The sequence below is a fragment of the Oryctolagus cuniculus genome, chromosome 6 (genome assembly GCF_964237555.1).
Source record: "Oryctolagus cuniculus chromosome 6, mOryCun1.1, whole genome shotgun sequence".
NCBI lineage: Eukaryota > Metazoa > Chordata > Mammalia > Lagomorpha > Leporidae > Oryctolagus > Oryctolagus cuniculus.
In genome coordinates this window covers 21,490,894-21,549,259 of record NC_091437.1, presented here as the reverse complement: position 1 = coordinate 21,549,259, position 58,366 = coordinate 21,490,894, and the positions used below count along the sequence as shown (strand labels likewise).

Here is a 58,366-nt window from a genome sequence, read left to right as displayed (position 1 = left end):
GTCAAATCAGGTTGACCATCCTGTATCTGTTTTTCTCCTGTCTCGGGGAGATACCAACAACTCCGAGGATAATTATGACGAAGAGCCCTGTCTCCATGTATTTATTGGATTTTTTTTAATACGGTAAATACATACAATGAAGTGTTATTCAGCTGTTAGAATGAAAATGTGACATATCTACAACATGCATTAACCCTCCATATTGAAAACATGCTAAGCAAAAGAAGCGAAACACAGACAAATATTTCAGATTCCACTTGTATCTCTCAGCTAGCTTAGGCAGATACATGGAGACACAAGGTGGAATAGTAGTTAATGGGCTGGGGAAGAGCGGAACAGAGAGTAACAACTACGTAGAGACATAATTTCAGTTTGGGTTAATGAAAAAGTTTTGTGGGTTGTGACAACTATACAATATGAATGTACACAAATGACACTGATCTCTACACTTAAAAATGACATAGATGCTAATTTTTTTTAACATTCTACCACAATTCTCCAAAGCCTCAAAGCAAAAATCAGGTTGACTGTCCTGTATCTGTTTTTCTCCTGTCTCGGGGGGATACAAACAACTCTAAGGATAATTATGACAAAGAGCCCTGTCTCCATGTGTTTATCTGAGTTGTTAGCTATTGAGCCAACAGAGCCCAGGCTGACTAGGCGGAAGTATCCAATCTTCTAAAAGATCACCATGTCTGGATTACTGACTGTGTCTTCCTCCTCTTGGAAGGCCTCCTCAGTCTTAGCTAAACTGGCAAAAAGTACGTCTGTATCTGCTTATGTTCCAACCATTCCTTACCTGCCTTGTTCGCTTTGGCACTGCTTTCAGTTTAAAATTCCAACAGCCATATCAATCTTTTTAATGATTTGTCCTTCTCAAAATAAAACATAACTAACATCAGTCACAGAGAGTACTCATCCAGCTATAAATAGTTTCCTGGATCATCAAACTTATAGCTCAAGAGGCTATTCTGGGATATTTAAATAAATGAAGTCAGAAAAAGTTATTTGAGAATTCTGAAGAATCCAAAGTGGCACGTTTCCAGGAATCACAACTGTGAAGCAATCAAGTTTCCAGAACATTCAATGTTGGAGGCATCATAGTCAGAGCACAAGTTCTTTTTATTCAGCACAGCATCTTGGGTATTTTTGAACCAGGAAGTTGCTAAATGCCTTTCTCTGGTGTAAAGATTAGGTTTAGTTCTGAGCCATCACAAACAAGGGTGTTTGCTTCTTTTGAAATATATGGTGTGGGGGAAGGCGCTGTGGCATAGCAGGTAAAGCTGCCACCTGCAGTGCTGGCATCCCATATGGGCACTGGTTCAAGTCCCAGCTGCTCCACTTCTGATCCAGCTCTCTGCTATGGCCTGGAAAAGCAGCAGAAGATGGCCCAAGTCCTTGGGCCCCTGAACCCACGTGGGAGACCCGGAAGAATCCCCTGGCTCCTGGCTTCGGATCAGCCCAGCTCTAGCCATTGGAGGGTGAACCAGCGGATGGAAGACCTCTCTCTCTCTCTCTCTCTCTCTGTCTCCCCTTTGCTCTTTGTGTAACTCTGACTTTCAAATAAATAAATATTAAAAAAAAAAAAAAAAAGAAAGAAGAAACATACGGTGTTCACAGGCTGCGCACCAGAGTCAACAGGTTCTCAGTCAGCCGCGAGCTCGTAATCTTCGCTGCCTGGAGTCCGTCGGCATCCTGGTCCACACTCAGGAGCTGCTCTGGCCGCTGTTTGTGGCTCAAGGCAGCTACGTGCTCCGGTAACGGTGCTTTTATGCTGCCTGACCTCTCAGTGAGTGCACCAGTGCCCTGAGACCAAACAACACTCCTTTCTTAAACTCTAAACTCCAGCAACCTAGTAACAATAGGAATTACCACATCTATAGCTCCCTCACTGCACGCCAGATGTGCTAAGTGATTTCATTTTCGTAATTCATTTAATCTTCACAGAGACAAAGAGATCCTCCATCCACTGATTCACTCCCCAAACAGCTAGCAGGTGGGGAAGGGCAGGTGGAAGCGGGGAGTCAGGCGCTGCTTCCCAGTCTCCCACATGGGTCCAGGGGCCCAAGCACTTGGGCCATCTTCTACTGCTTTCCCAGGTGCATTAGCAGGGAGCTGCATCAGAAGTGGAGCAGCCAGGACTGCAACCAGCACCCTAAATGGGATGCCAGCATAATAGGCAGCGGCTTACCTGGCTATGCCCCATATTTTTCCAGTTTTATAGATAAGACAACCAAGACCTGATAAGGAACTTGCTCAAACTTACACAGCTTTTAAAACTCCAACTCGTCCCCTACACCTATACCAGCACTTGTTTTAAACCTGTGTTCTTTGTACAGTTCCTTTTTTTTTTTTTAAGATTTTATTTATTTATTTGAAAGTTAGAGTTACAGACAGTGAGGAGAGACAGAGAGAAAGGTCTTCCGTCCGCTGGTTCACTCCCCAAATGGCGGCAATGGCCGGAGCTGCGCCAATCCGAAGCCAGGAGCCAGGAGCCTCCTCCGGTCTCCCACACGGGTACAGGGGCCCAAGGCTTGGGCCATCTTCCACTGCCTTCCCCTGCCACAGCAGAGAGCTGCATTGGAAGAGGAGCAGCCGGTACTAGAACCAGCATCCATACGGGATGCCAGCACCACAGGCAGAGGATTAACCTACTACGCCACAGCGCCGGCCCCCTTTGTACAGTTCCTTTAAAGTAAACACAGAAAACTAAGAGGAAAATATCAACTCATCATTCATTGTTGTCATTTTGGAGTATTTTCAGTATTTTTGTTATATATAAGTGGTTGTACCTTTTTAAATTTTTTGCTCCTATTTTATATTTATTGAGAGAGAGAAAACGCCTATCTACCAGCTCATTCCTCTCCAAATATCTTCAATGGCACTGAGGACTGAGCCAAAACCAGGGTTGGAGCCAAGAACAGAACCCAGGTATCCCATGTGGGTGGCAAGAATGCAATTACTCAGTCATTGGAGTCTCCCAGGGGTCTACACTGGCAGGAAGCTGGAGTCAGCGGCCAGAGCCAGGAATCAGAACCAGGCACTCCCAGGTGGGCTGCAAGCTTCCTACTGCTGGTCTAAGTGCTCCTACTTGACTGCATCTATTAAAACATTACTTTAAGCCCAGCCTTTCCCAAATTATGTTCCACAGGACACTGTTCTGGGTATATTAATAGCTCAGAACTGCCATTTTAAACAATTTAAGAAGTCCTGTGGGAATCTTGTTTAACTTTGTGAATTCCTAAAACAAATATAAGAAATACCAGTTTGGGGCCAGCATTGTGGTGCAGCTGGTTAAGCCACAACCTGCAACACTGGCATCCCATAGCATAATACTGGTTCCAGTTCCACCTGCTCCATGTCAGATCCAGTTCCTTGCTAATGCACCTGGTAAAGTGGCAGAAGATGACCCAACTACTTGGGCCCCTGCCACCCACCTGGGAGATCTGGATGAAGCTTCTGGCTCCTGGCTTTGACCTGACCAGGCCCTGGCAGTTGTGGCATCTTGGGAGGGGGGGAGGTGGACAGGCAGATGAAAGATCTCTCTTTCCCTCTCTTTCCTTCTCTCTGCAACTCTTCCAAATAAATAAACAAATCTTTAAAATGAAAATATTGGCTTAAAGTATGTGTATTTTGCATAGCGCTTGGGACACCCCATCCAGTATCAGAGTGCTTGGCTTGAGTCCAAGCCACTCCTATCTAGTTTTCTGCAAATGGGCACTCCAGAAGCAGCAGGTGATGGTCCAAGTACTTGAATCCCTGCCATCACTTGGGAGACCTGGACTGAATTCCAGGCTCATGGCTTTGGCTCAGCTCATCCAAGGAAGTTGTGAGCATTTGGAGAACTTGAGTTCTAGGCCACTGGCTTCAGCCTGCCCCAGCCCTGGCTGTTGTGGGCATTTGGAGATTGAACTAGTGAAGAGAAGAGCTCTCTTTGTTTCTATCTCGTTATATCTCTCTGACTCTAAAATAAATATAAATAAACAATTATTTTTTGAAAAAGGAATTAATAGTTTAGCACCAACTTTTTTCACTAGTGCATTTTCTAACTATAATGCTCTTCTGATATACTACAATCACAGCTCATTCCTAACCCCAAATTGGCTGAAATTCTTGGTCATTACTCCACCCTCAGTGTCAAACTGTGTGCTCACCAGTAGTACCGTGTTCTTGTGGTGCTCCTTCTCCAAAGCCCTGTTTTTTTAATTCACTTACGCATGAGGCTTCATGCATATGGCTTGTGGCATCATTAGCTTTCCCGGTCATTTCTTTTTTTTTTACCTTTTAACATTTATTTATTTATTTTAAAGGCAGAGAGAGAGGGAGAGAGGGAGAGACAGAGAGAGAGGTCCTCCATTTCCTGGTTCTCTCCCCAAATGGCCACAATGGCCTGGGCTGGGCCAGGCCAAAGCCAAGAGACTTAGAACTCCATCTGGGACTCCCATGTGAGTGGCAGGGGCCCAGGCACTTGGGCCATCCTCCACTGCTTCCCCAGGCGAGTTGGGTTGGAAGTGGAGCAGCTGGCCTCAGTCAACATTTGGATATGCGATGCCATACTTGCAAGCAGCTGCTTAACCAGATGCATCACAACGACAGCCTCCCTTTCCCTCTTTATAACCTTAAAATGTTGGGTGAACTTTGCGCAGATTTCTGCAGGCCAAGAAGCTGGTATGATCATGACAATTAACCTCCTCACATAGGCCCCTTGACCACCAATAATGTTCCTGGCTTGCCTCACTCGCTCCTAGCCCCACCCTCTCTTCAAGCAGCTCCACCCCACAGCCAGCCTGTAGCTCTGGTCGGCTGCCTCGCTGCCTCGCCCAGGTCTGCCCGGGCAGCCTGTTGCAGACTCTGGAGGCGCCCCAGAGAGCTCTCCTGCCACAGCTCCAGTTGTCATCCCAATCCTAGAACTGACAAAACCTCCCTGAGTGCTCTTCTGGTAGCTCTTAGTCTTGTTAAGACAAGAGCGTCCTGCGCTGGCTCATGCGGTCTCAAAGGAAAGGAATCCCCTTTCTTTGTTGCTGTCAGACTAAAGACAATGATGTTAACGGCCTGGTGGCCCCTGGCAGCAACTGGTATTCTGAGGTTCTTCACTTCAGAGGCATCTAGACAGTGAATATTTGTAATCTGATAAGTGATCAGTGTTACTATGAACAGACTTGGGTTCATGTGGCAGTCTGCCCATATATTGCTTCACAGCCAAAGGCGGGCCATTTATTTTCTTGTTGACAGATAGTTAATGTTCAAATGTAACGTGAGTTCACAATCTAAATATATCACAGATGATTACAGTTTGACACTTGAACGTCAGCAGTGCAGCCCTCACTCAGAGTCGAGTGACTAACACCATTTTTTTTCCAGGGGATGGCAGAGGAGCCCAAACCCATGGCCAAGGGCAGCAGTGGCAGCAGTCGAAAGCAGAGATGACTTGAACTTGCTGGAAAGATCAGGAGTTTCATCCAGAAAACATAAAAGCTAACCCTGGAAAAATAACCTGGCCTCACCCAGAAGCAACTCCCACAGTGAAGATGCTATAAAACAAAAAGCATGATAAGAACTTTCGGTATTCTAGAAATATGTCAGAAGAATGAGCTACTCACCAGAGAGTGAAAATGTGATTAAGTCATTTTTCTTTAAAACTGGATGACTGCCGGTTGCCCCTCTTCCAGGCCAGCTCTCTGCTGTGGCCAGGGAGTGCAGTGGAGGATGGCCCCATGGGAGACCAGGATAAGTACCTGGCTCCTGCCATTGGATCAGAGCGGTGCGCCAGCCGCAGCGCACAGGCCGCAGCGGCCATTGGAGGGTGAACCAACGGCAAAGGAAGACCTTTCTCTCTGTCTCTCTCTCTCACTGTCCACTCTGCCTGTCAAAAAAAAAAAAAAAAAAAAAAAAAAAGCTGGATGACTGGCCCTAAAGGAATACTCTTTAAATGCGTTGTTTTTTTTGTTTGTTTGTTTTTTGTTTTTTTTTGTTTTTTTTTTTTTTTTTGACAGGCAGAGTGGACAGTGAGAGAGACAGAGAGAAAGGTCTTCCTTTGCCGTTGCTTCACCCTCCAATGTCTACCACAGCCGGCAGGGCCCAAGCACTTGGGCCATCCTCCACTGCACTCCCTGGCCACAGCAGAGAGCTGGCCTGGAAGAGGGGCAACCGGGACAGAATCCGGCGCCCCGACTGGGACTAGAACCCGGTGTGCCGGGGCTGCAAGGCGGAGGATTAGCCTATTGAGCCGTGGCGCCAGCCAAATGCGGTTCTATTTATGACATTTCCACCAAAGAATGAACAGTAGCCCATAAGACTCGCACCAGGTCAGCAGCCTAGGCCAGGGAGTAGAGCTCGGGACGGCTCTTTATTCCAGCAGCATTAGCACACACGGGGCGTGCCCAGCGGGGAGGAGCACAGCTGTCTCTGGAGTATCTGTGGTTCCCCGGATGAGAGACGGTGCAGGGGCTCAGAGGGGGGCTCCCTGGAGCTCTCCGAGGGCTTCAGAATGGCACCTGAAATGACTCCTTCTGAGGCTTTTCTCTGATGTTCGTTCTTAGCACTTCCTCTCTCAGAGTAAAATCCCTTGCTAAAGCTGGGGACACTATGACACACGGACGTCCCCGCGAGCAGGCAGGGAATGGACATGACTGAGAGCCAGGTCAGGGTTGGCCTGAGATGAGGATCACAAGCACAAGAAGGAAAGCGCCAGTGAGCGGGGGAGCACAGCAAACCTCACAGGCTTACAGCTTTGCTCCAGGGGCTGACCAGGCTCTACCAGAGCACAGCCCAGCTAGGCAAGGCTTGGCTTGGGAGCAAGTGCTGAAAATCACGAACAAAGCAGTGTCCCGTTACATGACATAATACGGAGTCCCTCTGTAGACCCTACCATGGCCTAAATCAGAATCCTCTGTTGAAATTCAAAACCGAAAGAAAGAAAAAAAAAAAAAAAAAAAGACAGGATTCTCACTGCCATGGCCTGACTATACAAAGCAGGATACCTGGCCCAACTGTCTTTTCCTTCAGAGGCATTATTGCTCTTCATTTGTTGGTGTGGTTTGGTCAAGTCTTAGCTCAGGATTCAGGGGCTCCACAGCGTGGCTTCAAAGAGACCTTGAGGGGGCCAGCACTGTGGCTTAGCAGGTAAAGCTGCTATCTACAGTGCCAGCATCCCATAGGGGCACCACTTCGAGTCCTGGCTGCTCCACTTCTGATCCAGCTCTCTGCTATGGCCTGGGAAAGCAGTAGAAGATGGCCCAAGTCCTTGGGCTCCTGAACTCACTTGGGAGACCCAGAGGAAGCTCCTGGCTCCTGGCTTTGGAATGGCAGAGCTCCAGCCATTGTGGCCACCTGGAGAGTGAACCAGCGGATGGAGGACCTCTCTCTCTCTCTCACTCTCGCTCTCTGCCTCTGCCTCTCTGTAACTCTGCCTTTCAAATAAATAAATAAATCTTTAAAAAATAAAAAAAGCCAAGAGACCTTGGATTTGAAGTTGGAAGCCAGACTGCAAAGGGACTGTGAACTTAGTAGCAAATCCAGTTGTGAGTGTGCAGACGTGAAGGCACAGACTGCTTCCAGGAGAGATGATTCCAGCTTGGGGTAGGGGGGGAGGCCTGCTAAAAGGTTGGAGAAAGAAAGAAGGGACAGGTCAGAAAACAAAAAAGGAGACCACTGACAGCATGCTGGTTGTGGAAAGCCGCTGTCTGGGCTTCTAGCTGGCAGTTAAAAGCCTAAGCACTGAAATCTTGAACTTGTGGGTAAGCTTTCTTGGAAACAGGCCGCCCTTGTGGCCTCCACGGCATAATCAGGAGGAAGAGCGGGGGCACAGCGTTGGCTCACAGGGCGTGGCCTAGGAAGGGGAAGAGAGAAAAACGACAAGAGGAAAGGGGAAAACACAGGAAAGCAGCAGCGGTCCTCTTTTGAGAGCTCCCGAAGACATCATACATAGTGCACAGGTTTGCTGGTTCACTGTGTCCCCACCACTTCCTCACGCTCACACACACAAGTGTGCCCATCTGTGCACACACACACACACACACGCTTCCTCAGCACTTGTTTTCAGGTTCCTTAATTAGTATCTTTCTCCAGGCTTTTCAGTTGATTTTTATCAATCTTGCCACACTTTTCCATGGCCACAGGAACTGCTGCTTGTGAAGCGGTTAGCCACAGCCCTCGTCTGTGAAGACCATCTCACTCTGCGAAAGGTGCGGCTGCTGGCACCCGGTAGAAGCACAGAGAGGGAGGGCCTGGCATTTGGCCTTCCAATTAAGACGGCCTTAACACACACTGCAGTGCCTAGATTCTACACCCAGCTCTGGCAGGCCCTGGGAGCAGCAAGTGATGGCTCAACTAGTTATATCACTGCCACCCATGTGGGAAACCCAGGTTGTGTTCCAAGCGGCTGCCTTGGACACAACCCCATCCTGGCTGCTGCGCACATTTACAGAGTGAACTAATGAACAGGAACTCTTTCTGCCTTTCTGTCTCTCTCTCTCTCTGACACTTGAAAAAATAAAAAAAAATTAAAATGTAGATTAAAAGAAGAAGTGCAAGTCAGAATACAGTAGAACAAAGTAATGATAATTGGAACTGTAAGACAGCACCAGCGATGAGAGGCAAATCAAGTGGAAGAGAAATCAAGTCCAGAATTAAGTATGCAATACATGACATTTCCAGTTAGTCAAAGGATGTTATCTGGAGACATTAGATAAGTATTCGGAAAAATGTTTAGCTCTCCACCTCAATTCATAATGTAACAACATATTTTTGATAAATATTTGATTTACAAATTAAATGTCAAAAATAAAATCATTACTAGAAAATAAAGCTAACGTGTCCATAGGCACCCATCTGCACACAAACACACATGTGCAGTGAACTTTGGTAAGCATAATACCCACAGACAAAAACAGTAAAGAAGACAGGAAAATCAATACAAAAAAGATTGTCAGCTAAAGGAAAGCTAATAAGTACAAAATGAAGAGGAACCCAAATTTGGGGATAAGGCAAAAACGATTACTGCTTGCCCTTTAGTTAGCAAGCCAAAACATTGTGTAACAAACCTGACTCCTTAAGCAAATGTAACTTTGGCTTGCCATTTTGTATAGATTAGAGCCCCAACACCTTAAACTTAAATGTTAGCTAACAGAAGATAGGTAGTTGCAAATGATTTTTGTAGGACAGAGGCGCAAATTATTTGTAACTGGAAGAACGGATATACCCAAAGATCATGCTTTTATGACCCTGTAGAACAAAGTTCTGTATTTAATTTAGTAATCTAATCTCAGCATTCTCTCTCTCATGTTAGACTTTGGAATTCTCCATTGTTAATTTGACTCTTGCTGGCTCCCTCATGAAGAAGTGAAATAAAACTCTGACTTGTCTACACTGTGTATGTATAGGTTTTTAACTTTGACAATTTTAAAAATTAAATTTGAAACATAGTGTGTCAGAGAAATAGAGACACAGATCTACCATTCACTGGTTCACACCTTGAATGCCCACAACAGCCTAGGTTAAGCCAAGCTGAAGCCAGGCGCCAAGAGCTCCACTTGGGTTTCCCATAATGGTGGCAGGGGCTCCAGTATTTGAGCCAGACCCTGCCAACCCCCAAGGAATGTGTTAGCAGGAAGCTACAACTGGAAGCAGAGCCAGGACTTGAACACAGGAAACCAACAGTGGATGCAGGCATCCCAAGCGACATCTTAAAAGCTATACCAAAGGCCTGCCCCTGTTTAAAACTTTTTAAAAATTACACTTTCTTTTCAAAAAGTTAAGCATAGAATTACCATATGAGCCAATAATTTCACTCCTAGGTATAAATACAGAGGAATTAACAGCAAAGAGTCAAACAAATACTTAAACACCAACATTCATAGTGATATTATTTTTTTTAAGATTTATTTATTTATTTGAAAGTCAGAGTTACACAGAGAGAGGCAGAGGCAGAGAGAGAGGAAGAGAGAGAAAGAGAGGTCCTCCATCCGATGGTTCACTCCCCAACTGGCCACAACGGCTGCAGCTGCGCCCACCTGAAGCCAGGAGCCAAGACCCTCCTCCAGTTCTCCCACACAGGTGCAGGGGCCCAAGGACCTGGGCCATCTTCCACTGCCTTCCCATGCTACATACAGCAGAGCTGGATCGGAAGTGGAGCAGCCGGGTTTCAAACTGGTGCCCATATGGGACACCAGTGCTTCAGGCCAGGGCGTTAACCCACTATGCCACAGCGCTGGCCCGATATTATTTGCAATAACCAAAAGATGGAGGGGCAGACACTTAGCCTTGCAGTTAAGACACCCAAGTCCCACATGCCAGTACCTAGTCTGGATGCCCAGCTCTGGTACTTACTCCAGCTTCCTGCTAATGCAGACCCTGGGAGGAATTGGTGACATCTCAAGGTCTCCTGCTGTCCACTTGGAAGACCTGGATTAAGTTCCCCGTCCCTGATGTTGGCCTCTGCCTGGTGTCACCGCAGGCATCTGGTGAGTGAACCATCAAATTGGAGCTCTCACTCTCTTCACTTCTCTGACTCCCATATTAAAAAAAAATTTTAATTAAAAAAAAAGCCGGATTCTGTCCCGGTTGCCCTTCTTCCAGGCCAGCTCTCTGCTGTGGCCCAGGAGTGCAGTGGAGAATGGCCCAGGTGCTTGGGCCCTGCACCCCATGGGAGACCAGGAGAAGCACCTGGCTCCTGGCTTCGGATCAGCGCGGTGCGCCGGCCGCAGTGCGCCGGCCGCAGCGGCCATTGGAGGGTGAACCAACAGCAAAGGAAGACCTTTCTCTCTGTCTCTTTCTCTCACTGTCCACTCTGCCTGTCAAAAAAATTTTTAAAAAAATGGAAATAACTCAAGTGCCCACCAATAGATAAACAGATAAATAAAATGTGGTATACACCTAGTCTATCATTCTGCCACAAAAAGGAATGAAATCCTGATAAAGACGACATGAATGAACATGAATGAACCTTGAGAACATCGTGCTAAATGAAGTAAATCAGACACAGACAATCCACATGAGGAACCTAGAATAAGCACATACATAGATAGATACAGGACACAGAACAGAGGTTACCCAGGACACTGGGAAAGGGATAGATTGGGAGTTATTTTAATGAACACAGAGTTTATGGTTGGGATGATGAAAAAGTTCTGCAACTGGTTAGTGGGGATGGATGCGCAACATTCACCATGAGTGTACTAAATACCACTGAATTGTACTTTTAAGAATTGTTAAAATTGCCGGCGCCGTGGCTCAATAGGCTAATCCTCCACCTTGCGGCGCCGGCACACCGGGTTCTAGTCCCGGTTGGGGCGCCGGATTCTGTCCCGGTTGCCCCTCTTCCAGGCCAGCTCTCTGCTATGGCCAGGGAGTGCAGTGGAGGATGGCCCAGGTGCTTGGGCCCTGCACCCCATGGGAGACCAGGAAAAGCACCTGGCTCCTGGCTCCTGCCAGGATCAGCGCGGTGCGCCGGCTGCAGCGGCGGCCATTGGAGGGTGAACCAACGGCAAAGGAAGACCTTTCTCTCTCTGTCTCTCTCTCTCACTGTCCACTCTGCCTGTCAAAAAAAAAAAAAAAAAAAAAAAAAAAAAAAGAATTGTTAAAATTGAGGCCAGCATTGTGGCACAGCAACTTAAGCCGCTGCCTGCAACACTGACAGCCCATATGGGCATCAATTAGAGTCCTGGTTACTCCATTTCTGATCCAGTACTCTGCTAATGCACCTGGGAAAGCAGCAGAAGGTGACCCAAGTAATTGGGCCCCTGCCCCAACATGGGAGATCTGAATGGAGTTCCCGGCTCTTGGCTTCAGCCTGGCCCAGTCCTGGCCATTGCAGCCATTTGGGGAGTTAATCACAGATGAAGGATCTCTCTCACTGTCTCTCTCTCTGTCTCTCTGTGTCTCTCTCTCTAACTCTGCTTTCCAAATAAATAAATAAATCTCTAAAAAAAGAAAAAGGAATAAATACCAGTGACATACATATGCAATGTTCAACTTCACTTGGGATTTTTAAAATGCTAACTGAAACAATAATGGCAGGCGATTTTCATACATCATGTTGGATGAGATTTTTCTTAAATGTCACACCCAGTACTGGCAAAGTCATAAGGGACCTGATGGTCTGGTTGCCTTTCTGGAGAGCATTTGGTAGAAAGAGTTCAGTCTCTGACAATAATTCTACTTCCAGGACTCTCACCTTCCAAAGCTATGGCCCAAGGGTGCTTCTCATGGGCACACCAGTGAGGGAGTACAGTGTGCTCCCTTTTTTAAAAAATATTTATTTCCTGGGGCCAGCACTGTGTTACAGTTAAGCTTCCACCTGTGGTGCTGGTACCGTTATGGGCACCGGGTCAAGTCAGCTACTCCACTTCCGATCTAGCTCCAAAATGATGACCTGGGAAACCAGTAGAAGATGGCCCAGGTACTTGGGCCCTGCACCCTCATGGGAGACTTGGAAGAAGCTCCTGGCTCCGGTTTTGAATCCGTCCAGCTCCAGCCATTGCAGCCATTTGGGGAGTGAACCAGCAGATAAAAGACCTCTCTCTCTCTCTCTCTCTCTCTCTGCCTTTGTCTCTCTGTAACTCCGCCTCTCTATTTGAGGGCAGAGTTGCAGACAGAGAGAGGAAGAGACACACAGAGAGAGGTCTTCAATCCCCTGGTTCACTCCCCAAAATGGGCTCAACAGCTGAAGCTGGGCGGATCCGAAGCCAGGAGCCAGGAGCTTCTTCCTGGTCCCCGACGTGGGTGCAGGGGCCCAAGCACTTGGGCCATCCTCCACTGCTTTCCCAGGTCATCAGCATGGAGCTGGATTGAAAATGGAGAATCTGGGACTTGAACTGGGACACAAACTGGTGCCCATACAGGATGCCAGCACCACAGCTAAAGACTTAACATACTAAGCTACAGCGCTGGCCCCCAGGGGGCTCCTTAAAAGCACTGTAACCCTGCAACTGGGGCTTCAATACTAGCCCCACCACGTACTGCCTGAGTGACTTTAGGCAAATGGCTTAATAGTCTGTAAATCTCAGTTCCCTACCCTGGAAGCCGGGGGAAACAACATGCCCTGCCTCAGGCTGTGACTAAGTGAGACCGCGAATGCTAAATACTTGGCACAGTGCTCCACATATACAGGAGTAACGATGGTGGCGCCTGTCATTCTGACAGGCTACTGCATGAGATCCTCCCCAGCTGTTCTAGAACTGACGACTGGGGACCCTTCGTGGGGGCAAACTAACCTACACCCTTAAGAAAACTGGCAGTAATTGGAGCCGGCCAACTCTCCGAAGGGAGTGGGCAGAACTAGCCTGGCGTTTCCTGCCTCCACCCCACTCCAGATCACCCTTCCCTGCAGCCTCCGTGGGAGAGCTGGGGACGAGAGGGAGCTGGGGCTTTGCCCCGTGGGGACTACAGAATTACCCGAGGAGAGAAGCTGCCTCCTCCTCTCCCAGGAGGAGAGGAGCAGAAAGCACTTTCTCCCTGGGGAGGACAAGTGGGGCGGGAGGCCTCTGAGAAGCCTGGCGAGAGCTGCCCACGAGCAGGGAGGACCTGCATTCTGTGCCCCGGCTTGCCATCTGCTCAGGAGTGCACTTGCCAACTTTCCTGTTCGAACAAAGCAGGGACAGAGAAAGAGAAGAGAACTGGAGAGAGCCGGCTGTAAGAAGAGAAGGCAGTCTGGTGTGATGAGGGAACGCGATTGCTCTCATCTGCTGCACATGCAGGCTGGCGGCTGGACTCGGGCAGTGTCACCAGACCCTACCCAAGAAGGGGCTGCCTGGCAGAGGCGACCTCGGCAAGACACGGGGGTGAGAAGGAGTGGCCAAGCGGGAGCGGGCATCTCCCTCTCCGGGAAACTGGAGTTTCTAGTTTCTAGCATTGACTAGAGGAGCAAGGACAACAAAGACGGCATCAGAGACACACTCAGCCAAGGAAGAGATCGTTAAAGTTGAGATTTCTGCCACTTCCCGATGGAGATGTTTGGATTCAGATACTTCGTTCTCTGTAGACCAGCTGCCTCTCTCCCCACACCCTGGCTAGCCTTCTGCTGGGCATGCTCAAGCTTCCAGTCCAGTCCTGTGCAGGGATGGAAACCAGAGAACTTTAGTTCCAATATCAGTCTCCCAGGTGCGAGACCGTGATTGGTCCAGTAGGGACCAGTCAAGCTGGTTCAGGCACATGCTGCAGGTGACAGAGGTTCACTAATCCCCAGTTTTCAGAGGGCTGTCATCATGAGCTAGAGGGTCATTCCTAAAGCTATTTCATGTTGTAGAGGTCACGAGAGAAAAGGTGATTCACTAGAACAGCAGAGCTGAGGGACACACATACAGACCTGGGCGAGCTTTGGTGCTTGCTGTCCCTCTCTCTCTCCCTTCCTCTCTTTCTTTCTTTCTCTTTGTCAATAAAGGGGTTTACGGAGCCATTATACATGCTAGCCAGACAAAGAAAGGACCGGTCAGGGACAAGTTCCTGCCCACTGCCAGCAGCAGGATTGTGCAGTAGTTGGGAAATATCCTCCAGGCTGGAGCCAAAGGCATTTTATAAACTTTGCGGTGTAATCTACACTGACTACAGATAAGAGAGTGGAATCCCGAGAAGTGGGCGGAGCCTGGGGACGAGAGGACAGTCTAGAAGTGTTTGCAGCTTCTTGATTGGGGCTATCAGCAAGATGGAAAGGAGCTTGAACAGGCCTTGAAAGAAGGGAGCTTCACCTGGCAATGCTCAGGGACTGTGGGATTTGGGAAGGAGCGGAGGGCTTGACCTGAGAGGAAGTCAATGAAACCCAGAGAAAGAGCTTACGTCATCTTCCCCATGACAACCCTTCACAGCAGCCCAAATCTTCAATAAAACCACAAGATACTTTGTGTGGCAGGATTTCCGGTAGATACAAGAGGAATACAGCTTTGTGTCCAGATAAGACCTGGGGCAGGAACAGACACAGAGGCCTAGGAAGGATTAAACCGCTAAAAGTGCACAGGAGCTCCAACTTCTCCAGGCCCTGGTCACTGGACCCAAAGTTAACTAAATTCTTAAAGGGCACCAAGGCTCATAGGTGGAATCTGGTTTCAATTTCAAGGAAACCACCTAGATTTCACCAACAGCAGCCTGATTAAGAAACGTGTGATTAAATTAACCAATTAACTACAAGTGAGAGCCCCGATCCTTCCCAGGACAGAATTTCTGTGTCGTTTGGCCCTGTCTGCCTGCAGGCTGTTGCAATGGCAAGGTGAGGAATTTGCAACTCTTCCATGATTCTTAGACTCTAAAACTTTTGGCTTATAGTTCCCTCCTTGGGCACCAGCTGGCTGAAGGAATTAGATTTCCTTGAACCCTGATTATAATGTTCTGTTTTCTCACCCTACTGATTAAGGTATCTTGAAACCTCAACGCTCTGGGATATAGGGGGCAGAAGTTTCCACAACCTCTAGCCTACATTAAACCAAGTTAGGATGTGAGGTAGGATGGGAAAATGGGAAGGCTCACCCTCAAAATGTCAAAAACAACATAAGTAGCTTGAAATGCTACTGAAGCCTCTTGACATTTGCTGATTCAATTTCATACAAATGGCTGTACGACTGGAAGGAGGGGGACTGGCACTATGGTATAGTGGGTAGAGCCGCCACCTGTGATGCCAACATCACATGTGGGCACCAATTTGAGACCTGGATGTTCCACTTCTTATTCAGCCCCCTGCTTATGCGTCTGGGAAAGCAGCAGAAGATGGCTCAAACGTTTGGGCCCCTGTATCTACCTGGGGGGCCCAGATGAAGCTCCTGACTCCTGGCTCCCGGCTTCTGACTGGACCCACCCTGGCCATTGCAGTCATTTGGGGAGTGAACCAGCAGATGGAACATCTCTCTCTCTCTAACTCTGCATTTCAAATACATTAAAAAATCTTAAATTTTTTTTTAAAAGACTGGAAGGAGGGAGGGGCAAGTTTTCTGAGGCAGGAAACACGGCTGCCATGAGAGATTCCCAGGTTTGCTTAAAGGTCTGGAGAAAGTTAGTGCGGTTATCATTGTGCCACTGCCTAACTCTGAACAAAGGTTTGTGTCTTTCTGTTTTAAGGAAAAGTTCTCAAAGTTAGTTCCATTGGAATGGGACTCCTCCCCCTTTTTGGCCAAGGGTTACTTTGCTTTCATTTTTTTTTTTTTTTAGATTTATTAATTTATTTGAAAGGCACAGTTACAGAGATGAAGAGGCAAAGAGAGACAAAGAAAGAGACAGAGGTCTTCCATCCACTGGTTCACTCCAATGGCCGCAACAGCCAGAGCTGGGCTGATCCAAAGCCAGGAGCCAGGAGCCTCTTCCTGGTATCCTACGTGGGTGCAGTGGCCCAAGCACTTGGGCCATTTTCTACTGCTTTCCCAAGCCATAGAAGGGAGCAGCCAGGACTTGAACTGGTGTCCACATGGGATGCCGGCACCGCAGGCGATGGCTTTATCGCTACACCACAGCTCTGGCCCCTTGCTTTCATTTCTGTCACTTGCAACCTGAGTAGCCTGGACTTATAAACCCGTTATGTCCACATCTCACCATGCAGCTGCAGCTGGATCCTGCAGACAAGTGCTGAGGGCTAGATTTCCTTGGAAGATTTTCCAAGGGTCAGAGGCCCTATGTGACATAAATTTTGAAACGGCCTCTAATAAAAAACTTCATTTTAGAAAATGAAAAAGAAACAGGAGAGTTAGGATTTTCTAAATGTGGAGACACAACTTGAATTGTCACAAAAACAATCCTGGCCCAACGTGTAACGAATGGAAAGGTGTATCACCCAGCGAAGATGAGCCTCACAGAGGGCTACAATACTTCACATGGAAACAAACCTTAGGAATGTCCAGAGTTAGTTCAAATTCTACCAGATCCCCCAAAACTATTTTAAAACCAAGTGGCACAAAAAGGAAATGTTTGTAGCAGACGTGCTGATGGTAAGTAAAAGAAAACAATCTGTTGGTGCTCCGGAGCTTTGTAAAGAGCTTGTCACACACAGCAAGCTTTGCAGTCGAGTTTTCTCACACTCTCTCGGAGTGCTCTTAAGCTTCCGGTGAAGAATGACTACACTTTAGAAGATATAAAAATATCCTGGAGAGGTGGGTGTTTGCCATAATGGTTAGGATGCCAGCAAGGATACCCACAACCCATACCGTAGTACCTGAGGTCGAGTCCTGGTTCCTCTTCTGACCCGCGTTCCTGTTAATGTGCACCGGGCAGCCTGTGGGTGACAGCTTGAGTACTCGGGTCCCTGACACTCATGCGAAAGGCCTGGATTGAGTTCTCGGCTTCCAGCTTCCCCTGGCCCAGATGTTTTGTGCATTTGGGCAAGTGGAAGTTCTTCCTCTCCGTCATTCTGCCTTTGAAATAAATCAAAGTAAATTAAAACTTTTAAATAGGCCGGCGCCGCAGCTCACTAGGCTAATCCTCCGCCTAGCGGCGCCGGCACACTGGGTTCTAGTCCCGGTCAGGGCGCCGGATTCTGTCCCGGTTGCCCCTCTTCCAGGCCAGCTCTCTGCTGTGGCCAGGGAGTGCAGTGGAGGATGGCCCAGGTGCTTGGGCCCTGCACCCCATGGGAGACCAGGATAAGTACCTGGCTCCTGCCATCGGATCAGCGCCGTGCGCTGGCCGCAGTGCGCCGGCCGCGGCGGCCATTGGAGGGTGAACCAACGGCAAAGGAAGACCTTTCTCTCTGTCTCTCTCTCTCACTGTCCATTCTGCCTGTCAAAAAAAAAAAAAAAAAAACTTTTAAATAAAAATATTATATAAAACCATGGTAATTGAAACACAGACATATATTGGTACAAACAGATCTCTGGAAGAAAACACAATGTCCAGGGGCCAACACCATGCCATGGTAGGTTAATCCTCTGCCTGTGGCACTGTTATCCCATATGGGTGCCAGTTTGTGTCCCGGCTGCTCCTCTTCCAATCCAGCTCTCTGCTGTGGCCTGGAAAAGCAGTAGAAGATGGCCCAAGTGCTTGGGCCCCTGCACCCACATGGGAGACCAGGAAGAAGCACCTGGCTGCTGGCTTCGGATTGGCACAGCTCTGGCCATTGTGGCCACTTGGAGAGTGAACCAACGGAAGGAAGAGCTTTCTCTCTGTCTTTCCCTCTCACTGTCTGTAACTACCTCTCAAATAAAAAAATAAAATCTTTTTTTTTAAAAGAAAATATAATGTTCAAGAAAACTATTTATTATGAGAATGGCATTTTTTAGAAAGATATTTGGGGCTGGCACTGTAACATAATGGGTAAAGTCGCCACCTAAGGTGCCAGCATCCCACATAGACACTGGTTCAAATTCTGGCTGCTCCATTCACAATCCAGCTCCTTGCTAAGAGGCCTGGGAAAGCAGCAGAAGATGGCCCCAGTCCTTGGGCCCCTGCACCCATGTAGGAGACCCAAAAGAAGCTCCTGGCTCCTGGTTCCAGGCTTTGGGTCTGCCCAGTTCTGGCTGTTGTGGACATTTGGGCAGTGAACCAGCAGATGGAAGACTCTCTCTGTCTCTCCCTCACTCTCTTTCTCTGTAACTCTGACTTTCAAAATAAATAAATTTAAATATAAAAATAAAAAATATTTATTCTTAAAGTCAGAATTGCTGCAAGAGAGAGGGAGAGACATAAAGATTTTTCATCTGCTGATTCACTCCTCAAAAGTACGCAAGAGCCAGGCCATTAGCCAGGAGCTTCATCTGGGTCTCCCATGTGGATGGCAGGGGCCCAGCCACTTGCGCCATCTTCCACTGTTTTTCCCAAGCAATTAGCAGGAAGCTGGATTGGAAGTAGACCAGGACACATCAAAATGCTGGCCCTGAAAATGGCATTTGAAACCAATAGAGAAGTAATAGATCATTTAAAAAATCGAGTTTCAATAAAATAAAAATTAGAAATCAGGATATAACCACAGAAACATAACTAACATAATTATAATTAAATAGCAATAAGACAATATTTTAATAATTTTAGTACACAAAATAACATTCTGTGCATGAGCCGAATCTAGGAAACCACAAAGACTGTTTAAAACGATTGCCTAAGAATCAACATTCAGCAGGTCGTAACTCAAGTGGCTGGGCCCTTGCCACCTACGTGAAACACCTGGACTGATTTACCAGCTTCTGGCTCTAGCCCTGGTCCCAGCCCCGGCTACTGCAAAGCATTCTGGGTAATGAACAGGTAGAAAGGAACTCTGTCTGTCTGCCTCTCAAATTTTCTAAACATTTTTAAAAAGATTTATTTATTTTTATTGACAGTATTAAAGAGAGAGAGAGAGACATATCTTCCAACCACTGGTTCAGTCCTCATATGGCTGAAAGTCAGGGCTAGGCTAGGCCAGAGACAGGAGCCAGGAGCTTCATTTGGGTCTCCCATGTGTGTGGAAGGGCCCACGACTTGGACCATCTTCTGCTACTTTTCCCAGGCTATTGGCAGGAAGCTGGATCAGGAGTGGAGCAGTAGGAACGTGAACCAGTGCCTGTGTGGATGCCAGCATCACAGGTGGCAATTTTACTCACTAAACCACAATGCTGGCCCCAAATTTTATAAAAACTTTAAGACTTCCCTTTGGGGAAATGCTCACAAAGTTAAAAGACAACAGACAAAATAGGGGGAAAAAATCGTAACATATAAGACAAAGGATTTATATGTAAAATATTAAAAATTTACAAATCAGTATTAAGAAGATAAAAATCCAATAGAAAAACAAAGAATTTGAAGAACCAATTCTTGAAAGAAGAACAGATTATTATTGCTGTTAAAAGAAAAACTTTAGACAAATTAAACAGTTTAATCGAGCATAGAACAATTCACAAATCGGGAAGTGCTCAGAATCAGAAGAGGATCAAAGAACAGCGTGCAACGTAAACAGGTAGTGTATACACAGAAAAGGGAAGTGAGGCACAGAACATCAGGTTGATTAGTTACTGCCTTTGCCTTACTTGGGCATGATGTGATCAGCTGGTGATTTGTGACTGGCTGAGATTCAGGTATCTGTTATGAGAGCATATTCCTAATTCAGGCCTTCAGCTGCTTTACCTACCACACTAGGTTTTAGTTCCTGATGTTGGGACTGAAGGTATGTAGTCACTCTCAGACCAAATCAGATTAATTTAACAAGGACGATGAGGAAATTACTTAACCTCATCAGTAATATATCACATTGGTTTACTAAATATACAAATTTAAACAACTGACCATTCTGAAATCTGGTGACAAAGCAAGCTTGTTTACAATCTTTTAAATTTATATTTATTTTTTATTTGAAAGTCCACAGAGAGAGGGAGAGAAGGAGTGGCCCACTCCCCAAATGCTCACACAGCTAGTGCTGGGACTAGGCCACAGCCAGGAGCCTAGAACTCAATCAGGGTCTCCCACGTGGACGGCAGGGACCCACTTGAGCCATCACCTGCTGCATCCCAGTGTAGGAAAAAGGAGGGAATTGGAATCTAAAATGGAACTAGGACTTGAACCCAGGCACCTCAATATGAGATACAGGCATCCCAAGAGGGATTTTAATTGTGTCAACCATCCACTCCAGTGTACAGCCTATTTGAAGGGTTATCAAAATCTTAAGTGTGTATATTCTTTGACTCAGCAATTCCATTTTAAGGATCTTAACAAAAAGCCTTCATTGAGTGCTTTAAAATCTTTTGTGCTGACTTAATTGTTCAACAATAGGGTTCTGATTGGATAAACTGTGGAATATCCTATCATATAATATACAAAAAGAATAAATTAGATCTGTATGTTTTCAGATGTGAAAATATACCCATAAATACACAGGGGAATAAAAAAACAGCAAACTAAAGAACAGAAAAACAAATCCCTTTTTAAAAGACTTTATTTATTTGAAGGAAACAGTGAGAGAGATTCCCTGCTGGATCACTTCCCAAATGGCTGCAATGGCCAGAGCTGGACCAGCACAATCCAGGAGCTCGGAGCTCCATCAGGGCTTTTCACATGGATAGCATGAGCCCAGGTAACTGACCTACCTTCTGCTGCTTTCCCAGGCACATTGGCAAGGAGCTGTATGGAAACTAGAACAGGGGCTGGTGTTGTGGCATAGCAGGCTCAGCTGCTGCCTACGACGCCAGCATCCCATATGGGAGCTGATTCATGTCCCAGCTGCTCCACTGCTGATCCATTTCCCTGCTAATGGCCTGGGAAAGCACGAGAAGATGGCTAAGTGTTTGGGACTCTGCAATCCACGTGGGAGACCTGGAAGAAGCTCCTGGCTTTGACCTGGCCCAGCCCTGGCTGTGCGGTCATCTGGGGTGTGAACCAGCAGATGGAAGATCCCTCTTTCTCTCCCTCTCTGTAACTGATTTTCAAATAGGATAAATAAATCTTAAAAAAAAAGGAACAGTAGGGACTCAAACTGGTTCTCCAACATGGGGTGCCGGTATGGCAGGCTGCAGTTTAGCTTGCTGTGGCACAACGCCCAATAATCCATTCTTTAAAGAACAAGCTGTACTCAAAGCTGACATCATTACCTTCTCTAACTCTCAAAATTAATCACTTTACTCCTTTATTTGGGATTCCTTTTCTTTCCTTTTTAAAAAGATTACTTGAGAGGCAGAGAAACAAAGAAGTACAGAGGAAGACAGAGACAGCCAGCCAAAGGGTAAACCTAGCCACTGGTTCACTCTAAATGCATCATAATACAGTAGAGGACATCATATTGCAAGACCAAGTAAGCACGGCAAAGAGAACTCACTTTCATAACGAAACTACTCTTTCAATAACCAAATTAATCCATTAATCTGAAAATAGATTCATTTATTCATGAGGGCAGAATCTCCGTTACCTAATCACCTACCAAATATTACTGATATATGACTTTAGGGATTAAATTTCTTTTTTTTTTTTTTTTCAGATTTATTTCTTTATTTGAAGGTCAGGGAGGCAGAAGAGACAGAGACATCTATCTGTCAGATCATTCCCTAAGTGTTTGCACCAGGCCAGGGCAGAGCTAGACAGAGGCCAGGAGCCTCCTGCCAAGAGCTGCCTCCTCTGTGGGTGCAGGGGCCCTGGCATGTGGGCCATCTTCTGCTGCTTTCCCAGGCACATTAGCAGGAAGCTGGATCAGAAGTGGAGCAGGTGGGACCTGAATCTGTGCAGATATGGGATGACGGCATTGCAGGCGGATGCTTTATTTGACACACCACAGCTCTGGCCCTGGTGGTTAAATTTGTAACACATGAATTATCGGGGGAAAACACCCTAATCATAGCAGATTTTGTTTATTATCTGTAGAAAGTTCCATGTGCCCAAGGGTCTAAACTTGAACAACACAGCATCTCAAGCTCCTAAACACTTTACTAAATAATTATTAATTGAAAAATACAAATGGGTGACCTAGAAACAGACAAGAATATATACAGCAGGATTTCAGAAAAGTTGGTGGGAAATGTACATTTTTCTTTTAATGCCATTTTCACTAACTTTTTGGAGTAATTATACATATGAAGAGTGTATATATATATATATATATATATATAGAAAAGATTGTGGACTTGGGAGAACATTTCCATGAGTCGATACTACAAATAGGTATAGCTACAATTTTCTAAAGTAATATTTGCGATGGTCTTTTTCTGGTTGCCAAAGCAGCTTTGGTCCTTATAACATTGCTGTGAATATATTAAACAATGAACAGTTAACACCATTTTCACTTGAGGATGTGCTAAACCCATTCTCTCGGATCCAGGGCCCGCTCACTATTTTATTCTCCAGACTTCTGCTTTCCGGTACACAGTAGTTTCATTCAGTATCTCTGCGTGTGGGGGATACCTATACACACGAATCTTAAAAATACATACTTTTCCTTTTCGGGAATGTGCTTCCCCGTCACCGTCCTTGCAAACCTCGCTCAGCCCCATGGACGGACCCACAGCGGCGTCCGCACGCACCCGCCTCCGGCCCTCGGCCTCCTCAGAGAGGCCGCCCGCAGGCCCCGCCCAGAAGCCGCCCGGAGGCCCCGCCCACGCCGCGGCCGCCGGGTCCAAGTCCACGCCCCCTGCGAGGAGTTTCCCAAAACTCAGCGCGGCAGGCCTCGGCCGCGCTAAGATGGCGACTCCCATGCATCGGCTCATAGCCCGGAGACAAGCGTAAGTGGGGGCCCTCTCGGGCTCCCGGACGGGCTGGGGGCGGGGAGACGCGCGTCAGCCGGCGGCTGAGCCGGCGCAGGGGTGCGCGGCTGGGCGTCGGACCCCCTCCGAGGAGCGGCCGAGGATGGCTGTTGCTCAGACACATTGCCAGCGTCCGCGGGGCTCGGCCCGGGCGATAAGTTTGGTGACCAGAGACTTGCGGGGTCGTGGAACAAGAAGGCAGCACGCGGGGGTTGGTCACTCCGTGGGTTAGGCCGTTCTGCCCGCACGGCGCGTGGGCAAGGGAAGCCGGGTCGGACCCCTCCGCTCCCGCGGAGGTAAACTGCAGCTCCCTCGGCAGCCTCCCGGCCAGCTGTCTTTCGCTGCCCCCTTCCCATCGCCGTCCCTGGACTCAACCAGCAGCTACTTCTCAGTTACTGCCGGTCTCTCCCTGAGTAAATATGTAGTCCCTGGGCTCGGCGCCAGAGCTTGGGCATAACGAAGAGGTGTTTCATTCCGATGGAGCCCCTGCTTCGGGAGCTCACGCTCCGGTGATGGGGACGGTCTCTAGTTTGGTCAGCTTTGACGGACACGAGGTTTGGTGGTGGAAAGAGGCGACATTTGATCAGAGATGGCCATGGGGAGAAAGCAGCCGGTCCTGAGACGATGTGTGGAAAGAACATCCAGACAGTGGCAAAACTGCTTGGAGGCCAGAAAGAATTTACTTCTCAAGAGCAGAAAGATGGCCAGTGTGCCTAAGGAGCTAGCAGGACAGCGGCGCCAGAGGTTTGCCGTGAGCCGACAATGCAGGGGTCATCTCGGAGGCCCTTTTCCTGCAAAACCTTCTTTCCTACCAACACATCTGCTACTTCTTCATTCTCAGTGTTTCACACCATCATCGTTTTGCACACCTATAGTGCATAGCTCAGAGTCCATTAACGTATATATGTTTATGTTTTTTATGTTTCTCCCTTTTCAGGCCCGATGAGAGTTCCCTGAATATGATAAAGACTCAGGGAGTCAGAGTAGTCAGCTTGGTGGTGAAAGGAGGCTCAGTGCTAACTGATGTCATTAGGTCTCCGTCTCTGCCTCTCTGCTTCTGCCTCTGTTGCTCAGGTTTGCTTTCCTGGATGTTGGCTCCAGACTGGAACAGACTCTGTTTTCTTCCTAATGCAGTATGCCAGGGTCCCTTATATCCTCTCAGCTTGGAGCTGGCTGCACTTCAGTGACCTGACTGCCTTGGCACACCTGTGGGATTTTGAAGTTACAATTGACTCAGAGGTCTCCTCTCCCAGCCTAGTGGAATGGATGACCATGAATGGATGATCTGGGTGGACGGGTCAAAGGTAGATGAATGCTGACTAATCAAAATCCGTAGTAGTGCTCATTCACAAGTATCAGAAAGTTAAATGTTTTCTTTGTATAGTGTGTGTGTTTGGTCCATGAGGTACATTGGAAGTAAAAGGCAGATCAGAGCTCGAGCAGCTTGTGGTCTTGTTGGGAAGAGGTATAATATAAGTTGTTGTGGTGTACAGATTGTAATACCCCCAGGGATTCAGGAAAGGAAGATTATTTTGAGGTTAGGGACGTGCAAAAGAATTTTAGGGATGTATTTGGGGGAGAGGAGAGGAGTCTTTGCTTTTCATTTTATTTTCATATTATGTTAGTCAAAAAATGTTAATTTTGTTTATAAGGAGCATATATGACTTTTATAATAATATGTTTAAAATTGTATTTAAGTTATGAGAACTGAGAAAGGTCTGTTGTCATTCTTTTTTTTTTTTTTTTCCTTTAAAGATTTATTTATTTGAAAGGCAGAGAGATCTTGGGGGAGACAGAGAGAGAGGTCTTCTGTCCTCTGGTTCACTCCCCAAGAGGCCACAATACCTGGAGCTGGGCCTATCCAAAGCCAGGAGCCAGGAGCTTCTTGAAGAACCAGGTCTCTGATGTGGGTGCAGGGTGCTAAGCACTTGAGCCATCCTCTACTTCAGAAGAGCAGCCAGGACACAAACCGGTGCCCATGTGGGATGCCAGCATCACAGGTGGAGGCTTATTTTGAAAGCATAAATTAGCAATCTATATGAAAGATGAATTTTTTAAAAAGATTTATTTTTATTTGTTTGAAATACAGAGTTACAGAGAGAGGTAGAGATGAAGAGAGAGAGAGTCTTTGATCTGCTGGTTCACTCTCCAAATGGCTGCATTGGCTGGAGCTGAGCCGATCCGAAGCCAGGAGCCAGGAGCCTCCTCTGGGTCTCCCACAAGGGTGCAGAGATCCAAGGACTTGGGCCATCTTCCACTGCTTTCCCAAGGCCATAGCAGAGAGCTGGATCAGAAGCGTAGCAGCCAGGACTAGAACCGGTGCCCATATGGGATGCTGGTGCTTGAGGCCGGGGCTTTAACCCACTGCACCACAGCACCAGCCCCGAAAGATTAATTTTTTTTTTAAGACATTAATTTGTTTATTTGAAAGGCAGAATTAGAGAGAGGAATCTTCCATCTTCTGATTAACTTCCCAGATGGCTGTAAAAGCTGGGCCATGCTAAAGCCAGGAGCTAAAAACTTTCAAGTCTGGCCATGTTGGTGGTAGGAGCCCAGCTACTTGGACCACCTTCCACTGCTTTTTTGGTCGCATTAGCAGGGAGCTGAATTGGAAGTGAGCAACTGGGGCTCAAACCAAAACTCATCTGAGATGCCCACATCACAGGTGGTGGCTTAACATGCTACATCACAAAACTGGCCCCAAAATTAGTATTTTAGAGGTAGTTTATTAGTGTTTAGAGCATAAAAATAAAATATTAATTATAGATGTACTTTGGATATGTGTGAAAGTTTTATTTATAACAAAAAGTGAATTCCTCAATGTCTGGTGATATTTTAATGACTAGGATCCCAAGCCAATAGTTTGTTAATACTGGAAAAACAACTTGTGAGCTTAGAAAAGATGACTGTTTAACTGATTGCAAGAGACTTTCCTTCCCCCAGTATTTTCATTGTTAGGAAGAATTGTGGAAGGCTTTGAAATGGAAGAAAAAAGATTAGTAGGTATCCTGTGTAGTCCACCCTTCCTGGCTATGAGACTCTATGAAAGTCTGCTCTTTTCATTGTCTTTGAGCTATTTTACAAATCTGTGGTTGTAGGACATTGCTAACACTGCAGATATTTGCCCTTAGAACTGTGATATATTCAGTTATTGCCTTGTCTACTAACCAGCATTTGTCAATTCATTTTAGTGTGATTGCCCGTATTGGAGTGATGTTTGAATTCTCATTTCAACCATTACTGATTCCCCATTATTTAGTGATTGAATGAAATTTTTTTGACAGGCAGAGTGGACAGTGAGAGAGAGAGACAGAGAAAAAGGTCTTCCTTTGCCATTGGTTCACCCTCCAATGGCCGCCGCAGCTGGCGCACTGCGGCCGGCGCACCACGCTGATCTGATAGCAGGAGCCAGGTGCTTCTCCTGGTCTCCCATGGGGTGCAGGGCCCAAGCACTTGGGCCATCCTCCACTGCACTCCCTGGCCACAGCAGAGAGCTGGCCTGGAAGAGGGGCAACTGGGACAGAATCCGGCACCCTGACCGGGACTAGAACCCGGTGTGCTGGCCCCGCAAGGCGGAGGATTAGCCTAGGGAGCCGCGGCGCTGGCCGATTAAATGAAATTTTGACATGTATTAATTTTATATTTGTATAAAGTTGTGATTTTTGCATTTTTAAATGGCATTATCTTGTAGTGTTTCTGAATGTCATTTTCTGGGATGCACATTGCAATTGTGCATATATTAAATATGTTAATCATTCTTTTTTAAAAATATATTTTTATTTTTAATTGACACATTGTGGTTATTTAAATTATGAGGTATAGCGTGACAATTCAAAACATATATACAGCCGGCACCGCGGCTCACTAGGCTAATCCTCCGCCTTGCGGCGCCGGCACACCGGGTTCTAGTCCCGGTCGGGGCACCGGATTCTGTCCCGGTTGCCCCTCTTCCAGACCAGCTCTCTGCTGTGGCCCGGGAGTGCAGTGAAGGATGGCCCAAGTACTTGGGCCCTGCACCCCATGGGAGACCAGGATAAGTACCCGGCTCCTGCCATTGGATCAACGTGGTGCGCCGGCCGCAGCACGCCAGCCGTGGCAGCCGTTGGAGGGTGAACCAATGGCAAAAGGAAGACCTTTCTCTCTGTCTCTCTCTCACTGTCCACTCTGCCTGTCAAAAACAAACAAAAAACATATATACAATGTGTAACGACCACATCAGGTTAATTGGTTTACCTATAACCTCAGATATTTATCATTATCATAGTTCTCTCTTAAGCTTTTTTTTTTTTTTTTTTTGAGATGAGCTGATATAGTAGTGATGAGTTCCCTCCGTTTTTGCTTGTCTTGGGAATGTTTTATTTCTGTTTCATCTTTGAAGGATAGCTTTGCTGAGGATAGTGTCCTGGTGGGCAATGATTTTCTTTCAAGACTTTGAATGTATTAGCCCTTTCTCTCTCTTTAAGAAATAGAATGTTTATTTCCAACTACTTGAAAGGCCAAGCAACAGATAGAGACACACAGAGAGATCTTCCATCCCTGGGTTGTTCCCTAAACGCCCCAGATACCAAAACCCAGAGCCAGAAACTCCCATGTGGTCTCCCACGCGGGTGTCAGGGGCCCAAGCATTGCCCACTGCCCCTCAGGATGCATTAGCAGGAAGCTGGATCAGAACCAGAGTAGTCAGCACTCTGATAGGGGATGCAGACATCCCAGGTAACAGTTTAAGTTGCTGTGCCACAACTCCTGTCCCAGCCATGCTCCCTTAGTCTCTGAGTTTGAGGTTAGTCTAATAGGGATTCCCTTTTATGTTCCTTGATACTTTCCTTGCCATCAATTCTCTCTGTCTTATACTGTTTTAAAAATAAATTTGTGTATTTTCTTTTTTTTAAAGATGTATGTATGTATGTATTTATTTGAAAGGCAGAGTTACAGAGAGCCAGAGGCAGAGAGAAAGGGAAAGGGAGAGGTTCACTCCCCAAATGGTTGCAATGCCCAGGGCTGGGCCAATCCAAAGCCAGGAGCCAAGAGCCAGGAACCAGGAGCTTCTTCCAAGGTCTCCACGTGGGTTCAGGGGCCCAAGGACTTGGGCCATCTTCTGCTTTCCCAGGCCACAGCAGAGAGCTGGATTGTAACCGGAGCAGCCGGTACTAGAACTGGCACCCATATGGGATGCCGGCACTGCAGGTGGAGGCTTTACCCGCTAGCCACATTGCCAGCCCCTGTATAATTTCTGTTAATCTGCTTTTGAAATTTAAATTTTTCTTTACTTACTTCAGAGGCAGAGAGGTAGAGACAGAGAAACAGACACAGAGAGAGAACGCCCATCTTCTGGTTCACTTCCCAAATGCTCACAACAGCTAGGGGCCTAAAGCTGGGAAACAGCAACTCAGTGTCTTCCTTGTGGGGATGGAACTCAGTTACTGGCACCATCTCCTTTGCCTCGCAGCGTCTGAATTAGCAGGCAATGGAATCAAGAACCAGAACCTAAAATTCAGCCCAAGCACTCTGATGTGGAATTCAAGTCTTAACCACTAGACTAAATGTATTTTTTGGTAGTGTACCTTAGATCAGATTTTTTTTGGAGGAATCTTTAGGGATCCTTTGAGATTCTGGGACCTAGATGTCTATATCTTTTCCAAGGTTTGGGAAACTTTTCAGCAATTATTTCACTGAATAGGTTTTTTTTATACCTTTTCTCTTCTCTTCTTCCTACGTACTCATAATGTGAAAGCTGGCTCACTTAATGCTGTCCCATAAGTTTCATAGGAGTCCTTCATTCTTTTTAATTTTTTTTTTTTTTAAGTCTAGGTTTTTTCAAAAGGCTTATCTTGAAGGTCAGACATTCATTCTTCTGCTTGATCCACTCTGCTGTTAAGGCTCTAAAATGCATTTTTTATTTCATTTATTGAATTCGTTAGCACCAGGATTTCTGTTGGATTCTTCTTATGATCTCTGCTAAATTTATCATTCATATAATGAATTATCTTCCTTGTTTTTTCTTCTTAGAAAGCTAATGTTAATTTCATATGGTGTTTTGATATTGATTATAAAATTTCCTACTGTATTACATATTCAGGTAAACCTTGAAGATATAATCTTACTTCTAGCAGCTGTTTGTTTAAACTTAACTACCCACTAGGCAAAATGTTGAGTCTTACTATCTTTTTATATTATTTTTATTTTATTGAAAGGCAGAGTTACAGAGAGAGGAAGAGATAGAGGCAGAGGTTTTCTTTTTTTTTTTTTTTTTTTTTTTAATTTATTTGACAGGTAGAGTTATAGACAGTGAGAGAGAGACAGAGAGAAAGGTTTTCCTTCCGTTGGTTCACCCCCCAAATGGCTGCCACAGCCGGCACTGCGCTGATCCGAAGCCAGGAGCCAGGTACTTCCTCCTGGTCTCCCATGCAGGTGCAGGTGCCCAAGTACTTGGGCCATCCTTCCCGGGCCACAGCAGAGAGCTGGACTGGAAGTGGAGCAACTGGAACAGAATCCGGCGCCCGTATGAGATGCCGACGCCACAGGTGGAGGAGTAACCAAGTGAGCCATGGTGCAGGCCCCAACTCTTACTGTCTTTTAATACTATACCTAAGTAGTCTTTTGTTTGTTTGTTTTTGTTTTTGTTTTTTTTTGACAGGCAGAGTGGACAGTGAGAGAGAGAGACAGAGAGAAAGGTCTTCCTTTGCCGTTGGTTCACCCTCCAATGGCCACCGCGGCCGGCGCACCACGCTGATCCGAAGGCAGGAGCCAGGTACTTATCCTGGTCTCCTATGCGGGTGCAGGGCCCAAGCACTTGGGCCATCCTCCACTGCACTCCCAGGCCACAGCAGAGGGCTGGCCTGGAAGAGGGGTAACCGGGACGGAATCTGGCGCCCCAACCGGGACTAGAACCCGGTGTGCCAGCGCCACAAGGCAGAGGATTAGCCTAGTGAGCCGCGGCGCCATCCCCTAAGTAGTCTTAATTCCTTATCTGAGGCATTCTTCAGATTAAAATTAACTTAAATTTTCCTTAAGTGCTGAAGTAAATGATTGTTAAGATAACATAACCTTGGGGCCAGCACTGTGGCATAGCAGGTAGAGCCACTGCCCGTAGTGCCAGCATCAAATATGGTCGCCAATTTGAATCCACGCTGTTTTGCTTCAGTCTAGCTCCCTGCTCAGGTGCCTGGGAAAGCAGCAGAATATGGCCCAAGTGCTTGGGCCCCTGCACTCATGTGGGAGACCTAGTAGAAGCTTTTTCCTGGCTTCAGCTTGGCCCAGCTCTGGCCATTGTAGCCAATTGAAGAGTGAACCAGCAGATGGAAGGTCTCTCTCTCTGTATCTCCCCTCCCCCACCCCCATCTGTATCACTGCCTTTCAAATAAATATAAATCAATATTTTTTGCAGCGCACCTGCCGTAGTGGCTATTTGAGGGGTGAACCAATGGAAGGAATACCTTTCTCTCTGTCTCTCTCACTGTCTAACTCTGCATGTCCAAAAAAAAGATAATAATCTGGCACATGGCAGGATTTCATGAATGACCCCCTGTTATAAATTTTGCTCTTTTAAACACTTTTCAATAGTCATTCATTTTACAGACATTTACAGAGCACCAATTATGCTTTCATTATGAATAAAGATGCCTGCTCACATCATACTACAATGTTCTGAGAAAACTTAAACAGCCCTCTGTTGTTGGTCCATATTATTCTGATTAGCCCAGAATGTGTGTTAGTGGTAATAGCTCCCATTTATTTCTATATTTCTTTATGCCAGATGCCTTACTTCTTGTTTTATACACATCCCGATCTGTAGAATGTGGGGACATTGCTCTCAAATTAATTGGGTTCTTAATGGGATTGGCTGTGATTATGTATAAGAAGTACTTTGCTAACTTACTGGCACATAGTTCTTGTAAACCATGGTTATGATCTCAGGTAATTCTCACTATAACCTAGTAAAGTAAGTATTGCCACATTTTTTTAAAAGAGGAAACTGAGGCCGGCGCCGTGGCTCAACAGGCTAATCCTCCGCCTTGCGGCGCCGGCACACCGGGTTCTAGTCCCGGTCGGGGCGCCAGATTCTGTCCCGGTTGCCCCTCTTCCAGGCCAGCTCTCTGCTGTGGCCAGGGAGTGCAGTGGAGGATGGCCCAAGTCCTTGGGCCCTGCACCCCATGGGAGACCAGGAGAAGCACCTGGCTCCTGCCATCGGATCAGCGCGGTGTGCTGGCCACAGCACACTGGCCGCGGCAGCCATTGGAGGGTGAACCAACGGCAAAAGGAAGACCTTTTTCTCTGTCTCTCTCTCTCACTGTCCACTCTGCCTGTAAAAAAAAAAAAAAAAAAAAGAGGAAACTGAGTGTCAAAAAACAATTTGCTTAATATTATATAGCTGTGCTGTGAAAGCTGCAGTTTCTTTAAAGCTATTGTTGTGAAATATAACATATGTACAACAAGTTAATGTAACATAAATATGCCACTTTGTAAATTAGTATAAAAGGAACATTCCTTGTAATTACTACCCGGGTCAAAGATAGAAGATTGCTAGTACACCAGAGGCCCTTTGTATTTCTCCATCTAACTATGCACAGGGTTTAATTTTGCCTGTCCTAACTTTACATGGAATCATATAATATGGATTCTTTTGAGTCTATCTTATTATATCTAAGATCTAGCTAAGTTAAATGAAGCTATAGTTTATTGTTATTACTATGAAGTTTTCCACTGTGTTCTATATCACAGACTGTCTGTTCTCCTTGGATATTAGACCCCCCCTTTTTTTTTTTTTTTTAAGATTTATTTAGTTAGCTGAGAAGCAGAGTCACAGAGAGAAGGAGAGACAGAGAGAGAGGTCTTCCATCTGCCGGTTCACTAGCCAAATGGCCGCAAAGGCCAAATCTGGGCTGATCCGAAGCCAGGAGCCAGGAACTTCTAGGTTTACCACATAAGTACAGGGGTCCAAGGACTTGGGCCATCTTCTACTGCTTTCGCAGTCCGTCAGCAGGGAGCTGGATCAGAAGAGAAACAGCCAGGACACGAACTGGCACCCATATGGGATGCCAGTGCTGCAGGCAAATGCTTAACCTACTATGCCACAGCGCCAGCCCCTACATCCAGTTTTGAGAATATTACAAATCATGCTGTTAAAACATTCCTACAGGGCCAATGTTATGGCATATACTCACATCCCAGATGAGTGCCAGTTTCTGTCTCAGCAGTTCCACTTCTGATCCTGCTCCCTGGTAATGGTCTGGGGAAAGCAGCAGATCGCCCAAGCACTTGGAATACTGCTGTCTACGTGGCAGACCCAGATGAAGCTCCTGGCTTCTGGCTTCTGGCTTTGGCCTGGCCCAGCCAGCTGTTTTAACCATCTGGTGAGTGAACCAGCAGATGGAAGATCTTTCTCTGTCTCTGTCTCTCCCTCTCCCTCTCCCTCTCCCCCTCCCCCTCCCTCCCTCTCTCTCTAACTGTGGCTTTCAAATAAATAAATCTTTAAAAACAAAGAACAAACCAAAGAAGCCATTCTTGTAGTTTGTTTTGTCCCTCTTCCCTTCTTGAGGAAGCCAGCCCTAAAGCGGTTGGGTAAAGTACAGCAGACAGGCATCCATGTGTAAGGCTCACCTGACCTTGGAGTGTCAGCCCTGAAGATGGGAAAGGAGGGCACCCACTGAAGGGCAGAGTGTACAGTGCAGCAGAGTGTGGAGGAAACCCAGCGGGCGGAGCTTCCGGTGCTGACTGCAAGATCCCAAGGATGAGGGCTCACAAGGTCATCCTCCTGGGAGAGTAGCCACACTCATTCAGGGCCTTTGGGAGTGGTGTGAGGGGGCACTGGTGCAGTGTGCCAGAGCTGAAGTGAAAAGAGAAACGCGTCTCGTGAGGGGTGCTGGCCTGCTAATGGGGATCAACCCAGGCAGGCTCAGAGCATGTGCACGAGATACGGGGAGGTGGGAAGGCTAGGGATTGGGAGTGGGATGGCGACAGTGCAGAGCAGAATACCTGATCCCAAGGGAAGGAAAGAGGGCATCCGTATGGGGGAGGGGCAGCACTGGCAACAGTGAGTACTTGCTTACAATAAGTAAATCTGTTGCAAATGTCGGAAGCCAGGTTTCTCACTGAAGAAGGAAGTAGGGAGGAGAAAAAGTTGGATTAGAACTAAAGGCGGCAATGTGAGTTCATAGTTTTTATCTGAGGTAGGTGGAAATGTGTGTGACAGATAGGTGTGTGTATTTCTAGCTCTGTGCACTGGGAGTGCTCTAGAGCAGCAGCCTCCCAAGAACAGTGAGCGCAGTCCTGTGAGTGTGCTCCTGACCTGGGCTCTGAGTATCTTCAGGGTTCCTTGGAGAAATGGCTGATTTGAGGCTAAGACAGGGAAAATAGAAGGTGAACCTTGGACTTTGTTGTGCCAGAAAGCAAAGAAGTACTCAAAGAATGAGTCTCATCCACAGGACACAAAATCTCGTTTAATGGGGCTCCTGTTGAGCAAATCTGAGGCAATTCGAGCATCAAAACAAATGATGATGGTTTCAGCATTGTAGTATAGCAGGTAAAGCCACCGCCTGCGACGCCAGCATCCCATTTAGGCATCGGTTCATGTCCCAGCTGCCACACTTCCAGTCCAGCTCTCTACTGTGGTCTGGGAAAAGCAATGGAAGATGGCCCAAGTATTCAGACCCCTGCAACCCACATGGGAGTCCCTGATGAAGCTCTGGCTTTGGCCTGGCCCAGCCTTGGCTCTTGTGGCCATTTGCAGAGTGAGCCAATGGATGGCAGATCTCTCTCTTTCTGTATCTCTCCCTCTCTGTAACAGTGGATTTTCAAATAAATAAATCTTAAAAAAGATGATCTATAACCCATTGAACAAACTATAAAAGGACACAAATCCATACTGATAAGTCATAGTAAAGGAACTAAACATTTAATGAGCTGGATATTTATATACTATAAAGTACTATATTAGTTATCACTTGTTATGAAATAAGTTACCTCAAAATTTAGTGGATGAAAATAATAAGTGTTAACTCAGTTTCTGTGGGTTGGAAATTCAGGACTGACTGAGGGAGTACTTCTGACTGAGACTTTCCCATGGAGTTGTGGTCAAGCAGTTACCAGGGCTTCAGTCATCTGAAGGCTTGACTTCAACTGGGGATCTGCTTCCAAGATGGCTGCTGGCAGGCGGCCTCAGCTCCTCATCTCATGGCCTCTCTGGAGGCTGCTTGCATGTCTTCATGCACGGTAGCTGCCTGCCCTAGCTTTCCAAGTCACACTCCCTCACTGCTTTTTTTTTGTAGGTTAGCAGCAAGTCACCCAGTCCAACCCTTGCCCAAGCAGGAAACTTGTAGCCATATATAATATATATATATATATATACACACACACACACATACTTAAGATTTATTTTATTTATTTGAAAGGCAGAGTTAGAGAAAGAGAGGGAGAGAGACCATCCTCTGCTGCTTTCCCAGGCCATGGGCAGGGAGCTGGATCAGAAGTGGAACAGCGGAGCTGGCGCCGTGGCTCACTTGGTTAATCCTCTGCCTGCGGCGCCGGCATCCCATATGGGTGCCAGATTCTAGCCCCGGTTGCTCCTCTTCCAGTCCAGCTCTCTGCCGTGGCCCAGGAGGGCAGTAGAGGATGGCCCAAATGCTTGGGTCCCTGCACCCGTGTGGGAGACCAGGAAGAGGCACCTGACTCCTGGCTTTGGATCGGCACGGTGCACCAGCCGTGGCTGCCATTTGGGAGGTGAACCAATGGAAGGAAGACCTTTCTCTCTGTTTCTCTCTCACTGTCTAACTCTATCTGTCAAAAAAAAAAAAAAAAAAAAAAGGTGGACCAGCCAGGACTCAAACCAGCACCCATAATGGGATGCTTTTTTAAAAGATTTATTTATTTGTTTGAAATAATTACAGAGATGGGGAAGGAAAGAAAGAGAGAGAGGTATCTTTAATCTGCTGCTTCACTCCCCAAATGGCCTCAAGCACCAAGCTGGGCCAGGCAGAAGCCAGGAGCCAGAACTCCATCTGGGTCTCCCCCATGGGTGACACTTGGGCCATGTGCTATTGCCTTCCCAGTTGTGTCAGCAGTGAGTTGGATAGGAAGCAGAACAGCCAGGATTCAAATTGGTGCTTATACGGAATGCTGGAATCTCAGGCTGTGGCTTGGCTTACTGTGCCACAGTGCAGTATCCCAACAGATGTGTGTCACTATAGTTGTATTTTCAAACTCTCACAATTACAACAGAACAGAAGGTAGCCTTATAACAGCCAATGCGGTAGACTCTTGCTATTCAAGGGGTCGGACTGAACATCAGCAGTAATAAGATTGAAAGCTCATATCAACCCACAGGATTCTATGGGAAGTATGCAGCATCACTTCCGTTACATTACTGCATAAGTTGCTTGGCCTGAATCAAAGTATATAGAGATAGCAGAATCGGTAGCCAGCTGCCAGGACGGTCCCCGTTCTGTAATCCCCACCCCATTCTTGTGCGGTTGGTCTTTGAGGAAAATAGAATGCCACGACAGTGAGAACTGTTTCCCAGACAAAGTTGTGAAAGACTGCTTCTTCTTGCCTTGCCTCGGTCACTCCCTCTGGGGCCAGCCATGCTGTATGTAGCCCTGTGCAGTGGCCAACACGACATGGAAGCTAAGCCTCCCGCTCATAGCCTCATGAGTGAGCCTGCAAGCAAATGCTCCAACTCAAATTGATGCACACTTTACAAACTAGACTATAATCTTTAAAAAGGGTCAAAGTTGTTAAAGGCAACAATTTTTTCTTTATTTCTTCAAAATTTCCATTAACCTGTAAACCTTGTAGACTTTTATGGGACACAGTGCAATGCCTCGACATGTGCTTAAAGCCTAAGCTGCCCAAGATCAGGTGGTTAGCCCCCACACGCCCCCAGTCTACCTCCATGTCTGCGGCCTGCCAGGTCCACGCCTTCAGTGTTTTGTGCAGTGTGTAATGCATTCTTGTGACCCACAGTTCCCCCACTGTGCTGTGGAACACGAAAACCTATGATTTCTAGCTATGTTTTGGTACTCTCCTCCCACAACCCTCCCTGAGAATTGCCTGCGGGATTCTTCAAGACTGAAGGATACCAAACAGGTGCAGCATTGGTGCTGAACTGAAATTTGCTGTGTAGAACATGATTGGGACAGTTGTTGAAATTTAAGTGGGGTCTCCAGATACGGTAGGAGGAACATGTCAATATTAATTTCTTGATTTTGATGTTATATTGTTATGTAGGATAATGTACTGGTTTGCAGAAAATATGCAATAAAATAGTCTACATAGAAGAGACAACTTGCAGATGAATCAGGAAAAATAATTGAAATATACTTAAATCTTCTCTGTAAGGTTTGACATTCAGAATTTCAATTAGCTACTTAAAGGAAAAGCAATAAGATAACGTATTTCCTCCATGTATCTGCACATAGATTTGTGCCTTTGGCATAAACACCTACAAGTGGAGTTGCTAGGCTATGGAGTAGAAAATATTCTCTTTCTGAGCCGGCGCCGTGGCTCAATAGGCTAATCCTCCACCTTGCGGCGCCGGCACACCGGGTTCTAGTCCCGGTCAGGGCGCCGGATTCTGTCCCGGTTGCCCCTCTTCCAGGCCAGCTCTCTGCTATGGCCAGGGAGTGCAGTGGAGGATGGCCCAGGTGCTTGGGCCCTGCACCCCATGGGAGACCAGGAAAAGCACCTGGCTCCTGGCTCCTGCCAGGATCAGCGCGGTGCGCCGGGTGCAGCGGCGGCCATTGGAGGGTGAACCAACGGCAAAGGAAGACCTTTCTCTCTGTCTCTCTCTCACTGTCCACTCTGCCTGTCAAAAAAAAAAAAAAAAAAAAAAAAAAAAAAAAAAAAAAGAAAATATTCTCTTTCTCCTTTTTTTTTTTTTTTTATTCTAAAATTGTGGTACCAGTTTATGCTCTTAACAATGGGTGACTGTTCTCTTGCTACATATCCTTGCTAACATTTGCTATTGCCAGGTTTTAAGCCTTATTTTCTGGTAGGTATCTAGGACATTTTGTTGTCAATTTGCTTTCTTTTATTCTATGAGCACTTTTATGTATTTGTTGTTCATGTCTTTCTTAATCTCATTTTTATACTCTTTTCATTTTCTCTCTTTTTTAAACATTTTATTTATTTGTGAGGTAGAGTTATACAGAGAGAGAGGGAGAGACAGAGAGAAAGGTATTCTATCCGCTGATTCACTTCCCAAATGGCCACCACGGCCAGAGCTGGGCTGATCCAAAGCCAGGAGCCAGGAGCGTCTTCCAAGTCTCCCACACGGATGTAGGGGCCCAAGCCCGTGGGCTGTCTTTCTGCTGTTTTCCCAGGCCATAGCAGAGAGTTGGATCAGAAGTGGAGTAGCCGGGACATGAACCAGCACCCATATGGGATGCTGGCACCACAGGGGGGTCTTAGCCTACTACGCCACAGCACTGCCCCCTGTCCATTTTCTACTTCATTTTATTTTTCTATTACATGTCATTTTCTTATTGATTCATAAGAGTTCTTTGCATAATTTGGAATTGAGACCATTGGTCTTTTTTTTTTTTTTTTAATTTTATTTTTATTTGAAAGAGAGAGAAGGAGAAGCAGAGAGAGAGAGAGAGAAAGGTCTTCCATCCCCTGGTTCACTCCCCAGTTGGCCACAACGGCCGGAGCGAAGCCAGGAGCCAGTAGCTTCTTCTGGGTCTCCCACATGGGTGTAGGGGCCCAAGGGCGTGGGCCATCTTCTACTGCTTTCCCAGGCCACAGCAGAGAGCTGGATCAGAAGAAGAGCAGCTGGGACTCGAATTGGCGCCCATACAGGATGCTGGCACTGCAGGCGGAGGCTTTACCTGCTACACCACAGCGCCGGCCCCAAGGAATCCTTAATCTCAATGAAGTCAAATTTAACAATCTTTTATAAATAGTGCGTGATTATGTGTGGTTTTTTTGGTTTGGTTTGGTTTGGTTTTGACAGGCAGAGTGGACAGTGAGAGAGAGAGACACAGAGAGGAAGGTCTTCCTTTGCCGTTGCTTTACCCCCCAACGGCCGCTCCGGCGGCATGCTGCGGCCGGCACACCGCACCAATCTGAAGCAGGAGCCAGGTCCTTCTCCTGGTCTCCCATGTGGTGCAGGGCCCAAGGACTTGGGCCATCCTGCACTGCACTCCCAGGCCACAGCAGAGAGCTGGACTGGAAGAGGAGCAACCGAGACAGAATCCAGCGCCCTGACTGGGACTAGAATCTGGTGTGCCGGCCCCGCAGGTGGAAGATTAGCCTAGTGAGCTGTGGCACCAGCCTTATGTTGTTGTTGTTGTTGTTGTTGTTTTTTTAAAGAATCCTTAACTCAAATATCTGTCATTTTAAAATAATTTTTATTGGGGCTGGCACCGTGGCTCACTTGGTTAATCCTCTTCTTGCAGCGCCGGCATCCCATATGGACACCGGGTTCTAGTCCCAGTTGCTCCTCTTCCAGTCCAGCTCTCTGCTATGGCCTGGGATAGCAGTGGAGGATGGCCCAAGTACTTGGGCCCTGCATCTGTGTGGGAGACCAGGAGAAGTACCTGGCTCCTGGCTTCAGATTGGTGTAGCTCCAGCCGTAGTGGCCATTTGGGTTGTGAACCAATGGAAGAAAGACCTTTCTCTCTGTCTCTCTCACTGTTTAACTCTGTCAAATAAAAAATATATATATGTATAATTTTTATTTATTTTCATTTTTATTTGAAAGGCAGAGAGATCTTCTATCCATTGGTTCACTTGCCCAGAAGAAGCTCCTGGCTCCCAGCTTCAGTCTGCCCAGCTCAGGCTGTTGTGGCCATCTGGGGAGTGAACTAGCCAATAGAAGACCTCTCTCTCTCTCTCTCTCTCTCTCTCTCTGTAACTTTGCCTTTCGAATAAATAAATACATCTTTAAAAAATTCAAGTAATTAAATATTTGTGTATATATATATTGTATGTATGTTTCTGGACTTTCTAGTCTGTTCTGTTAGATTATTTGCATACCCTCACTCACATATTCTTATTATAGCTTTCTATTTTTATTTCTTATTATAGCTTTTTTCTTTTAATGCAAATCTTCCCTGCTTGTTCTTTGATCAGAGTATTTTGACTGTTCCTGACCTTTAAATTTTAGAATAACATGCTTTTTAGAATAAACTATTAAGTCTCACACTCAAAAAAGCACGCTGAGATTTTGACTGACACTGCTTTGAGTCTGGATCTGTTTGTGGAGAACTGACATTTTTACAACTTTGGGTCTGCTGATCCATGAATTACCATATCCCTTTCTTGTGTTACTTATTTAGGTGTTTAGTTTCTCTGTGTAGTAGTTTTTTTGCATATCAATTTTTCACACCTTTACTTATTTTTAGATATTTTACTTTAAACATGTAAAATATTCAGATATTTTAAATATCACCTTTTAATGTTTTCATATTTAACTGTTGTTGTTCTGTAGAACATCAGCTGATTCTATGTAGTGATCCAGGGTAGGGTTCTGTAAACCATGGGCCACTGCATCCTGCCTGCCGTCTGTTTTCGTATACTTGTAAACTAAGCCTGCTATTTAAATATGTACATATATGTACATAGGGTCTGTTAGTCTACTTTTTGTCACTTTAACTAAAAGGCCTAAATGGAGCTTCTTGGAAAAGAAAAGATTTATTTCAGCTTACAGCTTGGAGGACGCAGTTCAGGGTTGGGCAGCCCCATTCACTGGAATGGAAGCTGTTTATGGTAGGTGTGGAGGAGCTGTCATGTGGTGACCCAGGAAGCAGAGAGAGAAAGCTAGGCAGAACTTGAACTCAAATAATCAACCCTTTCATGAGAACCACCCTCTGAGGGCACACCCACAGCGACCCAAAGACTTCCCACCGAACCTACCTCTCAGATGCCACAAGTAGATTAGGTCTCCACCTTTAATCCATCAGCCATTACATTAAGACAGCAGAGTTTAAATGTCTTGCGTGAGTTTTGGGGGAGGCAAGTCCTACTCAACTTATAACAATGGAAAATACTAACTTTGAACCCCAGTTGAGTTGTTATCCTCCAAAAATAAATTCCATTCTTCTCATTAGCTGACTTCTATTATATAAAATTATATTTTAATTTTTGTCAAAATATTTATGGAAATCTATTTTTTCCGTTAGATAACCTCCTGTGTAATATCTATAATTTTTTGTCTTGTTCAGCAAAGCCTAAAATACTTACTATCTGAGTGTTTAAGAAAAAAAGTTGTCCACCTCTGATATAAAACCTTGCTAACCCTGCTTATCAAGGTTGCTTATTCAATAATTCTAATTGTTTCAAAATAGTTTCTCTGTCAGTATTTTTGGACTTGCCCTGTATATAATAGATCATCAGTAAGGAACGACAGTTTGATTTCTGCCCTTCCAGTTCTTTCACCTGTTTTTCTTCCCTTGTTATATCATAATCCAGCTCAGTCTCCCAGATGGCCAGAGCTGGGCTCCAGTCTCTGTAAGGTTTGGTTTACTGTGAGAGTGTATCCCTTCTAAACTTTTAACTCTGGACACACATTCGTCCCCCTGCTTCTGAGACATGATGCTTGCCCCCATGACAAGAGCTGAGTTAACTCTAGGTTTGTATCTTCTTCCATATCTTGACTTGATTATTCTTTCCCTCCTTGTTAATTCTCTGATCCTCCAAGCAGACTGTTAAAAATATTTTGACTGTCTTTTCTTGTTCTAAGCTAGGGAGTTAGTCTGCATTTCTGAGTCTATCAATACTGGAATGGAATTGAGGAGCCAAGATTGGAGCTCAGTTCTGTCTTAGCTTTAAGATCCATGCTTTTAACTACTTATTGTACTGCTTTGTCTTAAATCTACAATAAACAATATAAAATATAAAGGTATTTTAAATAAAATAAACATCATTTTACACTTTGTGTTGTTGAAACTTTTCAGGGCAGAAAATGTCACAAGGCAGAATTTTAAGTTGTGTGTTCTATGTTTTGCCCTGTAGTGAAGCGAATAAGCAACATGTAAGATGTCAGAAATGCTTGGAATTTGGACATTGGACTTATGAATGCACAGGAAAAAGAAAATACCTACATAGGCCTTCAAGAACAGCAGAACTAAAGAAAGCTTTAAAAGAAAAAGAAAACAGATTATTATTACAACAAAGGTAGGTTATAAATACTAGCTTATTTAAGCTTCACATCAATACTGTTCAGGTAGGTACTATTATTATCCTTATCTTACATTTTAGCACACTGAGGCGTAGGGAGGTGCAGTAACTTGCTCCCTGTTACACAGCTAGTAAGTTGGTTTACTGCCCAAATGGCCACAATGGCCAAAGATGGCCGATGTGAAGTCGGGAGCCAGGAGCTTCTTCTGGATCTCCCACATGGATGCAGGGGCCCAAGGACTTGGACCATCTTCCACTACTTTCCCAGGCCATAGAAGGGACTTGAACTTACGCCTATATGGGATGCTGGCACTGTAGGCAGTGGCTTTATCTGCTACACCACAGCGCCTGCCCCGTAATAGATTTTATGTGTAGATATAGGAGGCAATACAATATACGTTAAGTATACAAATAAGATAGAGAATAATATGTACAAGGGGCTTTCAAAGAGTTTGTGGAAAGAACAGGTGTTTAGCCTAGGAGTCAAGATGCTTATGTCCTGCATTGGAGGCCCTGGGTTTGTGTCCCAGTTCAAAGAGAATAAAGGACAATGTAGAAGTACCAGCTATTAGAGATAACTTGTTTACTTGAAGGAAATGAAGGTAGGTATGAACTGATTGTGGTATTTAGTTTCCATTGGATACATTTATAAAAATGGTATAATTTTTATGTGAAAAGTACTGAACACTTCATTTTATTTTTTTCATAACAAATGTTTCCATGAACTTTATTATTTATTTTAAAAATATTAATATACATAGCGTATGTCCCTGGCAAATACTAAAAGTTAGAAGTTTTGAAAAATGGGAGTTTCCTAAAGTTATTTTTGAGAATATAAGCAAAAAATATTTGAAGACCACTGTGATAAAGAATAAGATTTATGAAAACTTTCTTTCTAACATTTGCTTTTGGTTTTCTAGTTGTATCACAAAAGTACTTTGATCCTAAAAATACATGGAATTGTATGAATATTAAATCTGGCTTCTTAAGTAATGGCTGCTGATTTTGGGGTCAATAATAAAACAATGGGTATGTGTTAATTTCATGTATGTATGAGTTCTTGTATGATTTAATAAAAATATTTCTACTTATTCAGAAAAATGATAATTCAGTATTTCTGTTACATAAAACAACTTTAAAGCAGACTTGTGTTTGAAGACTAGGGAAATAAAGATAGAAAAGTTATGAAAGAAATTTAGAGAAGTCCACAATGCAGAGATGACCAATGTGCAGGACAGTGCTATAGTGATAGAAGCCAACCTATAATTTATACACCGACTTAGTATGCATATTGTTCGGCAGAAATACAGCAGCAAGCCATTTAGACATTTCATTCAAATTCATCATGCTTCGTACTTTATAAGTAATGTGAGAGAACATAGCCTTACAGTATTAAGTTTCTGGTACTTAAACATTAAAAATCTGAACATTGAGGGGAATGTGCAGAAAAAGAAATAGTGATTTTAAGTTAAAAGTTTGCTTTTTAAAAATATGAAGTGGCTGTTTTTAATATGACTCTGGGCATTCAAATTCATGCTGCTGTTATGCAGTATTTGATTGTTCAGTAAATAGCTGATTTAGTTACAGCAACCTAAGTTCCCAACTAAGAAGTCAGCTTAACTGCTGGCTTACCTTTCAAGGTACAGCTGATAAAAATACAGCTGGCTTTATTGCTGGCTACGTCGACTGCATGTACAGTCTCCAAAAGGAAACTCCACTTGGAGATAGCAAGCTGACTGTTCTCTGAGTAAATTTTATGAAAGGCACAGTGTGTCTCCACCTTAAGCGGTGTGGGCAGTAGCAGAAAGGGTTGTCTGAGCTGTATGTAATCACTCTACTAACAGGACCTTTTTCCCTCCCTCATGTTTATCAGCATTGGAGAAACCAATGTAGAAAGAAAGACCAAGAAAAAAAGGTATGTTTGGCCCTAGGAGTATTATGTGGATATAAAATGTAAATATAGTTGGAGGGATGGAAAGGGTCATGGGGAAACAGTGAACTGTAAGATTTAGATCTGCAGTCGCTTGTGTGCAGTTGGTAATTAAGGATCCTCCTGCTTCCTTCTCTGTTCTCTTCTCACCCCTGGAATTGCTTGCCTCCATTTCTCCTTTTTCTCTAACTTTCGACAGTCTTTACACCTGGAAATAGTAATTAATGATCCTCTCTTGTCTTAAAATAGGAGATGTTATTAGATTATTAAGGAATTGTTGGCAGCCATGTCTGTTCTAACATAGTTAAAACACAAATCATTGGCCGGCACCATGGCTCACTAGGCTAATCCTCCGCCTTGCGGCGCCAGCATACCGGGTTCTAGTCCCTGTCGGGGCGCCGGATTCTGTCCCGGTTGCCCCTCTTCCAGGCCAGCTCTCTGCTGTGGCCAGGGAGTGCAGTGGAGGATGGCCCAAGTCCTTGGGCCCTGCACCCCATGGGAGACCAGGAGAAGCACCTGGCTCCTGCCATCGGATCAGCGCGGTGCACCGGCCACAGTGCACCGGCCACAGTGGCCATTGGAGGGTGAACCAACGGCAAAAGGAAGACCTTTCTCTCTGTCTCTCTCTCTCACTGTCCACTCTGCCTGTCAAAAAACAAAACAAAACAAAAAACCACACAAATCATTTTAAAACATTTACAACTCTCCATGAGGTTTAAATAGACCTGTTGATGGATCACAGCTTTCCTCTAACAGTGTTCACTCAGAACATAAATTACTAAATATTGATCCTCTTGAACCCCATCATAGAGAGTCAGCTGCTGAACATCTGTCAGGGGACGGGTGTGCTTTATAACAGTGGGCTCCCCCAAGGCCTCACGTCCAGGGAGGACGCCAGCAGACCTCGCTGTCGTCTGAAACGGCTTTCAGGTCTTCTGTTAAACGTCAGCTTTGCATGCCTGTAACCGCTGGTTGTCTGATAGGGCTAAGAGCGTAACCAGTTCCAGTAGCAGCAGCAGTGACAGTTCAGCCAGTGACTCCTCGTCAGACAGTGAGGACACGTCTACCTCATCCTCCTCTGAGGACAGTGACACCGACGACAGCTCCTCCAGTTCCTCCTCCTCAGCCTCCTCCACAAGCTCTTCGTCCTCTTCCTCCTCCGACTCCGACTCCAGCTCTTCCAGCAGCAGCAGCACCAGCACAGAGAGCAGCTCTGAGGATGAGCCACCAAAGAAGAAGAAAAGGAAATAGAGTGGCCGCAGCCGGGGGACTGATGCCCCGAGACGCGGCAAGGTTCTGCGAGGGGCTCCCAGGGCGGCCCGGCCGGCTCAGCGAACAGGTCACGAGGCACAGAGTTCAAGTTTCCAAACGTTTTGTGTTGTCAGAGCATAAAGAGTGTTAATAATGGATTATAGAGAGAGACTTTTTTATGTTAAGGGGGAATCTTGTTTTTCTTTTTTATCTTAAGTATGTATCTCTAGAACTTAATCAAAGCTGAAATCCAGTAAATCTGCTTTTGTGATTAAATTTATGTTTTTCCTCCCTGTGAGGTAAATGCTGTCTTTTGTTATATGTTAATAGTATGTTTTCAGCATAATACATCAGAATATCTTATCAATGAATTTCTAATGTTTTTGGCGTGTGTTACTATGTAAGATTTAATACATTGTTACGATGAGTTTAGGAATTTCTTACTGTTGATAAATGTGTCCTATTTTTATGTTTATGTTCAAAAAGTCATTCTGACTTTTTATCCTAAATGATTAGTTCAAGAAACCAATTAATATATTTAGACTTTTTGAAAGCTGTTAAGTTTGAAGTTGTGGTTTATCATTCATTCTTCTGGTTCCTAAAGTTCATAGAATTACCTCTGCCAAGGAAAATCATTGCAAAAGGACAAAAAGGGACAAGAAAATCTGAAACGACTTGAGTCTACTCTTGGTGCCTTTTTAAAAATTCAGTGTATTGGAAAAGAAAGCAACTATTCAAAAGCCTAATTTAAGTAAAAGTACCATAAACACATTTTGTGTGTTAGTATGCTTTAGGGCTCCCCTCAAAAAGGGTGAGGAAGGAGGGGAAGAAAGGTCATTTTTGCATAAAAGGAGGGCAATGTTGGCTGTCTTTTATTTTTAAAATTTTTAGACACTTGTAAAGATTGCCTTTTGCCATTTTGCAATTATGATAGTGTACATTAACTGTATGTCAATCTACTATATAAATATGAATGACTAGGACTAATCTGTGTGTTTACATAGCAAACACAAGGTGAAAGGCTGCAAAGGAGATTCTGCACGATGTTTCTTAAACAAAATACTCTTACTGTGATGTGTAATCGCTCGTAATGTGGTTTCACATCACATTATTCTGTGATAGCTTTTAAACTTTGTAGAAAGAGGTATAATTTGTAGAAAAATCTTGATTTGGGTTAAATACAAGTTTTTAAAACTATAAATGTTGTCTTTTTATATTTTTATAAAAACAGTGGAAAATGCTATTGAATAAAATGGGCTTCTTTAGAAATATTGAAGTATCTGTCAGTTGTGGGTTTAAGAAGCCTGTAATGGCACTGGCGCTGTGGCATAGTAGGCTAAGCCTCCACCTGTGGTGCTGGCATCTCATATAGGAGCCGATTCTTGTCCTGGCTGCTCCACTTCCAGTGCAGCTCTCTGCTGTGGCCTGGAAAAGCAGTAGAAGATGGCCCAAGTGCTTGGGCCCCCACATGCCTATGGGAGACCTGGAAGAAGCTCCAGACTCCTGGCTTCGGATCAGCCCAGCTCTGGCCGTTTTGCCCATTTGGGTGTGAACCAACGGATGGAAGACTTTTCTCTCTGTCTCTCCCTCTCTTTCTGTAACTCTACCTCTCAAATTAATAAATAAAATCTTTTAAAAAAAAAAAAAAAAAAAGGAAGCCTGGCCGGTGCTGCAGCTCACTAGGCTAATCCTCCACCTGTGGCGCCGGCACCCCGGGAGACCAGGAGGAAGTGCCTGGCTCCTGGCTTCGGATCGGCGCAACACACCAGCCGTGGTGGCCACTTTGGGGGTGAAGCAACGGAAAAAGGAAGACCTTTCTCTCTCTCTCTCTCACTGTCTGACTGTCTGACTCTGCCATTCAAAAAAAAAGGAAGAAGAAGAAGCCTGTAATTACCTCTAAGTTTTGTAGAACCATCTGCTTTCAGTCACTGTAAATAAACCTTTACAATATCATTTCAGTTACACATTACTGAAATACCATTTGACGGGTAAATTTAATAAATTATCACACATTTTACAATGTGCATAGCCTCTTTAAGGGAAATTTTAGCAGTAAAGATCTTGGAATAGAAGATGTGTACATTGTGAGCATCACTGGAAATGCAATAAAACTCACAGTTTGTGATCATAAGCTTAAACTTCAGCTTTTCTTTGCTATTTCATTTAATCCCAGCTCTTTCTCTTTTTGAGGACAAAAGCATTTAAGCAAATTCTTTTTCTTCTTTTAAGATTTATTTATTTGAAAGGCAGAGTGGCAGGGAGAGGGAGAGAGAGATCTTGCTGAGTGACTTCGGAAGACTCTCCATCATGTGTGAGAGGGGATGCTGGAAGTTGAGTCCCTGGCATATATACTACACATTATTTCTCAACCACAGCCATATCAAAAGGTCAATAGATGACAGGTTCTTATTCTACAAATGTTTCATTGGTATGATTGTACAATATAGTAATTTTGTCCTAGAATCAAAATATGACATTAGCCATAAATATCACTGGACACGAAAAGAGTGCTTAACTTATTTTGAAAGTGATTTTAGATTTACAGAAGAGTTGCAAAAATAGAACATTTCCTTATGTGCCTCCCCGGGCTTCCCTTAGTGAAAATCTTACACAGTGATCAGAACTTGGTAAAAACACCATTAATTAAACCAAACACCCTACTAATATTTCACCAGTTGTCCCACTAATGTTCTTTTTCTGTTCCAGAAAACTATCCAGAAAGAGCATGTAGTTACTTCCTCCATGACTCCTGAAGCCTCAACATTTCCTTAGTCTTACCTTGAGTTTCATAACCTTGTCACTTTTGAAAAATGTTGATCAGCTACTTTGTCTAATGTCCCTCAGTTTGGGTTTGTCTGGTGTGTTCTGATGGAACTGAGGTTACTCCTTCTGAAAGCATGTCGCAGAAATGAATTGTCCTCAGTCCGTTGTACCATGACATATCTGTGGTCAGTAGGTCTTACTGACTATTGATACTTGACCTTGAGTACTTGGCTAGGGTAGATTCTGTCAGATTTTTTTCCCACTGTAAGTTACTGCCTTTCCCTTTTTAGTTAGTGGGTATCTTGGGGGAGAAACTTTGAGAATGTGTAAAAGTTGTTTCTTCTCAAACTCATCCACTAGTTTGAGTGGATCAGTAGATCTTGCCTACAGGTCCTGCTGTGGTATTTTCTAAATGGTGGTTTTCTGGTTCCCTCTTCTATTTTTATTAATTGAAGTTCTGCCGTTTGGAAAAGCTGTTGCTTCTCCATTTAATTGTTGGTGGTGTTGAGTCATGGATTTTTATTTTGTTTGAAGATAAAACTCTGATACCAGCTTTTATTTTGTTGCTCATATTGTTTCACCTTTGGCTTAGGAGACCTTCAGCCTGGCTTCTGAGTTCTTTCAACAAGGCTGTATTTTTTTTTTTTTAAGTATTTATTTACTTCCTAGGATCACAAGATATTCTGGGCTCATCTTATGATCTCCCTGTCCCAGCTTTAGAACCAATTGCTTGTTCAAGGGGCTACCCTAGACCCTTTTATTGAAGAATGGTGTTTAGAATTCAAGATCTGGATCCTGTTTTCATTACTTTTTTTTTTTAACACACTTTGAATAATGGTGTTCTCAGGTAGTTAGATAAAATGGGTAGCCTTACTGTCTCTGTTGCTATCACTGAGTGCTGGAGCCTGAGTAATCTAAAGTGAACAGAAATTGATTGGCTCATACTTCCGGTGAGAGTCTGGTTACGTCATCACATCACGTGCAAGAAGGAGAAAGGAGCCACATGCAGATGTATTAATCCCGTCCATGAGCCCTCAGGGCCCAATCGCCTCTCAAATTATCACCTTTAATATTAAAATGGCAGTCAAATTGCATCAGGGGATTCGAAAGGGGCAAACATTTAAAACGTAGCCCATGCCATTGACTGGAAGAAATACAATACTCTCACCCTCAACATTTCCCACCTTAGCTTTCTTCACTGGACTTTCACAGGATTCTTCCTCGGTAGTAGTATTCTCTTTGACAAAGATGAGAGAGCCAAAGTCTTGTTTGTTTTTAACATTTATTTGTTTATTTAAAAGAGTTACACAGAGAGGGCCGGTGCCGCGGCTCACTGGGCTAATCCTCCGCCTAGAGGCGCCGGCACACTGGGTTCTAGTCCCGGTTGGGGCGCCGGATTCTGTCCCGGTTGCCCCTCTTCCAGGCCAGCTCTCTGCTGTGGCCCGGGAGTGCAGTGGAGGATGGCCCAGGTGCTTGGGCCCTGCACCCCATGGGAGACCAGGAAAAGCACCTGGCTCCTGGCTCCTGCCATCGGATCAGCGCGGTGCGCCGGCCGCAGCGCACTGGCCGCGGCGGCCATTGGAGGGTGAACCAACGGCAAAGGAAGACCTTTCTCTCTGTCTCTCTCTCTCACTGTCCACTCTGCCTGTCAAAAAAAAAAAAAAAAAAAAAGAGTTACACAGAGAGAGACATCTTCCATTCAATACTGGTTCATTCCACAGTTGGCCACAAGCCAGAGGCAGGAGCTTCATCCAGGTCTCCCACCTGGGTAACAGGAGCCCAGACATGTGGGCCATCTTCTGCTGCTTTTCCCAGGTGCATTAGCAAGGAGATGGATTGGAAATAGAGCAACCAGGACATGAACTAGTGCCCATTTGGGATGCTAGTGTCATAGGTGGAGGCTTTACCTGCTATGACACAGGGCTGGCCCCAGCCTGTTTTTTGTTTTTTGTTTTTTTAAGAGTTACACAGTAGAGGCACAGAGAGAGAGGTCTTCCATCCTCTGGTTCACTCTCCAATTTTGTCCACAATGGCTAGAGCTGCACCAATCCGAAGCCAGGAGCATGGAGCTTGTTCCAGGTCTCCCACATGGGTACAGAGGTCCAAGGACTTGGGCCATCTTCTACTGCTTTCCCAGGCCATAGCAGAGAGCTGCATCAGAAGTGGAGCAGCCGGGACTCGAACTGACACCCATATGGGATGCTGGCACTGCAGGTGGCAGCTTTACCCGCCACACCATAGTGCTGGTCCCAGCCTGAGCCTTTAATGAAAAACAATCATTACTTCCTTTCTTTTCCCACACTACACTGTATCAGAATTTAGCCATAAGCCAACTATCCCTTTTCTGACACCAGGTCATGCCTTTGACCAAATCAAACCAAATGAAAAATCAGGAAGCCAGACCTCGCATCATGGTGCCTTAATTGAAAGAAGCTGACCCAAACTACTATTTCAAATAGTTTTTTTATAAGGTTTTTCCACCCTGAGAAAATTGCATAGGAAGACTTAGATGTGTGCACCAAAAAGGGAGAGAGAGACGAAAACCACTGTGATAACTTGGTTGTAGATTCATTCTCAGTTCAGCTAGGGAACTGAGTACAGATGCAGTTGAGAATCTGGAAATTGCCAGCATTTTTGAAAAGTCCCTTGTGCACCTCCAAACGTATTTGTGTCAGCTAACAAGGTAATCAGTAATACCAATCAAATATTACTAGAACTCCTACTTGGAAGGTATTTTAAAAACACATTGATAATGCTTAAATAATGGTTTTTTTGGGATTCACTCTCTGGCTGGGGAGACCACACATCACACCAAAGAATACAGCAAAGAGGACTTTGACTTGCATGGTAGATTGCACCCTATGTTTGTTATCATTCCTCCTTGACATCTAACAAAGTTGGGAGAAAAGAAAACAAACAAAAAAGCAGAAATCGTTGAGGCGAAGAGGAGACAGGGTTCTCCAGACAAACACCCGAGAGGGCGTGTGTCTCCCACATGTGTCACATATGGATGTACACAAGGATGTGTATTAAGAAAACACTGCAGGCATGGTGCTGTTTGCTAACCAGACACCTAGAAAAGTCAGTGATGGAGCTAAGTCCAAAGACCTGGGAGCCCGGGGGCTCCTGACAGGGACTCCTGGCTCCAGACTCTGAGGTGCCGAGAACCGGGAGCTCTAACGTTGAGAGCGGAGAGGACTAGTGTTCCAGCCCTCGCTCTGCCTCCTGTTCAGGTTCTCAGTGGACAGGGGGATGCTGCCCACTTGGTAAGGGTGGACTTCCTTACTTTCTCTTCTGATCAAATGCAAATTCTCTTCCTGAAACACCCAGAAGGAAATGTGGTACCAGCTAAGTGGGCAGGCTTGATCCTAGACAAGTTGACACATGAAATTAATCCATCTTGGGAGAGGAAACACAGGAAAAATAACTACTTTGGGAGCTCAAAACGGTGCTTTCTTAAGCTGCCAAAGGAAGTTGAAGCCTCAGCCTAAGGCGGGGGAGGGGCAACAGGAAGCAAGCCGGTGTGGGCCACAGAGCTGGGGAAGCCACCTAGGCTTCTGTCAGCCATGGAGCTGGGAGGCCATGCAAACGGGACTGGAGACTTTCTGTTGAAGGCCGCGCCCCTCCATGCTCCTCCCCTGCTCCTGCTGTCTTAGTGGGTTTGGTTTTTACTATGACATTTGGCAAGTGAGCAATGGTGAACAACTACGTTCAATCTGCAGTGACCACGTGTACTCCAATAATCCCCAGCTAAACAAGAAACAGGTTGCCAGCCCTGTGCCGAAGCCCTGTGTGCAATACAGACAATAAATGTGTTTAGTTGCCGCTTGTAAATCTCCAGCCCCAGGTGGTACTCTCCCAGACACCGTGGACAAAACCAGGAGGGAAAAGGCCTTGCTTCCACGCTCGATGCTTCATCAGCTGGTTCCTCTCTTCAAGTCCTGAGGATACCGTGAAAATATGGCTTCTGTGCTAAGCAAGCCACACTCATGTCTAGTATCAGGAAACGCTAAAACCAAAACAACCAGATACTTGCACAGGAAGAATCACCCCTAACCAGTTAGCCAGCCCAGGGAGAAGATACTCATTCACTTACTCATTCAGGCAAAGTTTACGGCTGTTACTAAGCAGTGTCCCAGTGCCCTGAGAGTTTGCAGGCTATTAATAAACACTAATAGGTATGTCTTCAGCACTACCACCTGTTGCTAGAGAATTTAGGACCTCGACAATTCCTGGAAGAGTTTGGTTAAGTCCTCCAGGGAGGTGTATTTATTCCGCTGAGGAGTTGCTGAGTGTGGCTGAAGCCTCTGTGTGTGTGAGACTGGCAACGCTGAGGCTGCCAGAAGGAGTTGCTATATTATCAAGGCTGTGATAGCTGGGGCTAAGGACTTTGTATTTGACCTGAGAGGCATTGGGAGAAACTTACATTCAAGACGTATTTAAAAGCCTTCTAAGCGGCGGGCATTGTGGCTCAGCAGGTTGAGCCACTATTTGTGACACTAGTATCCCACATCAGAGCACTGCTTTGTGTCCTGACTGCTCTGCTTCCGGTCCAGCTCCCCGCTAATGCTCCTGGGAAGGCAGGGGAAGATGGCCCAAGTGTTTGGGTCATTGCTACTCACTTGGGAGACCAGGATGGAGTTCCTGGCTTCTGGCTTGGCCCTACCTGTTGTGGCCATCTGGGGAGTGAACCAGTAGATGGAAAATATCTCTCTCTGTGTCATTCTGATTTTGAAATAAACAAAAATAAGATAAATAAATTCTTCCCAAGAGTGTCAAGACTGGAAGTTTAAAAAAAAAAAAAAAACAATTGAATTGTTGGGTGGGTGTTTGGTCTAGAGGTTAGGACACCTATGTCCCACATCAGAGAACCTGGGTTTGACACCGACTTTGGCTCCTGACTCCAGCAGTGTGATAATGCAGACCCCGGGAGGTAGCAGGGATGGCTCAAGTGACTGGGTCCCTGCCACCCACACGGAAGACCTGATTTATGTTCCCAGCTCCCAGCTGGTAGTCGTGGGCATTAGGAGAGTGAACCACTGGATGAGAGTACTCTCCTTTCTGGCTTACTCTGTCTCAAATACATGAATAATACAAAGAATCAAATTGTCTGTAAGCCAGATTCTTTTTTTCTTTTTTAAAGCTTTTATTTATTTATTTATTTATTTATTGGAGAGTTAGAGTTACAGACAGAGGGAAAGACAGACAGAAAGGTCTTCCACCCATCCACTGGTTCATTCCCCAGATGGTCACAACAGCTGGAGCAGAGCTGAGCTGATCTGAAACCAGGAGCCAGGAGCTTCTTCCAGGTCTCCCCATGTGGGTGTAGGGGCCCAAGCACTTGGCCATCTTCCACTGCTTTTCTAACCATAGCAGAGAGCTGGATCAGAAGAGGAGCAGCCGAGACATGAGCCAGCACCTAGATGGGATGCTGGCGCAGGAGGAGGCTTAGCCTACTACATCACAGCACCGGCCCTTAGATAGTATAACTTTTCTTTTGGGTCTGTAATATTAATGTAGCACTAGGAAGCTATCAAAATACTCTACCATATCCCTTAGAAAATATAAAAAGAAGAGAGTAGAAGTATGACTACAAACACTAAAAATTAATAGGTAATGAAAAATAAAATATATATTAGTGTTTTATATATAAATAATCAGAAATGTTTTAAATATAAATTTATACAGTATGTAGATATGTATTTATATGTGTGATTAGTAATCAGTCATATAAAATACATAAGTATCGCATTGACTAGCTTGGAATGAAATTTTAACTCAAGAAAAAAATTGTTTTCACGTTTTCTTGGATGTACTGGCCTAGTATTGCCATTAAGATAAGAAAACGTGGAGAGGACACTGGGGGCAGCAGCCACGTCCCATGTCGCAGGGCCTGGCTTGGAGAGCTGGCTTCTAGCTTCCTGCCGGTGTGCACTCAGGGAGGCAGCAGGTGCTGGCTCAGGAGGCTCAGTCTTTGCCAACCACGGGGAAATCCAGATTGGGTTCCTGGCTTCTGGCCCTGATCTGGCTCAACTCCAGCTGTTACAGACTTTTTAAAGGAGTGAATCAGAAGATGGAAAATCTCTCTCTTCTTGTTTGTCTTTGTCTCTCTGCCCTTCAAATAAAAAAGAAAAAAGAAAAAATGATCATCTCATTATAAAAATAATGATAAAAGGCTGGCACCGTGACTTACTAGGCTATTCCTCTACTTGCGGCACTGGTACTCCAGGTTCTAGTCCCGGTCGGGGCGCTGGATTCTGTCCCAGTTGTTCCTCTTCCAGGCCATCTCTCTGCTATGGCCCAGGAGTGCAGTGGAAGATGTCCCAAGTCCTTGGGCCCTGCATCTGCATGGGAGACCAGGAGGAAGCACCTGGCTCCTGGCTTCGGATCAGCGCAGCGCACCGGCCATGGCGGCCATTTGGGGGATGAAGCAATGGAAGGAAGACCTCTCTCTCTCGCTCGCTCTCTCTCTCTCACTAACTCTGCCTGTCAAAAAATTTAAAAAAAAATTTTTTTTTAATTTTAAAAATAATGATAAGAGAATAAGCATCAGTATTGCAATTTTCCAGAAGGGAAATGAAAGTCTAACCTAATACATCAGCAAGGAGAGTAGAAATGAGGTGACAGGTATGTTCTCACTAAGAGGGCAGACATGACAGAATTAGATGATTGTTTGATTAGAGTGAAGAGAGCAGTGTCCCTGGGGCAGCTTTGAGGTCTATTGTTGGGATGACTGAGTGAATATTGAAATAACAACATTATTTCAGTACAATTACCGTAGTGATAACAACCACTACCATGACAAATGAAAACTGACCCAATCAGTGGGAAATAGCTCAAGCTAGTATTAACACAATGCAATACTACAATTTTGGAAAATATTGAGATACCACTTGGATATCTGAAAATGTGTATGTAGCATTTGATAGTGACAAATTGCTAACAGTTTTCATATTTGGGTGGTAAAATTATAGACAATATTTTTTCTTTCTACTTTATTGCAGTATAATTGACATACAATAACCTGTACATTTTAAAGTGAACAGTTTGAAAAGTTTTGATGTGTGTATATGTTCATTAAATCATCACAAGCAAGACAATTAAACATAACCACTGCCCCACAACTCTCTTGTGTGTCTTTGTATTCCTTCACACCCTTGCCTCCCTGCTTGCCCCAACCCCTATCAATCCCCTCACAGCTACTGTACAGTTTAATTATAGAATAGTTTGCATTTTTCTAATTTTGGAGGTTTACTGTTCTCCTCTCAGCCTAATTATTTTGAGTGTCATTGTTGTTCCTGTATGTATAAATAATTCATTCATTTTTATTAGTGAGTAGTATTCTGTTGTATGGACACACCACGTTTGTTTATCCAGTCATGTTGTGATGGACATTTAGATTGTTTCCAGTTTTGGGAGCTACAAATGAAGCTGCTATGAACATACATGTTTAAATATTTGTAAGGACATCTGCCTTCATTCCTCTTGGGAGAAGTCCTGGGGCAGGGGGATTGAGTACTTGTAAACCCTAAAGCAAATGATAAAATAACAGAAGAAAGAATCACAGCTAATAATTGAATAAGGGAGAAAACAGGAATAATAAAAAAGCAATCCAAAAGAAGAAAGAAAAAAGGAAAAACAAAAATGAAATGGGACAAATAACAAATATCAGTATCATAGATTTAAACTTCATCATGTCAATAATCACATTAAATAGTCTAAATACTCCAACTAAAAAGACAAGATTACGTTGGATAAAAAAGTAAAATCTATCTGATATCTATGTCAAATGCATTTTAAATGTAAAGACAAAAATATGTATCCTAATGTAATAAAAAGGAAACTAACAATGCCATGTTAATATTGGATAAAGTAGATTTCAGAAAAAAGAAGAGGCTAGCACAGTGGCACAGGCAGGTTAAGCTGCTGCCAGCATCCCTTTTGGGCACTGGTCCGGGCCTGAGTCCCAGCTGCGCCACTCCTGACCCAGCTCCCTGCTCTTTCGCACCTGGGAGAGCAGTGGAGCATGACCCACAGGCTTGGGCCCCTGCCACCCGTATGGGTGACCCAGATGAAGCTCCAGGTTCCTGGCTTTGGCCTGGCCCAGCCCCAGCTGTTGTGGCCATTTGCAGAGTGACCCAGCAGATGGAAGATCTCTATCTCTCCTCTCTGTAGTTTTGCCTTTCAAACAAATAAATAAATCTTTTTAGAAACTATTTATTTATTTGAAAGGTAGAGTTACAGAGAAGGAAAGGCAGAAGCAGAAATGAGAGAGAGAGAGAGAGAGAGAGAGAGAGAGAGAGAGCACACTTTTCCATCTGCTGGGTCACTCTCCAAATGGCCACAATGGCCGTGGCTGGGCCAGGCTGAAGCCAGGAACAGGGCGCTTCATTCAGGTCTCCCGCATGGGTGGAGGGCCCCAAGTATTTGGTTCATCTTTTGCTGCTTTCCCAGGTGCATTAGCTGTGAGCTGGATCAGAAATGGAGCAGCTGGGACTCCAAGTGGCACACACATGGGATGTTGGCACTGCACATGGTGGCTTAACCATCTACGCCACAGCACCAGTCCCATAGATAAATCTTAAAAACAAAACACAACCCTAGCAGTGAGGACACTTGCATCCCATATTGGACTACCTGGGTTCGATTTCACCTCTGTCTCCTGACTCCAGCTTCCTGCTGATGGCTCAAGTAGTTGGGTTCCTACCACTGACATGAGTTGAGTTCCTGTCTTCCAGTCCCTATGAGAGCCTTGCTCAGCCCATATGACCAGACCCTTTCTGTTCACCATCCAAACTCCCTTCCCTTTCTGTGTACTAGGCAGGCACACCTCCCACTTGCCAGCAGGCCCCGCCCCCTCTCCCTGTAGCGGAAACCACAAGTTCTATAATTTTGTGAACTTGGAACCAGTGCTGGCTGGAAATACCCAACAAGGTTATAGGATGTGACCCTCTGATGACCTTTAGGTCCTTATGACAAAATTACTATGGGGCACTCTTACTCTCTGATCATGCACATGAGGTCCTGACACTTCAAATGTTTCTTTAAAAGGGTACAGAGGGGCTGGCATTGTAGTGTAGCAAGGTAAGCCTGCCTGCAGCAAAGGCATCCCATATGGATATCAGTTCAAGACCCAGCTGCTGCACTTCCAATCCAGCTTCCTGCTAATGGGCCTTGGAAAGCAGCAGATGGACCAGAAGCTTGGGCTTCTGGCTCTGGCTTTGGCTCAGACCAGCCCTGGCCGTTGAGGCCATTTAGGGAGTGAATCGCTGGATGGAAAATCTCTCTCTCTCTCTCTCTCTCTCTTTCACTCTCTCTCTGTAACTCTGCCTTTCAAATAAATAAAATAAATCTTAAAAAGGTGGGGAGGGGCACAGAAATGAGCGGTGCTCAAGTCCTGCTCCAAACTCTGCGCTTTTTCGAAAATTCAATCGGGGCTGGCCAGTTGAACCACCCCCATGCCTCTAGAGGTTCATAGGGACTGCTTAACCTTGTGGAGGGGGTTTGTCTTGGTGGGGGCTTTTCCCTTGGCTAAGGTCCTTTTCACTTTTTTCCCCCCTTGGTGAGGATTTTTCCTTTTGGGAGACTTTTTGCATTTTGGCCTGTTTGTTCATGCACTACTTTATTCTTGAGTTTGCACTTTGATTTTGCTGTGAATAAATCGGCTTTCTTGCACATCCTTATGCTTCCACCTTTGTATTCTCTCATGCAGGGAGGGAGGAGCCTGCAATAAAGCTCACTGGGGGCCCCGCAGCCGACAACAGTTCAATGTGCTGGTTCACTCCCCAGTTGACCTCAACAGCTGGGACTGAACCGGGCTGAACCCAGGAGCCCAGAACGCCATCTGGGTCTCCCACGTGGATGGCAGTGGTGCAAGTACTTGGGTCATCTTTTGCTGTCTTCCCAGGCACACAAGCAGGGAGCTGGATCTGAAGCAGAGCAGCCTAACCAGCACTCTGATATGGGATGCCGGCAATGCAAGCCACAGCTTAACCCACCATGCCATGACACTGCCTCTTTTTAAATGTTTTCTTTTTTTTTTCTTTTTTCTTTTCTTTTCTTTTTTTTTTTTTTTTTTTTTTTTTTTTTTGACAGGCAGCGTGGAGAGTGAGAGACAGAGAGAGAGACAGAGAGAAAGGTCTTCCTTTTGCCGTTGGTTCACCCTCCAATGGCCGCCACAGCCGGCGCACCGCGCTGATCTGAAGGCAGGAGCCAGGTGCTTCTCCTGACCAGGGTGCAGGCTGGAACCAGTGCTGGCTGGAAATACCCAACAAGGTTATAGGATGTGACCCTCTGATGACCTTTAGGTCCTTATGACAAAATTACTATGGGGCACTCTTACTCTGATCATGCACATGAGGTCATGACACTTCATTGGGTGCAGGGCCCAAGCACTTGGGCCATCCTCCACTGCACTCCCGGGCCACAGCAGAGGGCTGGCCTGGAAGAGGGGCAACCGGGACAGAATCTGGCGCCCCGACCGGGACTTGAACCCGGTGTGCCAGCGCCGCAAGGCGGAGGATTAGCCTATTGAGCCGCGGCGCTGGCTAAAATGTTTTCTTTTTAAAAAGAAAAAGGAATTTACCAGAGATAAAGAAGATCATTTTGTATGAAAACGTGATCAATGTATCAGGAAGACATAATAATCCTAAATACTTATACACTTAAAAATATAGCTTGAAAATATAAAGCAAACTGATATAAATGAAATGATAAATGCACAATAAGAGATTGCTTAGAAAAAATCAGGATATCAAACATATGCACAAAACACAATCAACCAATTTAACATAATTCCATAAATAGAACACTCCTTTCAAAGTGCACCCAGGCAGGCTGGCACTGTGGTGTAGCAAGTAGTCACTGCCGGCAGTGCCATTATCCCAGATGGCCACTGGTTTGAGTCCCAGCTGCTCCAGTTTTGATCCAGCTCCTGCTAATGTACCTGGGAAGCCAGAAGAAGATGGCCCAAATCCTTGAGCCCCTACACCCACATGGAGACATGGAAGAAACTCCTGGCTCTTGGCTTCAGATCAGCCTAGCTCTGGCCATTGCAGCCATTTGGAGAGTTAACCAGAGGATGGACAATCTCTCTCTCTCTCTCTCTCTCTCTCTCTCTTCCTCTCTTTCTCTCTGCTTCTGCCTCTGCCTCTGCCTCTCTGTAACTCTGCCTATTCAAATGAATAAATAAATCATAAAAAAAAACTACACCCAG

General features: G+C 45.4%; 1 protein-coding gene and 1 long non-coding RNA gene across 2 annotated transcripts; one reads left to right on the top strand and one right to left on the bottom strand.

Annotated features, from left to right (window-relative positions):
• Positions 1-21,815: 21,815 nt before the first annotated feature.
• Positions 21,816-22,920, bottom strand: LOC138850146 (uncharacterized). Its single transcript, XR_011389728.1, has 2 exons — positions 22,785-22,920; positions 21,816-22,140 (listed from the first exon to the last, which is right to left on the bottom strand). It is a non-coding gene; the product is annotated as an uncharacterized lncRNA (long non-coding RNA).
• On the top strand, positions 22,840-45,657 carry ZCCHC10 (zinc finger CCHC-type containing 10). The gene is made up of 4 exons (XM_008255001.4): positions 22,840-23,072; positions 41,043-41,204; positions 43,081-43,122; positions 44,121-45,657. Exons 1-4 carry the CDS (start codon positions 22,843-22,845, stop codon positions 44,386-44,388), a joined length of 702 nt encoding a protein of 233 aa, XP_008253223.2. The 5' UTR covers positions 22,840-22,842; the 3' UTR covers positions 44,389-45,657.
• The last annotated feature ends 12,709 nt before the right edge of the window (positions 45,658-58,366 follow it).

Coding starts and splice junctions, on each gene's coding strand:
- ZCCHC10 (XM_008255001.4), top strand. CDS start 22,843: ATGGACGGACCCACAGCGGCGTCCGCACGCACCCGCCTCCGGCCCTCG. Junction 23,073..41,042: donor CTCATAGCCCGGAGACAAGC/GTAAGTGGGGGC, acceptor TTTGCCCTGTAG/TGAAGCGAATAAGCAACATG. Junction 43,123..44,120: donor AGAAAGACCAAGAAAAAAAG/GTATGTTTGGCC, acceptor GTTGTCTGATAG/GGCTAAGAGCGTAACCAGTT.